The 72,089-nt window shown below is 46.7% G+C and overlaps 2 protein-coding genes across 2 annotated transcripts; one reads left to right on the top strand and one right to left on the bottom strand.

The window, feature by feature from the left end:
* The first annotated feature begins 24,274 nt into the window (after nt 1-24,274).
* Nucleotides 24,275-27,051, top strand: LOC142722916 (protein kinase C-like 1). Its single transcript, XM_075848906.1, has 3 exons — nt 24,275-24,764; nt 25,929-26,458; nt 26,626-27,051. The coding sequence occupies exons 1-2, from the start codon at nt 24,516-24,518 to the stop codon at nt 26,226-26,228; spliced, it is 549 nt and encodes a 182-aa protein (XP_075705021.1). The 5' UTR covers nt 24,275-24,515; the 3' UTR covers nt 26,229-26,458; nt 26,626-27,051.
* Nucleotides 27,052-44,001: 16,950 nt separating this feature from the next.
* Nucleotides 44,002-49,465, bottom strand: LOC142722920 (protein kinase C delta type-like). Its single transcript, XM_075848909.1, has 3 exons — nt 48,726-49,465; nt 48,073-48,558; nt 44,002-44,008 (listed from the first exon to the last, which is right to left on the bottom strand). The coding sequence occupies exons 1-3, from the start codon at nt 48,821-48,823 to the stop codon at nt 44,002-44,004; spliced, it is 591 nt and encodes a 196-aa protein (XP_075705024.1). The 5' UTR covers nt 48,824-49,465.
* Nucleotides 49,466-72,089: the final 22,624 nt, after the last annotated feature.

The following is a 72,089-nucleotide window of genomic DNA, read 5'->3' as shown; positions in this document are numbered from 1 at the left end:
GACAATTCCCAGATTAATGATTTTACCCTATGGAATGCCCACAAAGCCTTTATTAGAGGCACTCTCATTCGCTTGGGACATATAGTTAAAAAACAGAAAATGGCCTTAATCTCTTCCCTTACAGCAGAAATTCACCACATGGAAACCCAAAATAAAATTAGGCAGACGCCACAACACGCTGAAAAGCTTTTCACTCTCCGACAACGCCTTAGATGCAGTTTACTCTCAGATTACGAGAAGAACCTCAAAAAAACCAAAGCGAGGTATTACTCACAGAACAATAAGGCCGGCAAGCTGCTGGCAGCTAGACTGAAGGCGCAATACCAAAAAGCCAAGATCCCATATCTGACAGATCCCCTCACCCAAATGAAAATAACACACCCCACAGACATTGCTAATCAATTTCGAGCTTTCTATGCTTCTTTATATAATTTGGAAAAAGACCCTTTCTCCCCACATCCGTCGGAAGTAGACATCCAAGCCTTCTTGCAAAAAATAAATCTACCTCATCTTTCTGAGACCCAATTGGCTAGTTTAAATGCACCGTTCTTAGAAAAGGAAATTTCTGATGTTCTTAAACTAATGCCCAACGGCAAATCCCCTGGCCCAGATGGACTTACCAATATGTACTATAAATCACTACAGGAAACATTATTGCCGTATATGTGTAGATTCTTTCAGAAAGCAATGGACTCTGGATCTTTGCCAGCCGAAAACCAAGCTGCCTTAATCGTCACCATTCCGAAACCAGGGAAAACTATAGATGCCCCTCAAAACTTTCGTCCTATCTCACTATTGAATGTAGACGTTAAAATATACGCAAAAATACTAGCTACGAGATTGGCCCCCCTACTACCCACACTGATCAAGGAAGATCAAGCAGGATTCATAAAGGGTAGACAGGCCTCAGACAATACTCGTAGAGTGCTAGGGATCCTACACATTATAGAACAATCAGAGATACCTTCGGTAATGCTAGCCCTAGACGCTGAAAAAGCGTTTGATCGTATCCATTGGGGGTATGCCTTTTCCACGTTGGGAAAGATGGGGTTCAAAGGCTGTATAATTGATGCGATCAAAGCTCTATATTCGTGCCCGTCAGCCCAAGTATATACTAACGGAGTGCTGTCTGATACTTTCCAAATTACAAACGGTACTAGACAAGGTTGCCCTCTATCCCCCCTGGTGTTTATACTATCTATGGAACCCCTAGCCCACATTCTACGAACACACACAAATATTCATGGTATATGTATTGATAACCAAATTCATACAATCTCCTTATATGCAGATGACATTATACTTTCCTTAGCCTCCCCAGAGGATTCCTTAGAAGCCACCTTAGATTGCATTCAGAAATTTGGACAAGTCTCACTATACAAATTAAATACCCAGAAGTCTCAAATATTACCACTAAACATTTCTCCCTCTGTACTCCATTTCCTTAAGTATAGATATCCATTTGACTGGAGAGATAAAGGCATCACATACCTGGGTATAACTCTAACAAAATCCCACAAGTCGTTATACAGATCTAACTATGAGCCCCTTTTACAAACAATCCAGGTTGAAATGGCTAGATTGCATAAATTTGAAGTGTCTTGGATAGGCAGGATTGCAGCCTTTAAAATGTTATTATTGCCTAAACTGTTATACCTGTTTAGAACGGTCCCAATAGCCGTTCCAAAATCCTTCTTTAAATGTATCCAACAAGCTATCATGAAATTTATTTGGTCTTTTCGCAAGCCACGTGTTGCAACACATATTTTGACCAGGGATAGAAGATCAGGGGGATTGGGTATACCAGATATTTATGCCTATTATGCTTCCACTTTGGTGGCACTTTTCAGTCCGGGTTGGGCGGCTGATCGCTCAGTGCCTTGGGTTCAAATAGAAACATCATATGTATATCCTTCTAGCTTGAAAGCCCTCATGTTTCTCGAGTTTTGGAACATAGCCACGCCTTCACAAGTATCCCCATTCACTAAAGCAGCCTTAGGATGTTGGTCCTATATACAACAACACTCCACTAATCGTACGCCTCTTACCAACTCACAAATTCCTTTAGAAGTATTGGAATTGGCCATTCCTCATTTAAATTTAAACAAATGGAAGTTGGGGGGAATCACCCAAATATCGCAGTTGTACTGTAATGATGTATTGAGCTCCTTTGAATATTTAAAGCTCTCATACTCCCTTCCAAGAAGCGATTTTTATAAATATCTACAGGTCAGACACTTTATATCAACCTTAAAAAATTTACATCCTATCTGTAATGTAAAACTTTTTAGCTTGCTGGCCAAACATACTAAGATACTTAAAGGGGTTTATGATACACTGTCAGGGCACACTGACTTTCGTAAAACTCACAATGTTTTATTATGGGAGCGGATGTTGGGTAAAACTTTTGGAGAGGAAGAATGGAGGAAAGCATATAACCAAATCCACAGGTCGTTGCAATGCAGCTCCCAGGTAGAAGCAGCTTTGAAAACCCATCTACAATGGTACTACACCCCGGATAAATTACATATCATGTTCCCAGATGTTTCAGAAACATGTTGGAGGAGTTGTGGCAATAGAGGCACGCTATTACATGTATTATGGGAATGTCCAGTAATACTAAGCTATTGGAAAGAGGTATTTGCTTTACTAGAGTCCTTGTTTGGAACACGGATTCCTGTATCCCCTCAATTAGCCCTACTGTTCTTAAATATGGAAGACATCCCTCCGAAAGATAGAATACTGTCATGTAAAATATTGGCTATGGCGAAGCTAGTTGTATCTAGGCATTGGAAGAGTGCTGATACACCCACTCAGGCGGAATTGTTGTTACTAATCAATTCTTCTTATGCTTATGAGAGAATAATTGCATATGGCAATCTTAGTTTTCCTAAATTTTCCAACGTCTGGAATTGCTGGATAACCAGCCCTCTATGCCACCAAATATAGCTCTTACACAAGCAACTAATACCATATTATTATTATCATTCTTCTTCATAAGAGACCTTTTGAAGATATACAAGCTGCTAGCGATGTTGTTGTTTTGTTATATTGTTGTACTGTTATACTATCTTACCGACACAAAGCTGTCACGATGAATAAGATGCTGTAATTTTGCTATATATATTTAACATGCTGCGACATGTAAATGATGCATCTACTCTTTCTGAAAAAATTAATAAAAATGATTGAACAGAAAAATATTATACAAATCGGCAGCCACTTGTCTCTATCAATCACTGATAGAGAAAAGAGGCTGCTGATTAAAAATAAAATAAAAAGCATTTCATACGTACCTGGTCGTTGTCTTGGTGACGAGTCCCTCTTCTTCCTCCAGTCCGACCTTCTTTTCTGACGCGGCAGCCTGTGATTGGCTGCAGAGGCCTCTGTAGCCTGTGATTGGCTGCAGAGGCCTCTGCAGCCCGTGATTGGCTGCAGCGCTCACATGGGCTGCATCATCATCAAGGAATGTCGGGCCGGATGTCGAGAGGGACGCGTCACCAAGGCAACGGCCAGGAGACCGGACTGGAGGAAGCAGGGAGTTCCCGGTAAGTATGAACAGGTACTGTGATCGGTAGTCACTGTCCAGGGTGCTGAAACAGTTACTGCCGATCAGTTAACTCTATCAGCACCCTGGAGAGTGACTATTTACTGACGTCGCCTAGCAACGCTGCCGTAATGACGGGTGCACACATGTAGCCACCCGTCATTACAGGGCCTCATGCACACGACCGTAAAAACACCCGTTATTACGGGTCGTAATTACGACCCGAAATAGCGGGCCCATAGACTTCTGTTAGCCACGGGTACCTCCCCGTTTTCTCACGGGAAGATGCCCGTGCCGTTAAAAAGATAGAACATGTTCTATTTTTTTATTTTACGGGCCGTGCTCGTAATTACGACTCGTAATTACGAGCACGGCCGGCCACGGGCAGCCGGCCGCTTTTGTGAGCCGTGCTGTCATTATAAGGGTATGTTCACACGACAGCGTCCGTTACGGCTGAAATTACGGGGATGTTTCCGCCTGAAAACATCCCCATAATTTCAGCCGTAACGGCATGTGCAGGCGCTTGAACGCAGCGTCCATTACGGACGTAATTGGCGCTATTTTTCATTGGAGTCAATGAATAACGGATCCAATTACGGCCAAAGAAGTTACAGGTCACTTCTTTGACAGCGGCGCGTAAATTACGCCTCGTGTGAACAGACAAATGTCTGCCCATTGATCACAGCAGCACAGAATCTGCACGCTCCTCTAATGAAATACTCTGTGCTGCTGTGAACTCTGCTCTTACCATTACGTAGCTCAGTCTGTTACCTCTCCTCCATCCTCAATAACACCTTCACATGATTTGCAAGTCACCACCCCGCACAAGATCCGCACGCTCATCTCCTGAAATACTCTGTGCTGCTGTGAACTCTGCTCTTACCATTACGTGGTGACTTGCCAATCATGTGAAGGTGTTCTTGAGGACAGGAGTGGAGGAGAGGTAACAGACTGAGAGCTACGTAATGGTAAGAGCAGAGTTCACAGCAGCACAGAATATTTCAGGAGAGGAGCGTGCAGATTCTGTGCTGTTGTGAACTCTGCTCTTACCATTACGTAGCTCAGTCTGTTACCTCTCCTCCACTCCTGTCCTCAATAACACCTTCACATGATTGGCAAGTCACCACCCCGCACAAGATCCGCACGCTCATCTCCTGAAATACTCTGTGCTGCTGTGAACTCTGCTCTGACCATTACGTGGTGACTTGCCAATCATGTGAAGGTGTTCTTGAGGACAGGAGTGGAGGAGAGGTAACAGACTGAGCTACGTAATGGTAAGAGCAGAGTTCATAGCAGCACTGAATCTGCACGCTCATCTCCTGAAATACTCTGTGCTGCCTTAAACTCTATGGACAGGACAGGATCCTGTTTCTTTTAAATGCTGCACTATAGCGCAGCCTTATATAGTGGATCGAGCGGGTTCCACAGCAGCATTTAAAAGAAACAGTGTGTGTGTTTGTGTATGTGTGTGTTTGTGTATATATGTGTGTTTGGGTAAGTGTCTTTGTCTGTTTTTGTTTTTATATGTGTGTTTGTGTATATATGGGTGTGTTTGTGTATATGTGTTTGTGTATATGTTTGTGTATATGTGTGTGTGTGTGTGTATATATGGGTGTATTTGTGTATATGTTTGTGTGTAGATGTTTGTGTGTGTTTGTATATGTGTGTGTGTTTATGTGTGTGTGTTTGTGTATATATGGGTGTGTTTGTGTATATGTGTTTGTGTATATGTGTGTGTTTGGGTATGTGTGTTTTTGTTTGTATATGTGTGAGTTCGTGTATATGTGTGTGTGTGTGTTTGTCTGTTTATGTGTGTGTGTGTGTGTTTGTGTATGTGTTTGTGTATGGTTGTGTGTGTGTGTGTGTTTGTCTGTTTATGTGTGTGTGTGTGTGTGTGTGTGTGTGTGTGTGTGTGTGTGTATATCTTGTTGTGTTTGTGTATATATGTGAGTGTTTGTGTATGGTTGTTTGTGTGTGTGTGTGTGCGTGTATATATGTGTGTAGGTGAGTAGAAGTATTGGTATTGTTCACATTGATAACTGTTTTTTTATGTTGTTGCAGATTTTGATGTACCGATTGGACTACGTCTTCGATTCGTTGGACTACTGCGTAGATCTACGTTTTTTCAAATTTTAATAAAATGGTTAACGAGGGTTTTGTTGGGGATTTCTTATTTCAATAAAAAAGAATTGTCTTTGTGTTTTTTTTTAAACTTTATTAGTGCCTAGATAATGGCAGTTGGCTGATTGACAGCGTCCATTATTAAGGCGGGGCTTTGTGTTAGCCGGTGCAGAGGCTAGCACTAACCACCCATTATTACCCCGGTACCCACCACCACCAGGGGTGCCGGGAAGAGCCAGGTACGATCCAGTACCCGACCATCTGTTGTGATGGTCGGGTACTGGGGCGGCCGTAGGCTGGTATTATGAGGCTGGGAAGGGCCAAAAACAGTGGACCTTCCCACCCTTGTAATGCTAGGCTGCTGCTGCTGTGTTGTATCGGGCTGGTTATAAAAATGGGGGGGACCCCCACGTCGTTTTTTGTTTTTTTCAATTTAACAATAGACGGGTCCCCCACATTTTTAATAACCAGCCATATACAAGGCCGCAGCAGTCTGGCATTACATGGGTGGGAAGTGCCACTGGTTTTGTCCATTCCCAGGCTAATAACACTGTTGTATGTGGCTGGTTATGATAAATTGGGTGGAACCCCATGTCTTTTTAAAAAAAATATTAAAATAAATCAATAATTAAAAAAAATGACGTGGGGTCCCCCCCACTTTTATAACCATCCAGATACAACACAGCAGCAGCAGCCTAGCATTACAAGGGTGGGAAGGTCCACTGTTTTTGGCCCTTCCCAGCCTCATAATACCAGCCTGTGGCCGCCACAGAGCCCGGCCATCACAACAGATGGTCGGGTACTGGATCGTAACTGGCTCTTCCCGGCACCCCTGGTGGTGGTGGGTACCGGGGTAATAATGGTGGTTAGTGTTAGCCTCTGCACCGGCTAACACTAAGCCTCCCCTTAGTAATGGATGTTGTCACTCAGACAGCGGCCATTACTAAAGTGGTAGTAATAAAATTTGAAAAGAAAAAGACAAAGATATAGATAAAATATTTTATTGAAATAAAGCACCCCCAACACAACCCTCATTAACCATTTTATTGTAGGAAAAAAAAAGTCCTCTAAGTAGTCCTCGAAACCGACGTAGTCCAAACACCAAAACTGTAAAAAAAATTAAAAAAAAATTAAATAAAACATGTCGTAGGCTTAGATTTAGTTTCATGTGTGATACTGACTGTTATACCATGTATAGAAGCCTGCCGCGAAGTTGACTTAGATACAGGGCTCCAGCAGACAGTATCATACATGGCCATACAGACATATATACAAACAAACATACATGCAAACATACATACATACATATATACAAACATGCAAATATATACATGCAAATATACATACACACATGCACATATATACATACATGCCAACATAAATGCACATATATACATACATACATGACAACATACATACATACATACAAACAAACTCTTTGCTAAAACCGAAAAATGGGTGTTTGGGGTGCAGGAGATACCATTTTTGGGTCAAATCCTCACGCCTTCCATCCTGAAACTAATGGCCAAACTGAGAGGACTAATCAGTCTGTGAAACTATACTTAAGGTGTTTTATCTCAGACTGTCAAGATGATTGGGTCTCCTTCATTCCCCTCGCCAAATTTTCCCTTAAAAACCGGGTCAGTAGCTCGTCGGGGGTTTCCCCCTTCTTCTGTAATTTTGGGTTTAATCCACGGTTCTCCTCCGTTTCACCTGGTGGTTCCAACAATACCGAGGTAGATGTCGTTCATCGGGAACTGTGCACAGTCTGGGCCCAGGTTCAGAAGAACCTTGAGGCGTCCCAGAGCATCAAAAAGACTCAGGCAGATAAAAGACGTTCAACTAACCCTCTGTTTGTGGTCGGGGATCTGGTGTGGCTCTCTTCTAAAAATTTGCGCCTTAAAGTTCCGTCCAAGAAGTTTGCTCCCCGGTATATAGGGCCGCACAAAATTATTGAGGTCCTCAACCCTGTCTCCTTCCGGCTGGAGCTACCCCCGTCTTTTCAGATACACAACGTGTTCCATGCCTCCCTCTTGAAAAGCTGCTCCCCGTCCTTGGCTACATCGAGGAAACCTCCGGTCCCTGTTTTCACTCCGGATGGGGTAGAATTCGAGGTAGCCAAGATTGTGGACAGCAGGATTGTCCAAGGCTCCCTCCAGTACCTGGTCCATTGGAGAGGATACGGGCCTGAGGAGAGGACTTGGGTACCCGCCCAGGATGTTCACGCCGGTATATTGCTCAGCAAGTTCCATCTTCGGTTCCCCAACAAGCCAGGCCCACCTAGGAAGGGTCCAGTGGCCCCTCATAAAAAGGGGGGTACTGTAAAGGGTTTGCCAGACACAGGTTCTGTGTCGATGCCGGGGGTTAATCAGCCTTCATCAGCTCCAAGGTCTGCTCGAGTGATGCGATCTCTTACTACTCAGGCTGGCAGGCTGAGGAGAGGGAGAACCTATCACAGCCTGGCCTGACGGTTGTAGCTCCCTCCCTTGGTCTATTTTTACCCTCACTTGCAGCATGTTCCTTGCCTGTGATATTCTGGTTTCCTGGCTCTGCGATTCTTGCTATTTACCTTAGTGACCGCTGTTACTTATTGACCCTGGCTTGACTGACTATTCTCCTGCTCTGATTTGCTACTTCGTACTCTCCTGGTTTGTCTCGGCTCGTTCACCACTGCCTGTTGCGCACGGTGTTTCCGTGGGCAACTGCCCCTACCTCCCCCTTTATCTTCTGTGTGCCCTTGTCTTGTGTTGTCTGTCTTGCACTTATTGAGCATAGGGACCGTCGCCCAATTGTATGCCAACTCTTAGGACGGGCCGTGCAAGTAGGCAGGGACTGAGTTTCGGGTAGATTAGGGCTCACCTGTCTGTCTCCCTACCCCGTTTCATTACACTATGGCACCTGATAGCTCTGCTACTTGATAGGAGACAGCGGCTCAGCAGACAGTATCACATATAATATGCTTAGATACAACGGCTTAGCAGACAGTACCACACATGCTAGGCCCAATTAGAAGGTTAATTGTGAAAAAATTTCTTATGGTGTTTTTCGATAAAGGTCACTTGAACTGGTATCATTTAAACAGTTAACCGATGAATGGCGCTGTTTATGTGTAATTTACCCTGCGGACTAATGTACCATATAATGTATTACATTTTTATTTTTTTTTAAAAACCTACATTTTGTGGGGTGAATTGAAAAAAACCCTGTAATTCTGTCATTTCTGTTTTGATTTTACAGTGTTCATCGGGCGGCATGAATTGCATGATAACTTGATTCTGCGGGTCGTTCCGATTATGGCGATACCAAATTTATATAGTTTTATTTTTTACAAAATAATTTGTTTTTGTGACGCTGCATTCGAAGATGAACTGCATAGTTTTTCAATGCAACAGCACTTCATAGGGTGGGAAGGGGTTAAAACCCACTCTCTGAAGCCCCCCTTCAAGATACATTTCAACTAATCTGGTCCCCATGGCAGAAATCTGTCTTTCCATCTGGCACCTCCAGCAGACTCCTTTCAGTCTAGTTTGATTTCTTTTACCTCAGAGTTCCTCTTTTTCCCTTTTTTTAATTTCTTCTTTCCCTCTCCCCTTCTTCTCCTTCTCCCCCCACTTTTTTAGAACTATTTCTAACAGGAGCTGTGCAGGTTTAGAAAAATATGTCTGCTTTCTTCCAAAAACAGCACCACACCTATCCACAGGTTGTATCTGGTATTGCAGGTTTGCTCCATTGAAGTGCATGGTAACGAGCTGTAATACCACACACAACCTATGGACAGGTGTGGTGCTGGTTTTTGGAGAAAGCAGACAAGTTATCTCATCCTGGACAACCCTTTGTCATGGATAGTTCTTGTGCGGAGATGCTCCCTGCATTATCCCTTTTCCTTTATGGCCTCTGATATGTTCTATTCAGCTTTATGGCCTCTGTGTTAAGTACACTGCCAGACATTAAAGGGTTAACACTTCAGACCACTGTGGGTGACGTCACAATGTATGAGTTGTGCAGTGGTAATAAACTCCTGTAGTAATGATGATGAAGGTGCTGATGTCATAAATACAAATGTTTATGACATAAAGAAGATTCCATATTAGAAGGTTTTACTGCCACATTCAGCGCCATATTGGATGGGACTGAGGACCTTGAGCTTGACTTCCCCACCAATACCGACCTGATGTAATTTGGAGGTTCTAGCAGGGAAACCCTTCACCCCAGACCACTTCTTCATCACAGTGATGCCATCCTCTTCATACGGGTTGTCTGTAATAGAGGGGGCTTTCCAGCAGGAGATCCCCCTCTATTAGCCGGAGCGGAGACAGGTGCTACAAGGAGGCATCTGGAGGACCCGCCTCATCCGTGGATCGCCCATTCATTTTAATGGGTGCCCAGGAAGAGAGACATCCGCCTAGCCAACCAGATCAGCCGATTTATGTGTTTTATGTCGTTCGTTCATTGTAATGTCTTTCCTTGAAAATCTGAGAAAACGTACAAATTCTGTTACAAATGATATTTTGGCACCTTCTAAGCCCAGAGGAAGGGCAATCCTCCAGCCATGGTTTCCCTAGAGGTTTCCCCCACAGGGGGTTTTTCCTTTCCTGCGTGCTGGAGGGTGACTCTTCGTGAGTCCGAGGTTTGCCATTTTGGGTTTGGTCATATAATATAATAAAAGTTTTGACCATTTAACACCCAATTATAATGTTTTGTGTCTTTATTTTGCATTCTTTGGTTTGGTGATTGGGATTCTGGGTCTATCACATATCACAAAATCATAAGGCCGGACATCTACTTCCCACACTGACATAGAATGGAGACAACAAGCGTTGCTGCACAATTAAGTGTACACATCCTTACATTAAGATATTGTATTACGGTCTGTAGCCTTTGGGGGAATATATTAACCTTTCTACAACAGTTTACTAGCGTAGAAAATTCACAAAATGCGCAAATGTCGCCATTTTTGGGGGCAAAAAATGGGCGGGGCTTAGCAGAAATGGCCAACAATTTTACTATAATTTACGCCAGTAACTGATGTCAATTATAGCAGAAATCTATATGTATAATGCGGCCCAGATTTATCTCTGGGGGGCGTAACAAGGCAAATGTACAGCAGGCCGCAGCACGTAGAAAGTACTGATGACAGGCCGCGTTGCAACTAAAAGATGCGACACATTTATTAAGAGTCATTCGCCTTCGCCTGTTAATAAATGTGTTGCATCTTACTCCAGCAAACTGTTTAATAGGACTGGTGTATGAAACACCAGTATTAAAGGGAATGCGTTGCTAGAAATTATGACAAATAGCTGCCCCCATACAGTTTAATGCCCCCTTAGCTACCTCTAGTACCAGTGCACACATATAAAGCGCCAGTGCCCATATAGATAGTGTCACACACAGTGCCCATGTAGATGGTGCCACCCCCCTCACCCAGGGATTCCACTCCAGGAGGAGCCCCTGCCATCACTGTCCATATATGGACAGTGACGTAAGGCATTCCCTTATAGGAGCAGAATCCCTGTCCAGAGCGTCGGCCACGCTGTGGCCAGGGATTGCACTCCAGGAGGAGCCCTTGATGTTACTGTACATATATGGACAGTGACATCAGGGGTTCCGCCTAGGAGCGGAATCCCCGGCCAGACCATCAGCAATGCAAAGGCAGTGGATTCCGCTCCAGGAGTAGTCCCCGACGTCAATGTACATATATGAATAGTGAGATAAGGGGCTCCGCACTTAAAGTAGCGCTGTGCCCGGGAATTCCTCGGTGAGTGGTACTAATACAGAAGCAGGGAGCTGACGATCCCTTACATTAGCATCGGATTCAACTGGATCTGCATCCTGAGGACGCAGATACAGTTGACACCAAGACATACCACCGGCCGCTTGGGACAGCGTAACACCGCCCGGAATCCTGGACTGTCCCGCTGTATCCGGGACGGTCAGGAGGTATGCAGTAATTAGGACCATGCACATGCGCAGATTCCACAGTAAATGCTTGTTCATGAGCCTGCAAAAGAGGAGCTGCTCAGTTTGCCATTAGGGTGATGACTGACGGATAAGGCCTCGTTCACATCTGCAGTATTGTCTCTGGTAAAATCACGGCCCCCCTCCTGACGGAAAGCCAATGGAATCCACTAAAGTCAATGGGTTCTGTCAGCAGGTGGCGGTGTCCGTTGTGCGACTGAACCGTTGCTTCCATTATTCCTTTGTTCTGCACCACTGACGGAGCAGAACAACGAAATACACCAATGCAGGTGTGAACAGGGCCTTAGAGAGATAACTGAATACAGCAGCTGGCCATAAACTGAAATACTCTGCAGGTACAGAAGACAAATGGTAGACCAATTAGAAATGTGATTTATATTGTACAATACATACAAGGCAATTTAAAAAAAAAAACAGTGCAAAGGTGTACATAGCCTTTAAGCAATCAGGAGGCATATTTTCAGGTTCTGCTGGACTTCTCCCATATACCGGCGTTTCAGGCATCCTATTGGTCCACGGTGTCCTCAATGCCCACCCCATTTAGTTCTTGTTTAGCCACAATGCCCGCACGCCACAGCAAGCTGACAGTGCCCGCCCTAATGGTATATACAGGGGTGATGGAGATTTTATACCGAGATAATGGTGGGCTGCTACATACACGGATAATGGTGGTTATATATGGGGATGATGGCTGGTATATACAGGGATGATGAGAGTCCCTTATATAACCCCCATATTCCCTGTATATTACCCCCAAAAGGAGAGATCAGCAGCACATCGCAGTCCAAAACTCATGGAAAACTATTTTATGTTTCACCCATCCCACCCATCGCTGGATGTGGGTATACTAGGACACATGACTAATATGATAATATTTTAATTAAGAATTGTACATCCTAGTACAATAGCTAAAGAAAATTAACTTATGAGGTTTAGAGTTAGTTATATGTCAAAATTTTGATCTAAGGTATGCGCACCGTGACGGGCAGTAGTCATGTAGACTGAACGCTTCCATGATTTGAATACGCTGTGACGTGGCACATTGGGTCACGTGAACGTGGTATACAGGTTACATCAACACTTTCATGACGTATCTTGTGGTTCGCGCTTGGGCATTAGAGATGAAAAAGACTGGAAGTCAACATGGCGTTCTGGGCCGGATGAAGAAGAAAAGAGAACATGAATGACTCCAATCTGAGAAGATGTCCCCTGTGAGTCACTGAATTTCACTGCACTGTATTCACTTACACTACCGTTCAAAAGTTTAGGGTCACCCAGACAATTTTGTGTTTTCCATGAAAACTCACACTTATATTTATCAAATGAGTTGCAAAATGACTAGAAAATTTAGTCAAGACATTGACAAGGTTAGAAATAATGATTTTTATTTGAAATAATAATTTTCTCCTTCAAACTTTGCTTTAGTCAAAGAATGCTCCATTTGCAGCAATTACAGCATTGCAGACCTTTGGCATTCTAGCTGTTAATTTGCTGAGGTAATCGGGAGAAATTTCACCCCATGCTTCCAGAAGCCCCTCCCACAAGTTGGATTGGCTTGATGGGCACTTCTTGCGTACCATACGGTCAAGCTGCTCCCACAACAGCTCTATGGGGTTGAGATCTGGTGACTGCGCTGGCCACTCCATTACAGATAGAATACCAGCTACCGGCTTCTTCCCTAAATAGTTCTTGCATAATTTGGAGGTGTGCTTTGTGTCATTGTCCTGTTGTAGTATGAAATTGGCTCCAATCAAGTGCTGTCCACATGGTATGGAATGGTGTTGCAAAATGGAGTGATAGCCTTCCTTATTCAAAGTCCCTTTTACCTTGTACAAATCTCCCACTTTACCAGCACCAAAGCAACCCCAGACCATCACATTACCTCCACCATGCTTGACAGATGACGTCAGGCACTCTTCCAGCATCTTTTCAGTTGTTCATAAGAGGCTGGACGCAGCACGAAGGGCTTCAGAGGGAAACCTCCATGACAAGACATAGTAGGGAAAGGGTTAATTTAGTGTGAGAAGGAGGGAGTAGTAGGGGGAGGTAGAAGAGGGGTAGGGAGGAGTCAGGGGACGTTACCAGTCTTCCCGCTGTTTTCGGCATTGAGCCGGAAGCAGCGGGAGGAAGAACAAGCAAAAGTGACAAGCTCCCTCTGCTACCGCGCTTACTTCTTACCTGGCCATGTCGGAGGTCGGCATGTTAGAGCAGCTGCGTGCGGCAGCTGCATTCCACGGTCCCGGGTGGTTGGAGGACACCGTGGCTGCACTGTCCAGGATCCCGGAGGCTAACTCGCCTCCACGCCAGGTCCGGCGCTCAGGGTCAGTAGCTCTGAGGGACAGGCTCCCCTCCCCCGGCCCCCTCCCTAGTGCTAGTACTGTGGCGGCGGGGGGGGGGGAGTTGGCAACCCGTGATCCTGCTCGTATGAAGCAGAGAGCGTCGTCGGGGGCGGCGGTGGCTCAGGCCGGTTCTCCCCGTCGCTCCCGGCGGTCCCGCCCACCAGAACGCCTCAGCCCAGAGGTAGTCCCGCGGACACGGCGTCGCAGGGGGAGCCCTTCAAAGGACGCTGCAGGCCAGGCAGCTGGGAGGGCCGCCTCTTCCCAGGCCCTGCGTCCTGGCAGGAATCCCCAGCCGCGACGAGGTCCGGCGGTACACAGGGGGTCGCAGGCCGGGCTCCCTGTCACCCCTCCTCCATCGGACGTAATATCCAGAGAGCAGCCCACGGCCGCCCCGCATGGTGATGTTCCGGCCAGGGGGCAGGCTTCCTTGAGACCTTCAGGGAGGACGCCTAGATCATCAGCGGAGACGAGGCAACAGGTCCGGTCGGAAGTCTGGGTCCCTGCGGTCGGGCGGCAGGTGGCCGGCCCATCTGTCAGCATGTTGTTGTCCCCGTGTAGGAGATGTCGGTGGGATGGCCAGTCGTCGGCGAGAGAGGATCTGGAGGATGGCGAATTGGACGATTTTCGGCGAGGTCAGGATTTTCCGGCTGACGGGAACACAGCGCCTGGGCAGCCCGGTGAGTACGTAACTCCTTCTTTGCCGTATCCAGCGATTTTTATGTCGGGTGTTGGGGGGGGCAGCAAGCACGGCATCGGCTGCCGGTAGCGGCGCGGTCGGGCGTGACGGCGCTGGCTTAGCGGATTTAGTGTGTTGCTTGCGGGAGTTGGTCGGGTGCTTAGAGAGGGCTGCGGCGCCTGTAGCTACGGCGGGGTCCCCGGCGGTAGTTTGGGAAGGTCCTCGTGAGGTTGGAGTGTTACAGTCGCGTCCCGGGGTTGTGGAAGGGTTGGCGGCGTCTAAGGAAGCGGTCGCGGTGTCCGTTCAGACTGAGGCGCAAAAAGATGGTGATCGGGTGCGGCTTGACGATCGTGCTCGTGGCGAGGTGTATGTATGCTTCGAGGGTCCGTTAGGGGCACACCTAAAACAGGAGGTCCGCGAGCTGATCTGGAAGGATGAGTACGTGGAGATTTTTTCTCTTCTGCCGCTTGCAAAATTCAATTTGGATAAAGGCAAGCGGGACGAGAGTAAGAAGGAGGAAGAGGAACGTAGGCGGTATAGGCTTATCCCGCAGACGTTCGTCAATTGGTCGCAAGCGTTTGCCATTTTAGCCAGCGTGATCGGAGAGAAGGTGCCTGAAGATTGCTCGGCGTTATTTTGCTATTTTGATGCCATTGGGGAGGCTCATAGGGCATACGGGGGTCAGGCGTGGTTGCGGTACGATGAGCAATTTCGCCAGCGAAAGGCGGTTCGGCCGGCGATTCGGTAGGACCAGAAGGATGTTGCGCTTTGGTTGAGGGTGACGGCTCCGGTGAAGCAGTCCTTTCCCGGGAGCATTGGCCAAGGAGGTCAGTCTAGCCAGGCCGGGCAAGGTTCAGGGGCAAAACTGGGATTCTGCTGTCAATTTAATGATGACCAGTGTAAGTTCGGGGCCACATGTAAGTTCAAGCACGTGTGTTCAGAATGTAATGGTTCATCCCACGGGGCTGCCAAGTGTATGTGGAAGAAGCGGTCAGGGAACCAGTCCTCCTCGGCTGGTCAAGGGGTTGTCGCCGGTGAGGGTGGAAAGGATGGTCCCGTATCTAAATGAGTATCCAGATAGGGTTGCGGCCAAGTTAATTTATGAAGGGTTTCGTGTTGGTTTCGTTATACCTCCGCCTCCTTATGAGGTTCTGGTGACGCGGCGCAATCTTAAGTCGGCTTACTTGCATGCCGAGATCGTGTCGGAAAAACTGTTAAAAGAAGTTTCGTTGGGGCGCATGGCGGGGCCGTTTGTTGATCCGCCAATAAATGATTTAGTGGTGTCCCCATTGGGTATTGTGCCAAAGCGGGAGCCCCAAAAATTTCGTTTAATTCAGCATTTATCCTTTCCCAAGGGTTCGTCGGTGAATGATGGGATTGATCATGAGTTGTTCTCTGTAGTGTACACATCATTTGACAAGGCGGTGGGGCTAGTTCGCGCAGCGGGGCCCGGCGCGTTGTTAGCAAAAACCGACATTGAGGCGGCTTTCCGGTTGTTGCCGGTTCATCCAGAGAGCCAACGGCTGTTGGGTTGTTTTTGGAATGGGGCTTTTTATGTGGATAGGTATCTTCCTATGGGGTGTTCCCTTTCTTGCGCATATTTCGAGGCATTTAGTAGCTTCGTGGAATGGGTGACGAAGGGCGTAGCCGGGGTTGACTCTTTGATACATTACCTGGATGATTTTTTGTGCGTCGGCCCGGGGGGTTCGCCTATTTGCGGTAATTTGCTGCATTCATTGCAGAAGGTTGCGAAGGATTTTGGGATTCCCTTGGCGCCGGAAAAGACTGAGGGCCCGGTCTCTACCATTTGTTTTTTGGGAATTGAAATTGATTCGGTGGCAATGGAGTGTCGACTTCCTGTGGATAAATTAAGGTCATTGAGTCAGGAGGTACGGCGGGCTTGTAGGTTGAAGAAGATGACGTTGCGCGATCTCCAGTCTCTGCTGGGGAAGTTGAATTTCGCTTGCCGGATTATGCCGATGGGGAGAGTTTTTAGTAGACGTTTGGCGGCAGCAACGGCGGGGGTTCGGGCGCCACATCATTTTGTGCGGCTCAGGGAGGAGCATCGGGCTGATCTTCAGGTTTGGGATGATTTTCTTGGTCAGTATAATGGTTGCTCTCTATGGATGGCTCCAGCGCAGGATACGAGTGATTTCAATTTTTTTACGGATGCGGCTGGGGCAGGTGGTTTTGGTGCGTACGGGGGTGGTCCTTGGTGTGCAGGTAACTGGCCGGCTAGCTGGGTGTCCAGCGGACACACGCGGAATCTGGCCCTGCTCGAGCTGTTCCCTATCGTGGTTGCGGCAACCATTTGGGGGGACAAAGGCTCAGGGACAAGAAGGTCAGTTTTTACTGCGACAACATGGAGGTGGTGCTGGCCATTAATAACATCACCGCATCCTCTCCTTCAGTAGTTCAATTGTTGCGACATTTAGTTTTGGTGTGCTTGTCGTTGAACGCGTGGGTGGTCGCGGTGCATGTGCCGGGGGTACGGAATTGTATCGCTGATGCTCTTTCTCGCTCGCAGTGGGATCGATTTCGTCAATTGGCACCGGGAGCGGAGCACCTCGGTTTGGCTTGTCCGGAACATCTCTGGGATCTGGTTTCGGTCCCGTAGAACGATTGGTTGAAAGGTCATTGGCACGTACGACATGGAGTGCTTATTCTGCTTGTTGGAAGCAGTGGGAGGAGTGGGTAAGAGAGTTGGGTAACGTCAGCCCGGATCAAGACAGGTTGGTGGCACTTTTGTATTGGTTGGGGGACGCTTGGGAGGCGGGGTTTTCCCTGGCTAAGGTCAATCGTTTCGTTTCTGCACTGGCTTTTGGTTTTAAGTTGCAGGGTTTTCGGGATGTGTCTAAGGAATTTTTAGTAGGACAAGCTTTAAAGGGTCTGCGTCGAGGTAGGGTCGAAGCAGATCGTAGACAGCCCGTGTCTTTTGCTCTCCTCGGTTCTTTGGGCATATCGCTAGTGTCTGTCTGTCGTTCTTCGTCCGAGGTTGAGTTATTTCAGTTAGCATTTTCCTTAGCGTTTTTTGGCGCACTTCGAATTGGCAAGCTGGTTTCACCTAGTACCAAGCGGGCAGGGGGGTTGAGACTGGAGGAGGTGGGTCTATATGGGGATAGACTCGAGTTGTGGTTGCGGCGGTCAAAAACTGATCAAACGGGCAGAGGAAAGCGCATAGCTTTGTTTGCCCTCCCGGGATCGGCGATGTGTCCGGTCGCCTGTATGCATGCTTTTAAACCACAGGTGGGGTCGCCCGAGTTGCCGTTGCTACGTCACGAGAATGGGTCATTTTTGTCCAGATATCAATTTGGCGCAGTATTTAAGAAATGCTTGGTGGCGGTCGGAGTCGCTGCAGGCCCTTACTGATCTCACTCCTTTAGGATTGGCGCAGCAACCGAAGCGGGGCGCTGGGGGTTGGACGACGAGGGGGTGCGGCACATTGGCCGTTGGGAGTCCAACAGGTTTAGGTCCTACGTGCGCCCTCATTTGTTATGAGTCATGTTGTTATTTGTTGTTAAAAGTGTGTGTGCTGTATTTTTTCGTTTCAGATCAGCTCCCGTGCCTTGTGTGGTTGTTAGGACACTTTTACATGCATTGAGGGGCCTTGAGGGCGGACGTCCGCCCTGACGGCCGTCAGCTGCGCATTCCGCAGCAGGACGCGGTTTTGCATTGGCTGGGATTTAGAGGTATGTTGTGGAGACGGGTTTTAGCAGAGTTTCAGACATACTCTCGGCTGGATAAGGTTCCGGAAGTCCTGGTATTGCACGTGGGGGGAAATGATTTGGGGGTTCGCCCTTTTCGGGAGTTGGTGTGGGATATCAAACATGATATGTTGTGTTTGTGGGCATCTTATCCCGGCCTAGTGATAGTTTGGTCGGACATAGTTCCAAGGAAGCATTGGCGGCTGGCTAGGTCGGTGGATTAATAAGGCTCGCATAAAAGTGAATCGGGCAGTGTCCCGTTTTGTGGCCAAGAATGGGGGCATTTGTGTGCGGCACAGGGATTTGGAGTCAGGAGTAGGTAATTACTGGAGGAGTGATGGGGTGCATCTGACCAAGGTTGGGATTGATTTGTGGAGCCTGGCACTAGCAGAAGGAATTGAAAGGGCGTTGGTGGTGTGGCGGAACTCACAGGCTTAAGGTGGTCAAGGCCTGTTTCGCTGTGGCGGGGGGAGTCCTTGAGGTTGATCAGTACGAAATGGTGGGGGGGTCGCATTGGGGGTATGCGTCCCCCAAAAAAGGTACATGGTTTGAAGACTTCATAGGGTATTATCCCTTTCAAGTGGTCTTCTGGTGGTTGGAGCCATCTGCAGAGGTGAGCGGTGCCTCCGAGCTGGTTTACGGCTGGAGGTAAATTGTTGGTGGTGGTTGCAGATGGCTAACTCGAGGTAAAACATATCTAAAAATGGCTTCAAGGACTTCCCCTGCTCGGATTAATGTTAATGTTAATTGTTATTTATGATACTGACCCATGTTGGGTCATGTGAATTATAGGAGGAATTCTCTGGTTGGATTCCTAATTAGTTATCCGAATTCTGTGGCCATTTCACATTCAACCTCGGTTGTCACGTGTCTTTTCTTAGAGGTAGGGGTGATAAAAGAAAGGATAAGTAGAAGGTTCAATAACACACGACTCTACTTAGGCAAGTCATGCGTCTCACAAATGTTCTTCTGTGTGATCCAAACACCTCAAACTTCGATTCGTCTGTCCATAACACTTTTTTCCAATCTTCCTCTGTCCAATGTCTGTGTGCTTTTGCCCATATTAATCTTTTCCTTTTATTAGCCAGTCTCAGATAAGGCTTTTTCTTTGCCACTCTGCCCTGAAGGCCAGCATCCCGGAGTCACCTCTTCACTGTAGACGTTGACACTGGCGTTTTGCGGGTACTATTTAATGAAGCTGCCAGTTGAGGGCCCGTGAGGCGTCTATTTCTCAAACTAGAGACTCTAATGTACTTGTCTTGTTGCTCAGTTGTGCAGCGGGGCCTCCCACTTCTCTTTCTACTCTGGTTAGAGCCTGTTTGTGCTGTCCTCTGAAGGGAGTAGTACACACCGTTGTAGGAAATCTGCAGTTTCTTGGCAATTTCTCGCATGGAATAGCCTTCATTTCTAAGAACAAGAATAGACTGTCGAGTTTCACATGAAAGCTCTATTTTTCTAGCCATTTTGAGAGTTTAATCGAACCCACAAATGTGATGCTCCAGATTCTCAACTAGCTCAAAGGAAGGTCAGTTTTATGGCTCCTCTAAACAGCAAAACTGTTTACAGCGGTGCTAACATAATTGCACAAGGGTTTTCAAGTGTTTTCTAATCATCCATTAGCCTTCTAACACAGTTAGCAAACACAATGCACCATTAGAACACTGGAGTGATGGTTGCTGGAAATGGGCCTCTATACACCTATGTAGATATTGCATTAAAAACCAGATGTTTGCAGCTAGAATAGTCATTTACCACATTAACAATGTATAGAGTGTATTTCTGATTAATTTAATGTTATCTTCATTGAAAAAAACTGTGCTTTTCTTTCAAAAATAAGGAAATTTCTAAGTGACCCTAAACTTTTGAACGGTAGTGTATATGGTCTGCAGAATGCCTGTGTAGGACTGATATCTGTCACTATATGGTGGGAATATTGGTCTTTGTTTTACTACACACGTTTTTAGTACACAATTAAGAGTGTTCACATTATTTCTATATAGTGGAAGTGTAGACCCCCAAGAATTATTTCCTTTGGTAGGTCCAAGGTACCTCAGTCAGACACTGAGTGTACACATCCTTGCATTAAAATATTGTATTACTGTCTGTAGCCTTAGAGGAGAATTTATTAACCTTGCTAAGCCGCTTATCTGGGATAGAAAAGTCCCAAAAGTCGCAATTTGCGGGAACGTTTTTGGTCAGTTTACGCTGCCTTTGGCACTTTTTTGAAAAGTGTGTGGTGCTTTGCTTTTGTATGCTCTGGGACGCCTCTAGTTTCTTCTGAACCTGGGCCCAGACTGTGGACAGTTCCCGATGAACGAGATCTACCTCGGGATTGTTGGAACCACCAGGTGAAACAGAGGAGAACCGTGGATTAAACCCAAAATTACAGAAAAATGGGGAGACCCCTGATGAGTGACTGACCCGGTTATTAAGGGAAAATTTGGCGAGGGAAATGAAGGAGACCCAATCATATTGACAGTCAGAGATAAAACACCTTAAATATTGTTCTAGAGACTGATTAGTCCTCCAGAACGGACCCCTAAATAAATATAGACCCAAGACTAGACCCCTAAATAAATACAGACCCCAGACCAGTTCCCTAAATAAATACAGACCACAGACCAGACCCCTAAATAAATACAGATCCAAGACTAGACCCCTAAATAAATACAGACCCAAGACTAGACCCCTAAATAAATACAGACCCAGACCAGACCCCTAAATAAATGCAGACCCCAGACCAGACCCCTAAATAAATACAGACCCCAGACCAGACCCCTAAATAATTACAGACCCCAGACCAGACCCCTAAATAAATACAGACCCCAGACCAGACTCCTAAATAAATACAGACGCTAGACCGGACCCCTAAATAAATACAGACCCCAGACCAGACCTCTAAATAAATACAGACCCCAGACCAGACCCCTAAATAAATACAGACCCCAGACCAGACCACTAAATAAATGCAGACCCCAGACCAGACCCCTAAATAAATACAGACCCCAGACCAGACTCCTAAATAAATACAGATGCTAGACCGGACCCCTAAATAAATACAGACCCCAGACCAGACCTCTAAATAAATACAGACCCCAGACCAGACCCCTAAATAAATACAGACCCCAGACCAGACCCCTAAATACATACAGACCCCAGACCAGACCACTAAATAAATACAGGCCCCAGACCGGACCCCTAAATAATTACAGACCCCTAAAACAATCCGATAGAATACCAACAGACAGAATTCAATAAAAAATAGTGCTCAAAGAGGTAATAGGTAATAAACTGTAATGCATCGTTGCTGACTATATTACATGCACTATATTGAATCCTGAGTGAAAACCAAGATATACTTGGTGCATCGATCAACAATTTACATGAGATTAAACCAAGAAAATATGATCGACTTCAGCACACGATATTTGAAAAAATATACAAATTTTTATTAAATTACATACATGAGACAATTAAAAAGTAGAACAGGGGATGAGTCACACAACAAAAGACGTCAAAATCAGTGAAAAACCGGGTAAGAGTATAATGTCACTGTGTACATGTTACGTTATAACAGCAGAAGTGAAACATGCATATGATAAGATCGAGAAGTGATATTCAATTGAAATCAGGGCTGATTAGGGCCAAGTATGTCCAAAGATGACAAAAATATAGTCGTAATAAAATATAGTACTGGTAATGGAAGCGATATCTATGTAAGAGCAAAAAGTAAGTACGAATCGCAGATGTACAGCAGTACCATATCTCAGATAGATTGAAGTCAGTGGATGATCAAGAATAATAAGCAATCAGGGCCGATTGGGGCCAAGTATGTCCAAAGACGACAAGAAATATAGTCGTAAGAAAATATAGTACTGGTAACCCTAAAACAATGCAGACCACAGACCAGACCACTAAATAATTACAGACCCCAGACCAGACCCCTAAATGAATTCAGACTACAGACCGGACCCCTAATAAAATACAGACCCCAGAGTGGACCCCTAAATAAATACAGACCCCGAGCTAGACCCCTAAATAAATGCAGACCCCAGACTGGACCCCTAAATAAATACAGACCCCAGACCAGACCCCTAAATGAATTCAGACTACAGACCAGACCACTAAATAATTACAGACCCCAGACCAGACCCCTAAATGAATTCAGACTACAGACCGGACCCCTAATAAAATACAGACCCCAGAGTGGACCCCTAAATAAATACAGACCCCGAGCTAGACCCCTAAATAAATGCAGACCCCAGACGACCCCTAAATAAATACAGACCCCAGACCAGACCCCTAAATGAATTCAGACTACAGACCGGACCCCTAATAAAATACAGACCCCAGAGTGGACCCCTAAATAAATACAGACCCCGAGCTAGACCCCTAAATAAATGCAGACCCCAGACTGGACCCCTAAATAAATACAGACCCCAGACCAGACCCTTAAATCAATGCAGACCACAGACCAGACCCCTAAATAATTACAGACCCCTAAAACAATGCAGACCCCAGACCGGACCGCTAAATAAATACAAACCCCAGACTAGACCCCTAAATGAATACAGACTCCAAACCAGACCCCTAAATAAATAGACCCCAGAGCAGAGCACTAAATCAATGGAGACCACAGACCAGACCCCTAAATAATTACAGACCCCAGACCCGACCCCTAAATATTTACAAACCCCAGACCAGACACCTAAATAAATTCAGACCCCAGACCGGACCCCTAAATAAATACACACCCCAGACTGGACCCCTAAATAAATACAGACCCCAGACTAGACCCCTAAATGAATACAGACTCCAAACCAGACCCCTAAATAAATAGACCCCAGAGCAGAGCACTAAATCAATGGAGACCACAGACCAGACCCCTAAATAATTACAGACCCCAGACCCGACCCCTAAATATTTACAAACCCCAGACCAGACACCTAAATAAATACAGACCCCAGACCGGACCCCTAAATAAATACACACCCCAGACTGGACCCCTAAATAAATACAGACCCCAGACTAGACCCCTAAATGAATACAGACTCCAAACCAGACCCCTAAATAAATAGACCCCAGAGCAGAGCACTAAATCAATGGAGACCACAGACCAGACCCCTAAATAATTACAGACCCCAGACCCGACCCCTAAATATTTACAAACCCCAGACCAGACACCTAAATAAATTCAGACCCCAGACCGGACCCCTAAATAAATACACACCCCAGACTGGACCCCTAAATAAATACAGACCCAGACTAGACCCCTAAATGAATACAGACTCCAAACCAGACCCCTAAATAAATAGACCCCAGAGCAGAGCACTAAATCAATGGAGACCACAGACCAGACCCCTAAATAATTACAGACCCCAGACCCGACCCCTAAATATTTACAAACCCCAGACCAGACACCTAAATAAATTCAGACCCCAGACCGGACCCCTAAATAAATACACACCCCAGACTAGACCCCTAAATGAATACAGACTCCAAACCAGACCCCTAAATAAATACAGACCCCAGACCAGACCCCTAAATAAATACAGACCCCAGACTAGACCCCTAAATAAATGCAGACCCCAGAGCAGACCCCTAAATAAATACAGACCCCAGACCAGACCCCTAAATCAATGAAGACCACAGACCAGTCCCCTAAATAAATACAGACCCCAGACTAGACCCCTAAATAAATACAGACCCCATACGGAACCCCTAAATAAATACAGACTACAGACTAGACCCCTAAATAAATACAGACCTCAGACCAGACCCCTAAATAAATACAGACCCCTAAATATAAACCCAGATTCTGTATTGTGGATGAAAAGGGTTTTGCCAATAACCTGAGCAAATAACCGTTGTTTATCTCTACTGTAGGAGTGGCATGTATTGCTACTGTGTTCTGCAGACCCCTGACCAGGCCATAAGAAACCCTGGTTGGGAAACACAGCTCTGGACACTAGACTGGCACTCATGATGCCCACATCAGACATGGCAGAGCAGGTTACTGCCAGGCAGGTGCCACCTGAGGATTCCATGACCTCTGACATCACGTGACCTGCACACGACCAACTGCCGTTTACTTTCAACTGTCGACGGCAGCGATCGGACTGAAGTCTACAGGTAGGACGATATTGGTGAAAATGGCGTCCAATGGACATGGAGAAGACGAAGAGAAGCGAGAAGAGGAGAAGAGGAAGAGGGAGGAGGACAGCGTCACCGGATTCAAGAAGATGACGAAGAAGAGGAGAGGAGCCAAGGACAGAGGATTGGAGGATGAGGAGCCAAGACCTGGGAGCAGCCAAGACCCTGGAACATCCAGCCCCTATGCCAGGCTTACCATCAGCCGCTTCACCATCCACCAGGTCCTGGGTAGGGGCAGCTTTGGCAAAGTGAGTATAATATCGAAATATTTCATTTTATAGGGTGGTAAACCTAAAGTTGACCTTTTATCTCCATCAATTGTTCTCTGTTGTCACCATGTTATGCTGGATGGATGATGGGTGTAGTGTTCTCCTATGGGATGCCTAATAGGACATCCAGAAGTATTCCTGCCCCCATAACCACTACTTTAGTTTTTCATTTTAGTATTTTTCTGTCGACATATGAGAGATTTTGATTTTTGGGGGCACGAGTTGTCGTTTTTAATGGCTCCATTCAATGTACCATATCATTTACTGGGAACATTGTAAAAGGCTGTTTTTTTTTAGGTGAAATAGCAAAAAAAAAAAAAACAGCAATTCCTCCATTGGTTTAATAATTTGGCTTTTATGGTGTTAACTAAGTGGTAAAAATGACACGTTACCTTTATTCTGCGGGTCAGCACAATAACGGGATACCAAAATTATATTGGTTTATTTTTTATACTTTTTATCCAATAAAAACAATTTGTAAAAACATTAATTTGTTGTGTCTCCATATTCTGAAACCCAGAATTGTTTTTATTTTTCTGTTGATGGGGCGGTGTGAGGACTTGTTTTTTGTGGGGCGAGCTGTACTGTTTATTGGTGCTATTTCGGGTTACATAAAACTTTTACTCACTTTTTAACTTTTTATTCCATTTTTCGAGGAGCTAAACAAAACGAAATAGAAAAAAGTTTATTTATTTATTTTGACTGCAATATTTATGTATCGCTTGAATTGTTCTTTTAGCCTCCTCCTATTAAGCTTAGTAGGAGGACCAAGTTAGCAGACCTTGGGGTCTTCATTAGGCCCCCTGGCTGCCATGACAACTATCTACACACTGTGATAGCGTTGCGGGTAGGGGTGATGGGGTGACAGCGGGAGCTTACCTCTATTTAACTGTTTAGATGCCACGGTCTCTATTATAGCGTATGATCCTGCTCCATACTACCCCCACCAACTAAGATAATTATGTCAAATGTGGGTAAGGCGTGAAGACCTCTCCATACAGGGCCCAACAGCAGACACTGCATTATGCTGGGAGCTCAGCTTTGTTCTGCTGTAGAGTCCTGGGCACTACCCGACTGACCCACCTCTCTGTCCACCTCTGTTCCTTCTTCTTCTCATGAGGAATCTCCATTTGTTTTCCTCAGGTGGTCCTGGCATCAGTCCCCGGCCGAAACACCTACATGGCCGTAAAAATGATCACCAAACGGGACAATACGGACGAAATTATGAGAGAGCGGCGGATACTCCTAGCGGCCAGACACTGCCCGTTCCTATGCCACCTCTATGCCGCACATCAATCTGAGGAGCGGGCATTTTTTATCACGGAGTATCTGTCCGGTGGCAGCCTGGAGGCTTTGATCAGGATGTGCGGCTGCTTGAACATCGGCAACGTAAGGCGAGTAAATAATCAGGAGACTGAGGGGGGTGGAAAGAAGAAAAGGTGAGGGGGGAGGTCAGATGAAGGATAATACAGAGAATGCAGAATACAGGCTGCCATAATCAGCGCCTCCTCTCTGCTAGAGACCGCACACACTCCATCATAACATGATATTAGGGAATTGATAGAGGAAGATTTCATGACATTGAGACTCCGCTCTGTTCTCCCCATCAGATTCTACACAGCAGAGATGATATGTGGCCTCCAGTTCCTCCATGGACACAACATCGTCCACCGGTAAGCAGAACTTCCCCCTTCTTTCATTCTCCTTTACATGCTGGAAACAGTGCACCCAGCTTTCCTACACTCCTGAATGGCTATTCTGCTTGGTGGTGCAATGACCCATCCCCCGTCTCCTGGATCACTGGGCGGATTTGTCATTCTCTCGTCTTATTTCTTTGCAGAGATCTAAAGCCGGAGAATATAATGTTGGATGCAGATGGCCACGTCCGTATCATCGACCTGGGATTGGCCCAAGATGGCGTCACCGCCTCCAATAAGATCCGTGGAGTGTCGGGAACGTTGCATTACATGGCCCCCGAGGTGCTTCTTAGAAAAAAATACGGCTCCGCAGTTGACTGGTGGAGCCTGGGGATTGTGGTGTCCAGGATGGCAGCAGGACGCTCCCCATTTTACAACGGCCCCGTCAGGCAAATGGCTATCAAAGCCATCACCACCGCGAAGCCTAAATTTCCAACTTGGCTTAATCCTGACGTGAAACATCTGACCAAGAGACTGGTCCGTAAAAATTCTAAGAGGCGCCTCGGTGTGTGCGGGAACATCAGAGAGCATCCATTCTTCTCCACCATCGGCTGGGAGGAACTGCAGGAGAGGAGGGCACAGCCACCATTTACACCATTTGTGCCCGTTTTGGAGAACCAACATCTGAAGTGGCCAGAGAATAACAAAGCCCTTCACCCCTTGGCCGGGTTCAGCTTCATGTCACCAAGCTGGACCCGATAAGATCTCAGGACAAGGGCCCAGAACTTCATGCCTCCTGACCCGCGCCTCAAGTCTCTGCTGCTGTATGTCACCTCGGCTGCCCAGACCATCATCTCTCTCCTTACCATCTTCATGCCACACCTCTGCCATCTTGCTGCTGCACCAGAGCCTTGACTTGCCATCCTCCAATCCCGGGCAGGCATCTGACATCACTCCAGCCTGAAGATCCTCTACACCCCCCAGGAGCGGCCTGTGCTTAGTTTCCATCTGGGGAGATCAGGAATAATAGCCGCATGTTGTAGTCCTGGGGCCGGAGCGGCCATTATACCTGATCTCACCTCAGCACAGGCCAGGTAAGTAATGCACCCACATCACCCACATCACTCACATCACCCACATCACCCCACTATATAATAAGTATAGACACCACACTACATGATAAGTATAGCCACCCGCATATAGACGCATAGTACATTTAGATTAGACTTTAGCCTTTGATCCTGGGATTATTCTGATCGCCATATTTGGGGTCAGGAAGGAATTTTCCCCCCTTAATATGAGGACAATTGGCTCATTCCTCAAAGGGGGTTTTCGCCTTCCTCTGGATCAACACGGCCTTAAATAGGTTTAGGATGATAGAGTAATAAGTAGTAACACACATAAGTAACATAATATAAATATAGAAAATAATTAAAAATAAATCTTAATTTAATACAATTTATAGTTTACACATAAATAAATACAGCAGTTCATTAAAAATAATAATAAATAAATGAGTAATTTTCCCCTAGTCTTTCCCCATATTACACATGTTACACTTCAGCCTCTGATCCTGGGATTTATGCCGATCGCCATATTTGGGGTCAGGAAGGAATTTTCCCCCCTAATATGAGGACAATTGGCTCATTCCTCACAGGGGGTTTTCGCCTTCCTCTGGATCAACACGGCCTTTAGATAGGTTTAGTATAATAGATAAATAGATGACACATACATATACACAGTATATAATAATAGTAGTCTTAATACTTCTAGAATAATCTCCTAATAATAAAATATAACCTTCCCTTATCTGTAAATAAAACTTTCCTTTTACCCCCTACATCTTTGTGCTTGTTTTTATTCCCATTGGACTTCTGTGTAGTAAATGTTGTGCGAGCTCTGAGACCCCCACCAATCACTAGAACGAAGCAGCTGAAGGTCTCGTGTGAGCGCTCAGCCGCTTCCTGTCTGTTCGGCTTTTTCCGGAAAAATGTATCGGCTCATAGACTTTCTATTGAGTCCGTTCACCGATACATTTATTTCTGGAAAAAGCCGAACAAACACGAAGCGGCTGAGCGCTCACACAGGGGCTTCAGCTGCTTCGTTCTAGTGATTGGTGGGGGTCTCAGTGCTCGGACCCCCACCAATCCAATCTTCTGACGTGTCACTATGTCACTATGACATGTCAGAAGTTTGTCAAACGTTTAGCTACACTTTAAAGGTATATGTCAGATTTAAAGCCCAAATGTGGTGTGAACAGAGCCTTACAGGGGTTGTCAGGTTTTTACAATACCGTTTTGCTAGAGGGGTCCAGTAATCTGTGGGGGAACTTGCTGCAAGAGTTTAATTTCCCTACAGCATCTCTAAAGGGGAAGTAAAGTATTACACAGTTCTATAATCACCGGGCTGGGCATGTAATACATGGATGTGATGGTCCTCCTGAGCAGGAGATGATGTTTGTTGCCCCTCTCCATTCTGGATAATTAATCAGGGTCCTGAACGGGGGAACCCACACTATTACCCCAAAATTCACTAATAGGGCATTTGAAAATGGGTTTTCCAAACCAGAAAACAGCTTTAATGGTTATATAATGATAAGTGAGAGTTTGTTACAATGTATCAGTGCAGGAGAGAGCTGAAGTACAGGCTATTTAGATTGTGGAGGATTATCTAAACGGGATACACTGAATGGGGCACAGTGTGGGATGGAGGATCGGCTACAATGCTGCCCCCTACAGTCAGGGCCCTCACCTCATGGATGCTCCTGTTACCAGATCCTTCACACCAGAGATCAACATTCATGAAGAAGAAAAATCCCCTGCAGAGACGTCCACACCGAGAGATCCAATAGGACTGGTCTATACAAGGAGTCGTCATATCCGGGGGCATATTTACAGCCATGCCCCCATATAATAAATACTTTATTCCTGTATACATGAGAAGTTCTACAACTTTATAATATCATTTATGTTTCAATTACTCACCATTTTCAAGATCTGTTTGCTGTCAGTGAATGAGGACACTCTTGCTTACATTCAGATGCAGTGAACCTGTACATCGCTAGTCCTGCTCTCAGCTAAGAAACATAAAGTAGATTAGGAAGTTGTAGAACTTTTCATTTATACAGCGATTAAGCTTTAGTTACATAAAATCGGAAAACACATAGGAAGAGGATTCATTATCGGTAGTACTACAGTGATCTGGTGCCCGCAGGTATCTAATGGTAAATACGGCCCTGGTCAGTGGCGTAACTTCCGCCGTAGCAGCAGTAGTGGCTGCTACGGGGCCCGTGGCATGAGGGGGCCCGTGTCGCCCGCCGGCACGGGCCCCCACCATGGCCGGAGGCTCCGCTAGCAGCCGCTATGGCTGCTACAGCGAGACGCCACTGAACAGTACGGCAGAGCAGGGAGGTATCTCCCCGCTCTGCCATTAAACAAAAGACATGTATCCCCTAGCCACAGGATATCCACAGGATAGGGGATACATGCGTGATCGCTGGCAGCGATAGGGATAACGGGGGACTGAAAGTCCCCTGAAGTTCTCCATCACAAACCTCGGACTTCCGGGGTCTGTGTCAGCAGTTCCGGAGAAATGAATGGAGCACCGGTCCCGCTTGTGCGCATGCGTGACAAGCGCTCCTTTAATTTTTAGTGAGCTGCGCAGACGCGGGAAGTCAGAGGTTAGTCATGGAGAACTTCAGGGGGACTTTCAGTCCCCCGTTCTCCCTATCGCTGCTGTGGATAGGGGATACATGTCTTTTATTAGGACACACTGTAGGTCGCATTTTTTTAGGAGGGGGGACGCTGTATGGCGTTCCCTACAGGGGGGAGACGCTGTATGGCGTTCCCTACAGGGGGGGGCTGTATAGCGTTCCCTACAGGGGGGGGGCTGTATGGCGTTCCCTAAGGGAGGACGCAATATGGCATTCCCTACCGGGGGGACGACGCTGTATGGCGTTCCCTACAGGGGAGACGACGCTGTAGGGCGTTCCCTACAGGGGGGGACGTTGTATGGCGTTCCCTACAGGGGGGACGCTGTATGGCGTTCCCTACAGGGGGGCTGTATGGCGTTCCCTACAGGGAAGGCTGTATGGTGTTCCCTACAGACCCCCCCCTGTAGGGAAAGCCATACAGACTCCATGTAGGTAACACCATACAGTCCCCCCTGTAGATAACGCCAGACAGCCCCCTCTGTAGGGAACGCCATACAGCCCCCCCGTAGATAATGCCATACAGTCCCCCTGTAGATAACGCCATACAGCCCCCCTATAGATAGCACCATACAGCCCCTCTGTAGATAGCGCCATACAGCCTCCCCCTGTAGATAGTGCCATACAGCCCCCCCTGTAGGGAACGCCATACAGTCCCCCCCTGTAGGGAATGCCATACAGTCCCCCCCCTGTAGGGAACGCCATACACCCCCCCTGTAGGGAACGCCATACAGTCCGCCCGTAGATAACGCCATACAGCCCCCCGTAGATAACGCCATACAGCCCCCTCTGTAGATAGCGCCATACAGCCCCCTCTGTAGATATCTACAAAGGGGGCTGTATGGCGTTATCTACAGGGGGGCTGTATGGCGTTATCAAAAGGGGGGTTTGTAAAAAAGGCACTATCTACAAGGGGGGGGGGGGGGTTGTGTGACACCCAGGGGAGGGGGGCCCCAGTCAAAAGTTTGCTATGGGGCCCAGTCTTTCCTAGTTACGCCCGTGGCCCTGTTGGTTACCTCACCTTTATGTGTCTATATGTGACAGGCCATAAAATGTCATATAGGAAAAAACGTAAGAAAGAACTTACCATACGGGGATCATATATGTTATGTCACTGGAAGAAACCTGCAGCACCAACACCAATGGAACATGAGGATGACGCCACTCAATGTGCTGTCCATCACCCCCATCGCCCCACGCGTTTCACTCCACCTGTGACTCTGCCGACTAACGTAAATACTGACTAAACACAAACTCTGACCGGCCTCATCACTAGTCTCTATTGTCATACAGCCGCCTCCGATAGAGAATTTACCCTCATCCAGTGCTGGTGAACTAACCCCAATCTACTTACATGTGGTTTCCAATAGTCAGTGGTACATATAGTATCCAAAGTCTGGTGGCCAGTGGTACATAAAGTATCCACAGTCTGGTGGTCAGAGGTACATATAATATCCAGAGTCTGGTGGTCAGTGGTATATACAGTATACAAAGTCTGGATACTATATGGACCACGAACCACAAGACTCTGTATACTGTATATATCACTGACCACAAGACTATGGATACTATATGTACCGCTGACCATCAGACTCTGGATACTATGACTCTGGATACTATATGTACCACTGACCAATAGACTCTGGATACTATGACTCTGGATACCATATGTACCACTGACCAACAGACTCTGGATACTATATATACCACTGACCACCAGACTCTGGATACTATATGGACCACGAACCACCAGACTCTGTATACTGTATATATCACGGATTACAAGACTCTGGATACTATATGTACCGTTGACCATCAGACTCTGGATACTATGACTCTGGATACTATATGTACCACTGACCAACAGACTCTGGATACTATATGGACCACGAACCACCAGAGTCTGTTGGTCAGTGGTACATATAGTATCCAGTGTCATAGTATCCAGAGTCTGATGGTCAGCGGTACATATAGTATCCAGAGTCTTGTGATCAGTGATATATACAGTATACAGAGTCTGGTGGTTCGTGGTCCATATAGTATCCAGAGTCTCGTGGTCAGTGGTACATATAGTTTCCAGAGTCTGGTGGTCAGTGGTACATATGGTATCCAGAGTCTGGTGTCAATGGTATATATATATATATATATATATATATATATATATATATATATATATATATATATATATAGTGTTCAGAGTCTTGTGGTCAGTGATACATATCACATCCAGAGTCTGGTGGTCAGTGATACATATAGCATCCAGAGTCTGGTGATCAGTTATACATATAGCATCCATAGTCTGGTGGTCAGTGATACATATAGTTTCCAGAGTCTGATGGTCAGTTGTATATATAGTGTCCAGAGTCTGGTAGTCAATGGTACACATAGTATCAAGAGTCTTGTTGTAAAGGATCTGCCAGACACAGCTTGTGTCGACGCCCGTGGTTAATCAGTCTGCATCTGTTCCTAGGTCTGATAGAGTGACTTGATCTGCTACCACTCAGGCTGGTAGGCTGAGGAGTGGGAGAACCTATCACAGCCTGGCCAGACGGTTCTAGCTCCCGCCCTTATTTATACCTTCATTTGCTGCTTGTCCTTTGCCTGTGATTCTCTCTTGTTTCCTGGCTCTGCTGTTCCTGCTATTACTATTGACCTCTGCTTCATATTGACCCTGGCTTTACTGACTCAGCTCCTGCTCTGTGTTTGTGTAATGACGGGGTAGGGAGACAGACAGGTGAGCCCTAATCTACCCGCCACTCAGTCCCTGCCTACTTGCAACGACCCGTCCTAGGCAACGGGGTACAACTGGGCGACAGTCCCTACGCTCAGTAAGTGCACGACAGACAAACAGACAAGGGTACACAGAAGCTAGGGAAACGGAGCAGCTGCCCACGGAGACACCGTGAGCAACGAGAGAAGTGAACGAGCCGAGTCAAAACAGGAGTGCACGAGATGCAAAACGCTGAGCAGGAGAGTGGTCAGTAAGCCAAGGTCAATAACAAGAAGAGGATCAGTAGTTCAAGCAGCAGCAGCAGAGCCAGGAAACAAGCAGAGCAGAATCACAGGCAAAGGAGGAACAGGAAAGGCAGGTATAAATAGACAGTGGGCGGGAGCTAGCTCCGTCTGGCCAGGCTGTGATAGGCTCTCCCACTCCTAAGCCTGCCATCCTGAGTGGTGGAAGATGGAGTCAGTCTCACAGACATAGGAGCAGGTGCAGACTGATTACCCACAGGCGTCGACACAGAAGTTGTGTCTGGCAGATCCTTTACAGTTTGGTACCTTGTACACTCCTGGTTTGACTCGGCTCGTTCACTACTCTTGTTGCTCACGGTGTTGCCATGGGCAACTGCCCCATTTCCCTTAGCTTCTGTGTACCCCTGGATGTTTGTCTGTCGTGCACATATTGAGCGTAGGGACCGTCGCCCAGTTGTACGCCGTCGCCTAGGACGGGCCATGCAAGTAGGCAGGGACTGAGTGGCTGGTAGATTAGGGCTCACCTGTCTGTCTCCCTTCCCCGACATTACATAATCACCGGCCCATATACCTTTTCTACCTTGGTTCCTACACAACTATGGACCCCCTTGAGACCCTGGCTCAGCAAATGCAGGGTCTCTCCCTACAGGTCCAAGACCTGGCTCAGAGGTGCAACCAGCGTGATGCTAACCAGGTAGTGCCCTCCACCTCACCTCTTGAACCCCACCTAAAGTTGTCTGACCGTTTCTCAGGGGACCGGAAGACTTTTTTTCTCCTTTCGGGAGAGTTGTAGGCTCTATTTCCGTCTAAGGCCCCACTCCTCAGGTTCTGAGAGCCAGCGAGTGGGTATAATTATATCCCGGCTCCAGGACTGCCCCGAAGAATGGGCCTTCTCCTTGGCTCCTGACGCCCCTGAACTTTCCTCTGTTGACCTTATTTTTTCTGCTCTCGGGCTCATCTATGACGAGACTGACAAGACTGCCTTTGCCGAGAGTCAGTTGGTGACCTTACGTCAGGGTAAGAGACCCGTTGAGGAGTACTGTTCTGACTTTAGGAAGTGGTGTGTAGCTTCTCGGTGGAATGACCCTACCTTGAGGTGCCAGTTTAGATTGGGTCTGTCGAACACCCTGAAAGACCTGTTAGTTAGCTATCCCTCTTCTGACTCTCTAGATCAGGTTATGGCTTTAGCGGAATGTCTTGACCGACGTCTCAGGGAACGACGACTTGAACGTTTTTGTGCCTTCCCCTCTGGCTCCCCCATGATGGCTCCCGAGGTTCCATTGCTTCGTTCTTCCACGGAAAACTCGGATGAACCAATGCAACTCGGGGCCTCCGTGTCTTCCCAACAACGTAGAGAGCTCCGCAGGAAGAATAGTCTCTGCTTCTACTGTGGGGATGATATATTTAAATAGGTATTACCCTCTTACAATTTTATATATAATATGCTAGAGTAATTCACACTAGGTGTACACCACCAATTGTCGATATATGAAAAAGGAACGGGGAGTGGGAAAAGTAGTGTGTTTTGTAATTGCAAAAAAATAAAAAATACTTTATTATTAAATTTATATTAAAACAATGTTAGATGAAAAATGATGTTGCGCCAAAGTCCCCTAAATTGGCGCACTATGACAAATTATGTCTGATTTAGATTGCTCCGGATTGTAAAGAATATATATGTGTCTAACCTCCCCCTTATTTAGTAATAGAGAGGAAACTATAATAGTCCCTAAACCAGAAATTGGGTTGTTAAATAATTGCAAATAACTGTCCCCCTCAGTGTCAATGATGAGACAGTCTGATTGCACATGAACCCAGAGGTTCCTTCAACGGGCTGATAGTGAAGCCCAGCGGTGGAGAAACCCCTGTATTAATGTGACTGTAATGGGTTACATGTACATGTGTCTTATATGAATAGACACAGCACAGCAGAGTTGCAACTGCTGCATACTAGGAACTGAACAGGAGGAGGGAATAGACTGGGCCACAGTCTGTACCGGGCGGCTGGTCCGCTGAATTGCCTTGGTAGTGATCTAAAGTATCTGTAAAATTCCTATCAGGCAGTATAATCACTTCCCCCCAGCTGATGTATACTAACAACCTAGCTGTCAGGGTTTACAACAATTTATGTGGGCTAGCAAATAGGCTGCGGTCAGCTGAGTATTTATGACTGCACACAGCAGCAAAGAAGCCCCCGTCAAAGACAAACACTGTGTGTGTGTTGTCTTATTTGTCAAAGCTCGATGTAGCAGAGCCGTTACTGCTACATTCAGGTCTCCAGCCCTGCAAGGAGACCTGACAGGCCAGCCACGCTCCCGGGCAAACGATCACACAGGCAGCGCGCCTGGACTGCGTTCTCCAGCTCCACACAACAGTGAGTACTCTGCCTAACAGGCAGTAAGGATATTGTACCACTGTTTGTTTGTCTGTGCAAGATAAGGCTGCCTGGTGAGTCGCGTATATGTGGGGAGGGCTGCAGGGAGCCGAGCTGCTGTCAGCTGTTTGAGTACGATCCTGTCTCAAACTTAGCTCAGCTCCGTGCACTCATGCACAAAGAGCTGCTCAGGCAGCCCGGCGTGCAGTATTGCCGTGCTTGTTCCCTAACTGTAGCAGATATTCTGCTGATTTGAACATTAAACTGCTATTAGCAGTACGGAGCAAAGTGTTTGGCATCTAACATTGGTGATATTTAAAAGACACCCGACGCGCGTTTCGCCGGTACTTCCGGCTTCTTCCAGGGGTGGCAGCCGCCGGAATCAAAGGCCAGATATGCTAAGAGTTCCTGATTGACAGGAATAGTAACCAATCAAAACAATTTGAGAATGGAAACAAAGTAATGGTGCAACGTGATACCTCTGGTTAGTTCCAGCAATGTATCCATGTTAAAATAAGGTGCATTCACAAGCTAAAATCAAGAGAACACACGATTTCTCAGATACTGACACTGACCTAACTGAGGCCTCTGGGTCCGATACAGAGACCAGAAATTATGATCAGGACAAGGGTCAGGCCAACTCCCCGAGGAGACACCCAGCTTTAGGGAGTGATCACAATACCGTCCCGGAAGTCCCTTTTTTATGGGACAGAGGGAGATGGGGCTTCAGAGGGTCCCAGAGGGGGAAGGGGAAGAGAAAAGACCAACAGAGAAGATGACCCTACAAATGACCGATTCTCTGGGAGATTCTATGAGAGTGATCAATTTATCGCAGCACTCTCTTACTGACATACAATCACAAGTCTTGCAGAGGGGCCTCAATTTTTGTCTTACGACAAGACTTAATAAATTCACAGTGATTAAAGATCTGCACCTTTTCGGTAGGAAACTGATATTTAAAAAGATTTTTTCACAAAGAGACATTCAACCCAGTAGCCCTGTAGAAGAATTGATAACACAATTTCCAGATTTGTTGGACCTTACAGGTCAGGAGGCGGCAACTCTGGGAGATCTTGAAGCACTTTTATCAGAGAATATGACCGATGGAGATACAAACACACTGGAACGCCAGAGTAGAAAACATCTTAAAGCAAAATCAACTACTATGCCTCCTCTGGACACTTTATCAACAGAAATTGTACTTGAAGCATAAGTCAAACCATCAGGTATGACATAGTATATCAGAAAACCAAAAATATACCTGATGTAACAAATAACACCACGTAGGCAAAAATAAAATATGTAATTACATATTTTATTTTTGCCTACGTGGTGTTATTTGTTACATCAGGTATATTTTTGGTCCTCTGGACACTTGCCCAGCGGTTAAAGTTTTTCTAGACTTGGTGGGTCAAGATATTGTGTCATTCCCATACCATAGGATAGAGAACAATATTACTGAAGTGGAACGTCAGGCATTACAAGAACTCCGATTGTGGCAGGACGTTGTCTTTAAACAATCGGATAAGGGGGGAAACATTGTTATCTGGCCCAAGGAACAATATATACGTGAAGCAAGGAGGCAGCTTCTTGATAAACAGTGCTATAAACCGTTATGGGGGGATCCGACAGCTCAATTCTTGAGTGAATACAATGCACTGATTTCAGAAGCTCTCTCATTGGGAGCGATCACCCCCAATGAGAAAAGTTTTTTATCTGTCAAGGGCCCCAGGGTTTCCACTTTTTATATGCTCCCAAAGGTCCACAAAAACCTTAAGAACCCCCCAGGTAGGCCTATTGTCTCTGGTGTGGGAAATCTCACGCAGAAGTGTAACAAGTGGCTCGACAATGAACTCGGTGATATTGTGTTGAACTTACCTTCCCACACCAGAGACACCATGCAAATATTGAAAGAGTTGGATGGAATCAGTCTTAACCAGGACGAAATTCTGGTAACCTGTGACGTGGAAAGTCTGTACACCAGCATTAATCACTCCAGGGGCTGTTCAGCGGTAGACTATTATCTATCTAGAGACCCGAGTCTGAACCCTGTGAGGAAGGACTTTATTCTTAAAGCACTGAGATTTATCCTTACACGAAACTATTTCATATTTGATGGGCGGTTTTACCTGCAAATCAGGGGCACGGCGATGGGAGCAGCTGTGGCCCCCACATTTGCTAACATTTATCTTGGCTGGTGGGAGGAGGTAATTGTTTTTTGTGATGAGCAAAAAATCTTGACAGATAACGTCTGTCTCTGGAGGCGTTTTATTGACGACATATTCGTCATTTGGGGGGGCTCTGTCCTTGAATTGGAGAATCTCATTGAGAAATTGAATGACAATGATTTTAATCTGAAATTGACCCTTGACTATAACCCACAGTCGATCCCATTTTTAGATGTTCTCATCTACACAGATCCAGAGAGAAATCTCCACACGGATCTTTATAGAAAGGTGACTGCCACCAACAGCTTATTAGCTGCCGAAAGTGCACACTCAAGAAACACAATTAGGGCAATACCGAAGGGGGAGTTCTTGAGATTGAGACGCAATTGCTCGACATTTGTTGATTTCAAGAAACGAGCAGTTGAATTGAGGGCTAGGCTGCAGGCGAGACACTACTCCAATCGCAATATCAAAGAGGCCTATAACATAGCACTGAGAACCAACCGTGAAGAATTGCTCATTTCTAAAAAGACACGAGCCAAGACAGCTATCAAAACCTCTGAAACCCCCATGCAGCCTAGATTCATCACTGACTATCATGCAGACTGGGATAGCATGATGCAGATTATAAACAAACACTGGCATGTACTTAAATCTGATCCTAATCTAAACACAATCTTGGGTGAGAGGGCCCTTTCAGGTTATCGCAAAGGAACCAGCATTTCGAACATTTTGGTTGCAAGTCACTTTACGCGGGGTGACGGTACTAAGAGGGCCCAGATTATGGGGTTTTTCCCTTGTAAGTTATGTAAAGCATGTAGAATCCTGACTACAACCAAGCAATTCACTGATGGATTTGGGGCGTTGTATAAGATCAAAGAACATATGAACTGTAACTCCGAAGGAGTCGTGTATTGTCTGGAGTGCCCCTGCGGTTTGAGATACGTGGGTAAAACGACCAGAGCACTCAAAATCCGTATTGGAGAACATGTCAGGTCAATTATAAACTATGACAAAGGTGAGAAGGATTGTAAACTCCAGAAGAAAATATTCACACCTACTCCAATCGCCAAACATTTTAAAGAGAGACATAATCTAGAGTGGCAGACTCTGAAAGGTTGGGGCATCTGTAAACTCAGCATGGGCATCAGAGGGGGCAACCTTGATGAGGCCCTTCTGAGGAGAGAAAGTGAGTGGATATTCCGTATGAACTCCGTTAAACCGTTCGGCATGAACGAAAGTTTCAATTTTGGTTGTTTTCTTTGAACCTGGAACTAACTAAGGTCTCACATTACCAGTTTATCGTGCCTGATATTCAAAATTTCTATCTCTGACACACTTACTGAGCAATCATTGCCAATGCAGTACTGTGTATCTACGAGGTTAACCTCTCTTGTTACATCTACATTTATATCTCTGCCTCTGCAGGACAATGCTATATGTGCATTTATTATGTAGCAGCATGTCCTGATATGACTGCAATTTAAAAAAGTTTTTTGTTATAAAGAAAGAAAGGAAAGATTTTTTTAGCTGCAATCTGATGCATCTTGAGCCTAGCCAGTGTTATTTTAACATGGATACATTGCTGGAACTAACCAGAGGTATCACGTTGCACCATTACTTTGTTTCCATTCTCAAATTGTTTTGATTGGTTACTATTCCTGTCAATCAGGAACTCTTAGCATATCTGGCCTTTGATTCCGGCGGCTGCCACCCCTGGAAGAAGCCGGAAGTACCGGCGAAACGCGCGTCGGGTGTCTTTTAAATATCACCAATGTTAGATGCCAAACACTTTGCTCCGTACTGCTAATAGCAGTTTAATGTTCAAATCAGCAGAATATCTGCTACAGTTAGGGAACAAGCACGGCAATACTGCACGCCGGGCTGCCTGAGCAGCTCTTTGTGCATGAGTGCACGGAGCTGAGCTAAGTTTGAGACAGGATCGTACTCAAACAGCTGACAGCAGCTCGGCTCCCTGCAGCCCTCCCCACATATACGCGACTCACCAGGCAGCCTTATCTTGCACAGACAAACAAACAGTGGTACAATATCCTTACTGCCTGTCAGGCAGAGTACTCACTGTTGTGTGGAGCTGGAGAACGCAGTCCAGGCGCGCTGCCTGTGTGATCGTTTGCCCGGGAGCGTGGCTGGCCTGTCAGGTCTCCTTGCAGGGCTGGAGACCTGAATGTAGCAGTAACGGCTCTGCTACATCGAGCTTTGACAAATAAGACAACACACACACAGTGTTTGTCTTTGACGGGGGCTTCTTTGCTGCTGTGTGCAGTCATAAATACTCAGCTGACCGCAGCCTATTTGCTAGCCCACATAAATTGTTGTAAACCCTGACAGCTAGGTTGTTAGTATACATCAGCTGGGGGGAAGTGATTATACTGCCTGATAGGAATTTTACAGATACTTTAGATCACTACCAAGGCAATTCAGCGGACCCGCCGCCCGTTACACACTGTGGCCCAGTCTATTCCCTTCTCCTGTTCAGTTCCTAGTATGCAGCAGTTGCAACTCTGTTGTGCTGTGTCTATTCATATAAGACACATGTACATGTAACCCATTACAGTCACATTAATACATGGGTTTCTCCACCGCTGGGCTTCACTATCAGCCCGTTGAAGGAACCTCTGGGTTCATGTGCAATCAGACTGTCTCATCATTGACACTGAGGGGGACAGTTATTTGCAATTATTTAACAACCCAATTTCTGGTTTAGGGACTATTATAGTTTCCTCTCTATTACTAAATAAGGGGGAGGTTAGACACATATATATTCTTTACAATCCGGAGCAATCTAAATCAGACATAATTTGTCATAGTGCGCCAATTTAGGGGACTTTGGCGCAACATCATTTTTCATCTAACATTGTTTTAATATAAATTTAATAATAAAGTATTTTTTATTTTTTTGCAATTACAAAACACACTACTTTTCCCACTCCCCGTTCCTTTTTCATATATCGACAATTGGTGGTGTACACCTAGTGTGAATTACTCTAGCATATTATATATAAAATTGTAAGAGGGTAATACCTATTTAAATATATCATCCCCACAGTACAAGCAGAGACTATTCTTCCTGCGGAGCTCTCTACGTTGTTGGGAAGACACGGAGGCCCCGAGTTGCATTGGTTCATCCGAGTTTTCCGTGGAAGAACGAAGCAATGGAACCTCGGGAGCCATCATGGGGGAGCCAGAGGGGAAGGCACAAAAACGTTCAAGTCGTCGTTCCCTGAGACGTCGGTCAAGACATTCCGCTAAAGCCATAACCTGATCTAGAGAGTCAGAAGAGGGATAGCTAACTAACAGGTCTTTCAGGGTGTTCGACAGACCCAATCTAAACTGGCACCTCAAGGTAGGGTCATTCCACCGAGAAGCTACACACCACTTCCTAAAGTCAGAACAGTACTCCTCAACGGGTCTCTTACCCTGACGTAAGGTCACCAACTGACTCTCGGCAAAGGCAGTCTTGTCAGTCTCGTCATAGATGAGCCCGAGAGCAGAAAAAATAAGGTCAACAGAGGAAAGTTCAGGGGCGTCAGGAGCCAAGGAGAAGGCCCATTCTTCGGGGCAGTCCTGGAGCCGGGATATAATTATACCCACTCGCTGGCTCTCAGAACCTGAGGAGTGGGGCCTTAGACGGAAATAGAGCCTACAACTCTCCCGAAAGGAGAAAAAAAGTCTTCCGGTCCCCTGAGAAACGGTCAGACAACTTTAGGTGGGGTTCAAGAGGTGAGGTGGAGGGCACTACCTGGTTAGCATCACGCTGGTTGCACCTCTGAGCCAGGTCTTGGTCCTGTAGGGAGAGACCCTGCATTTGCTGAGCCAGGGTCTCAAGGGGGTCCATAGTTGTGTAGGAACCAAGGTAGAAAAGGTATATGGGCCGGTGATTATGTAATGTCGGGGAAGGGAGACAGACAGGTGAGCCCTAATCTACCAGCCACTCAGTCCCTGCCTACTTGCATGGCCTGTCCTAGGCGACGGCGTACAACTGGGCGACGGTCCCTACGCTCAATATGTGCACGACAGACAAACATCCAGGGGTACACAGAAGCTAAGGGAAATGGGGCAGTTGCCCATGGCAACACCGTGAGCAACAAGAGTAGTGAACGAGCCGAGTCAAACCAGGAGTGTACAAGGTACCAAACTGTAAAGGATCTGCCAGACACAACTTCTGTGTCGACGCCTGTGGGTAATCAGTCTGCACCTGCTCCTATGTCTGTGAGACTGACTCCATCTTCCACCACTCAGGATGGCAGGCTTAGGAGTGGGAGAGCCTATCACAGCCTGGCCAGACGGAGCTAGCTCCCGCCCACTGTCTATTTATACCTGCCTTTCCTGTTCCTCCTTTGCCTGTGATTCTGCTCTGCTTGTTTCCTGGCTCTGCTGCTGCTGCTTGAACTACTGATCCTCTTCTTGTTATTGACCTTGGCTTACTGACCACTCTCCTGCTCAGCGTTTTGCATCTCGTGCACTCCTGCTTTGACTCGGCTCGTTCACTTCTCTCGTTGCTCACGGTGTCTCCGTGGGCAGCTGCTCCGTTTCCCTAGCTTCTGTGTACCCTTGTCTGTTTGTCTGTCGTGCACTTACTGAGCGTAGGGACTGTCGCCCAGTTGTACCCCGTTGCCTAGGACGGGTCGTTGCAAGTAGGCAGGGACTGAGTGGCGGGTAGATTAGGGCTCACCTGTCTGTCTCCCTACCCCGTCATTACACAAACACAGAGCAGGAGCTGAGTCAGTAAAGCCAGGGTCAATATGAAGCAGAGGTCAATAGTAATAGCAGGAACAGCAGAGCCAGGAAACAAGAGAGAATCACAGGCAAAGGACAAGCAGCAAATGAAGGTATAAATAAGGGCGGGAGCTAGAACCGTCTGGCCAGGCTGTGATAGGTTCTCCCACTCCTCAGCCTACCAGCCTGAGTGGTAGCAGATCAAGTCACTCTATCAGACCTAGGAACAGATGCAGACTGATTAACCACGGGCGTCGACACAAGCTGTGTCTGGCAGATCCTTTACAACAAGACTCTTGATACTATGTGTACCATTGACTACCAGACTCTGGACACTATATATACAACTGACCATCAGACTCTGGAAACTATATGTATCACTGACCACCAGACTATGGATGCTATATGTATAACTGATCACCAGACTCTGGATGCTATATGTATCACTGACCACCAGACTCTGGATGTGATATGTATCACTGACCACAAGACTCTGAACACTATATATATATATATATATATATATATATATATATATACCATTGACACCAGACTCTGGATACCATATATACCACTGACCACCAGACTCTGGAAACTATATGTACCACTGACCACGAGACTCTGGATACTATATGGACCACGAACCACCAGACTCTGTATACTGTATATATCACTGATCACAAGACTCTGGATACTATATGTACCGCTGACCATCAGACTCTGGATACTATGACGCTGGATACTATATGTACCACTGACCAACAGACTCTGGTGGTTCGTGGTCCATATAGTATCCAGAGTCTGTTGGTCAGTGGTACATATAGTATCCAGAGTCATAGTATCCAGAGTCTGATGGTCAACGGTACATATAGTATCCAGAGTCTTGTAATCCGTGATATATACAGTATACAGAGTCTGGTGGTTCGTGGTCCATATAGTATCCAGAGTCTGGTGGTCAGTGGTATATATAGTATCCAGAGTCTGTTGGTCAGTGGTACATATGGTATCCAGAGTCATAGTATCCAGAGTCTATTGGTCAGTGGTACATATAGTATCCAGAGTCATAGTATCCAGAGTCTGATGGTCAGCGGTACATATAGTATCCATAGTCTTGTGGTCAGTGATATATACAGTATACAGAGTCTTGTGGTTCGTGGTCCATATAGTATCCAGACTTTGTATACTGTATATACCACTGACCACCAGACTCTGGATATTATATGTACCTCTGACCACCAGACTGTGGATACTTTATGTACCACTGGCCACCAGACTTTGGATACTATATGTACCACTGACTATTGGAAACCACATGTAAGTAGATTGGGGTTAGTTCACCAGCACCTGGATGAGGGTAAATTCTCTATCGGAGGCGGCTGTATGACAATAGAGACTAGTGATGAGGCCGGTCAGAGTTTGTGTTTAGTCAGTATTTACGTTAGTCGGCAGAGTCACAGGTGGAGTGAAACGCGTGGGGCGATGGGGGTGATGGACAGCACATTGAGTGGCGTCATCCTCATGTTCCATTGGTGTTGGTGCTGCAGGTTTCTTCCAGTGACATAACATATATGATCCCCGTATGGTAAGTTCTTTCTTACGTTTTTTCCTATATGACATTTTATGGCCTGTCACATATAGACACATAAAGGTGAGGTAACCAACAGGGCCACGGGCGTAACTAGGAAAGACTGGGCCCCATAGCAAACTTTTGACTGGGGCCCCCCCTCCCCTGGGTGTCACACAACCCCCCCCCCCCTTGTAGATAGTGCCTTTTTTACAAACCCCTCTTTTGATAACGCCATACAGCCCCCCTGTAGATAACGCCATACAGCCCCCTTTGTAGATATCTACAGAGGGGGCTGTATGGCGCTATCTACAGAGGGGGCTGTATGGCGTTATCTACGGGGGGCTGTATGGCGTTATCTACGGGCGGACTGTATGGCGTTCCCTACAGGGGGGGGTGTATGGCGTTCCCTACAGGGGGGGGACTGTATGGCATTCCCTACAGGGGGGGACTGTATGGCGTTCCCTACAGGGGGGGCTGTATGGCACTATCTACAGGGGGAGGCTGTATGGCGCTATCTACAGAGGGGCTGTATGGTGCTATCTATAGGGGGCTGTATGGCGTTATCTACAGGGGGACTGTATGGCATTATCTACGGGGGGGCTGTATGGCGTTCCCTACAGAGGGGGCTGTCTGGCGTTATCTACAGGGGGGACTGTATGGTGTTACCTACATGGAGTCTGTATGGCTTTCCCTACAGGGGGGGGTCTGTAGGGAACACCATACAGCCTTCCCTGTAGGGAACGCCATACAGCCCCCCTGTAGGGAACGCCATACAGCGTCCCCCCTGTAGGGAACGCCATACAACGTCCCCCCCTGTAGGGAACGCCCTACAGCGTCGTCTCCCCTGTAGGGAACGCCATACAGCGTCGTCCCCCCGGTAGGGAATGCCATATTGCGTCCTCCCTTAGGGAACGCCATACAGCCCCCCCCCTGTAGGGAACGCTATACAGCCCCCCCCTGTAGGGAACGCCATACAGCGTCTCCCCCCTGTAGGGAACGCCATACAGCGTCCCCCCTCCTAAAAAAATGCGACCTACAGTGTGTCCTAATAAAAGACATGTATCCCCTATCCACAGCAGCGATAGGGAGAACGGGGGACTGAAAGTCCCCCTGAAGTTCTCCATGACTAACCTCTGACTTCCCGCGTCTGCGCAGCTCACTAAAAATTAAAGGAGCGCTTGTCACGCATGCGCACAAGCGGGACCGGTGCTCCATTCATTTCTCCGGAACTGCTGACACAGACCCCGGAAGTCCGAGGTTTGTGATGGAGAACTTCAGGGGACTTTCAGTCCCCCGTTATCCCTATCGCTGCCAGCGATCACGCATGTATCCCCTATCCTGTGGATATCCTGTGGCTAGGGGATACATGTCTTTTGTTTAATGGCAGAGCGGGGAGATACCTCCCTGCTCTGCCGTACTGTTCAGTGGCGTCTCGCTGTAGCAGCCATAGCGGCTGCTAGCGGAGCCTCCGGCCATGGTGGGGGCCCGTGCCGGCGGGCGACACGGGCCCCCTCATGCCACGGGCCCCGTAGCAGCCACTACTGCTGCTACGGCGGAAGTTACGCCACTGACCAGGGCCGTATTTACCATTAGATACCTGCGGGCACCAGATCACTGTAGTACTACCGATAATGAATCCTCTTCCTATGTGTTTTCTGATTTTATGTAACTAAAGCTTAATCGCTGTATAAATGAAAAGTTCTACAACTTCCTAATCTACTTTATGTTTCTTAGCTGAGAGCAGGACTAGCGATGTACAGGTTCACTGCATCTGAATGTAAGCAAGAGTGTCCTCATTCACTGACAGCAAACAGATCTTGAAAATGGTGAGTAATTGAAACATAAATGATATTATAAAGTTGTAGAACTTCTCATGTATACAGGAATAAAGTATTTATTATATGGGGGCATGGCTGTAAATATGCCCCCGGATATGACGACTCCTTGTATAGACCAGTCCTATTGGATCTCTCGGTGTGGACGTCTCTGCAGGGGATTTTTCTTCTTCATGAATGTTGATCTCTGGTGTGAAGGATCTGGTAACAGGAGCATCCATGAGGTGAGGGCCCTGACTGTAGGGGGCAGCATTGTAGCCGATCCTCCATCCCCCACTGTGCCCCATTCAGTGTATCCCGTTTAGATAATCCTCCACAATCTAAATAGCCTGTACTTCAGCTCTCTCCTGCACTGATACATTGTAACAAACTCTCACTTATCATTATATAACCATTAAAGCTGTTTTCTGGTTTGGAAAACCCATTTTCAAATGCCCTATTAGGGAATTTTGGGGTAATAGTGTGGGTTCCCCCGTTCAGGACCCTGATTAATTATCCAGAATGGAGAGGGGCAACAAACATCATCTCCTGCTCAGGAGGACCATCACATCCATGTATTACATGCCCAGCCCGGTGATTATAGAACTGTGTAATACTTTACTTCCCCTTTAGAGATGCTGTAGGGAAATTAAACTCTTGCAGCAAGTTCCCCCACAGATTACTGGACCCCTCTAGCAAAACGGTATTGTAAAAACCTGACAACACCTGTAAGGCTCTGTTCACACCACATTTGGGCTTTAAATCTGACATATACCTTTAAAGTGTAGCTAAACGTTTGACAAACTTCTGACATGTCATAGTGACATAGTGACACGTCAGAAGATTGGATTGGTGGGGGTCCGAGCACTGAGACCCCCACCAATCACTAGAATGAAGCAGCTGAAGCCCCCGTGTGAGCGCTCAGTCGCTTCGTGTTTGTTCGGCTTTTTCCAGAAATAAATGTATCGGTGAACGGACTCAATAGAAAGTCTATGAGCCGATACATTTTTCCGGAAAAAGCCGAACAGACAGGAAGCGGCTGAGCGCTCACACGAGACCTTCAGCTGCTTCGTTCTAGTGATTGGTGGGGGTCTCAGAGCTCGGACAACATTTACTACACAGAAGTCCAATGGGAATAAAGACAAGCACAAAGATGTAGGGGGTAAAAGGAAAGTTTTATTTACAGATAAGGGAAGGTTATATTTTATTATTAGGAGATTATTCTAGAAGTATTAAGACTACTATTATTATATACTGTGTATATGTATGTGTCATCTATTTATCTATTATACTAAACCTATCTAAAGGCCGTGTTGATCCAGAGGAAGGCGAAAACCCCCTGTGAGGAATGAGCCAATTGTCCTCATATTAGGGGGGAAAATTCCTTCCTGACCCCAAATATGGCGATCGGCATAAATCCCAGGATCAGAGGCTGAAGTGTAACATGTGTAATATGGGGAAAGACTAGGGAAAATTATTCATTTTTTTTTATTATTAGTTTTAATGAACTACTGTATTTATTTATGTGTAAACTATAAATTGTATTAAATTAAGATTTATTTTTAATTATTTTCTATATTTATATTATGTTACTTATGTGTGTTACTACTTATTACTCTATCATCCTAAACCTATTTAAGGCCGTGTTGATCCAGAGGAAGGCGAAAACCCCCTTTGAGGAATGAGCCAATTGTCCTCATATTAAGGGGGGAAAATTCCTTCCTGACCCCAAATATGGCGATCAGAATAATCCCAGGATCAAAGGCTAAAGTCTAATCTAAATGTACTATGTGTCTATATGCGGGTGGCTATACTTATCATGTAGTGTGGTGTCTATACTTATTATATAGTGGGGTGATGTGAGTGATGTGGGTGATGTGGGTGATGTGGGTGCATTACTTACCTGGCCTGTGCTGAGGTGAGATCAGGTATAATGGCCGCTCCGGCCCCAGGACTACAACATGCGGCTATTATTCCTGATCTCCCCAGATGGAAACTAAGCACAGGCCGCTCCTGGGGGGTGTAGAGGATCTTCAGGCTGGAGTGATGTCAGATGCCTGCCCGGGATTGGAGGATGGCAAGTCAAGGCTCTGGTGCAGCAGCAAGATGGCAGAGGTGTGGCATGAAGATGGTAAGGAGAGAGATGATGGTCTGGGCAGCCGAGGTGACATACAGCAGCAGAGACTTGAGGCGCGGGTCAGGAGGCATGAAGTTCTGGGCCCTTGTCCTGAGATCTTATCGGGTCCAGCTTGGTGACATGAAGCTGAACCCGGCCAAGGGGTGAAGGGCTTTGTTATTCTCTGGCCACTTCAGATGTTGGTTCTCCAGAACGGGCACAAATGGTGTAAATGGTGGCTGTGCCCTCCTCTCCTGCAGTTCCTCCCAGCCGATGGTGGAGAAGAATGGATGCTCTCTGATGTTCCCGCACACACCGAGGCGCCTCTTAGAATTTTTACGGACCAGTCTCTTGGTCAGATGTTTCACGTCAGGATTAAGCCAAGTTGGAAATTTAGGCTTCGCGGTGGTGATGGCTTTGATAGCCATTTGCCTGACGGGGCCGTTGTAAAATGGGGAGCGTCCTGCTGCCATCCTGGACACCACAATCCCCAGGCTCCACCAGTCAACTGCGGAGCCGTATTTTTTTCTAAGAAGCACCTCGGGGGCCATGTAATGCAACGTTCCCGACACTCCACGGATCTTATTGGAGGCGGTGACGCCATCTTGGGCCAATCCCAGGTCGATGATACGGACGTGGCCATCTGCATCCAACATTATATTCTCCGGCTTTAGATCTCTGCAAAGAAATAAGACGAGAGAATGACAAATCCGCCCAGTGATCCAGGAGACGGGGGATGGGTCATTGCACCACCAAGCAGAATAGCCATTCAGGAGTGTAGGAAAGCTGGGTGCACTGTTTCCAGCATGTAAAGGAGAATGAAAGAAGGGGGAAGTTCTGCTTACCGGTGGACGATGTTGTGTCCATGGAGGAACTGGAGGCCACATATCATCTCTGCTGTGTAGAATCTGATGGGGAGAACAGAGCGGAGTCTCAATGTCATGAAATCTTCCTCTATCAATTCCCTAATATCATGTTATGATGGAGTGTGTGCGGTCTCTAGCAGAGAGGAGGCGCTGATTATGGCAGCCTGTATTCTGCATTCTCTGTATTATCCTTCATCTGACCTCCCCCCTCACCTTTTCTTCTTTCCACCCCCCTCAGTCTCCTGATTATTTACTCGCCTTACGTTGCCGATGTTCAAGCAGCCGCACATCCTGATCAAAGCCTCCAGGCTGCCACCGGACAGATACTCCGTGATAAAAAATGCCCGCTCCTCAGATTGATGTGCGGCATAGAGGTGGCATAGGAACGGGCAGTGTCTGGCCGCTAGGAGTATCCGCCGCTCTCTCATAATTTCGTCCGTATTGTCCCGTTTGGTGATCATTTTTACGGCCATGTAGGTGTTTCGGCCGGGGACTGATGCCAGGACCACCTGAGGAAAACAAATGGAGATTCCTCATGAGAAGAAGAAGGAACAGAGGTGGACAGAGAGGTGGGTCAGTCGAGTAGTGCCCAGGACTCTACAGCAGAACAAAGCTGAGCTCCCAGCATAATGCAGTGTCTGCTGTTGGGTCCTGTATGGAGAGGTCTTCACGCCTTACCCACATTTGACATAATTATCTTAGTTGGTGGGGGTAGTATGGAGCAGGATCATACGCTATAATAGCGACCGTGGCATCTGAACAGTTAAATAGAGGTAAGCTCCCGCTGTCACCCCATCACCCCTACCCGCAACGCGATCACAGTGTGTAGATAGTTGTCATGGCAGCCAGGGGGCCTAATGGAGACCCCAAGGTCTGCTAACTTGGTCCTCCTACTAAGCTTAATAGGAGGAGGCTAAAAGAACAATTCAAGCGATACATAAATATTGCAGTCAAAATAAATAAATAAACTTTTTTCTATTTCGTTTTGTTTAGCTCCTCGAAAAATGGAATAAAAAGTTAAAAAGTGATTAAAAGTTTTATGTAACCCGAAATAGCACCAATAAACAGTGCAGCTCGCCCCACAAAAAACAAGTCCTCACACCGCCCCATCAACAGAAAAATAAAAAAAATTCGGGGTTTCAGAATATGGAGACACAACAAATTAATGTTTTTACAAATTGTTTTTATTGGATAAAAAGTATAAAAAATAAAACAATATAATTTTGGTATCCCCGTTATTGTGCTGACCCGCAGAATAAAGGTAACGTGTCATTTTTACCACTTAGTTAACACCATAAAAGCCAAATTATTAAACCAATGGAGGAATTGCTGTTTTTTTTTTTTTTGCTATTTCACCTAAAAAAAAACAGCCTTTTACAATGTTCCCAGTAAATGATATGGAACATTGAATGGAGCCATTAAAAACGACAACTCGTGCCCCCAAAAATCAAAATCTCTCATATGTCGACAGAAAAATACTAAAATGAAAAACTAAAGTAGTGGTTATGGGGGCAGGAATACTTCTGGATGTCCTATTAGGCATCCCATAGGAGAACACTACACCCATCATCCATCCAGCATAACATGGTGACAACAGAGAACAATTGATGGAGATAAAAGGTCAACTTTAGGTTTACCACCCTATAAAATGAAATATTTAGATATTCTACTCACTTTGCCAAAGCTGCCCCTACCCAGGACCTGGTGGATGGTGAAGCGGCTGATGGTAAGCCTGGCATAGGGGCTGGATGTTCCAGGGTCTTGGCTGCTCCCAGGCCTTGGCTCCTCATCCTCCAATCCTCTGTCCTTGGCTCCTCTCCTCTTCTTCTTGAATCCGGTGACGCTGTCCTCCTCCCTCTTCCTCTTCTCCTCTTCTCTCTTCTCGCCGTCTTCTCCATGTCCATTGGACGCCATTTTCACCAATATCTTCCTACCTGTAGACTTCAGTCCGATCGCTGCCGTCGACAGTTGAAAGTAAACGGCAGTTGGTCGTGTGCAGGTCACGTGATGTCAGAGGTCATGGAATCCTCAGGTGGCACCTGCCTGGCAGTAACCTGCTCTGCCATGTCTGATGTGGGCATCATGAGTGCCAGTCTAGTGTCCAGAGCTGTGTTTCCCAACCAGGGTTTCTTATGGCCTGGTCAGGGGCCTGCAGAACACAGTAGCAATACATGCCACTCCTACAGTAGAGATAAACAACGGTTATTTGCTCAGGTTATTGGCAAAACCCTTTTCATCCACAATATAGAATCTGGGTTTATATTTAGGGGTCTGTATTTATTTAGGGGTCTGGTCTGGGGTCTGTATTTATTTAGGGGTTCCGTATGGGGTCTGTATTTATTTAGGGGTCTAGTCTGGGGTCTGTATTTATTTAGGGGACTGGTCTGTGGTCTTCATTGATTTAGGGGTCTGGTCTGGGGTCTGTATTTATTTAGGGGTCTGCTCTGGGGTCTGCATTTATTTAGGGGTCTAGTCTGGGGTCTGTATTTATTTAGGGGTCTGGTCTGGGGTCTGTATTTATTTAGGGGTCTGGTTTGGAGTCTGTATTCATTTAGGGGTCTAGTCTGGGGTCTGTATTTATTTAGGGGTCCAGTCTGGGGTGTGTATTTATTTAGGGGTCCGGTCTGGGGTCTGAATTTATTTAGGTGTCTGGTCTGGGGTTTGTAAATATTTAGGGGTCGGGTCTGGGGTCTGTAATTATTTAGGGGTCTGGTCTGTGGTCTCCATTGATTTAGTGCTCTGCTCTGGGGTCTATTTATTTAGGGGTCTGGTTTGGAGTCTGTATTCATTTAGGGGTCTAGTCTGGGGTCTGTATTCATTTAGGGGTCTAGTCTGGGGTCTGTATTTATTTAGGGGTCCAGTCTGGGGTGTGTATTTATTTAGGGGTCCGGTCTGGGGTCTGAATTTATTTAGGTGTCTGGTCTGGGGTTTGTAAATATTTAGGGGTCGGGTCTGGGGTCTGTAATTATTTAGGGGTCTGGTCTGTGGTCTCCATTGATTTAGTGCTCTGCTCTGGGGTCTATTTATTTAGGGGTCTGGTTTGGAGTCTGTATTCATTTAGGGGTCTAGTCTGGGGTTTGTATTTATTTAGCGGTCCGGTCTGGGGTCTGAATCTATTTAGGTGTCTGGTCTGGGGTCTGTATTTATTTAGGGGTCTGGTCTGGGGTCTGTATTCTTTTAGGGGTCTAGTCTGGGGTCTGTATTCTTTTAGGGGTCTAGTCTGGGGTCTGTATTCTTTTAGGGGTCTAGTCTGGGGTCTGTATTTATTTAGGGGTCCAGTCTGTGGTCTGTATTTTTTTAGGGGTCCAGTCTGAGGTCTGTGTGATTTAAGGGTCCGGTCTGTAGTCTGAATTCATTTAGGGGTCTCTTCTGGGGTCTGTAATTATTTAGTGGTCTGGTCTGTGGTCTGCATTGTTTTAGGGGTCTGTAATTATTTAGGGGTCTGGTCTGTGGTCTGCATTGATTTAAGGGTCTGGTCTGGGGTCTGTATTTATTTAGGGGTCCAGTCTGGGGTCTGCATTTATTTAGGGGTCTAGCTCGGGGTCTGTATTTATTTAGGGGTCCACTCTGGGGTCTGTATTTTATTAGGGGTCCGGTCTGTAGTCTGAATTCATTTAGGGGTCTGGTCTGGGGTCTGTATTTATTTAGGGGTCCAGTCTGGGGTCTGCATTTATTTAGGGGTCTAGCTCGGGGTCTGTATTTATTTAGGGGTCCACTCTGGGGTCTGTATTTTATTAGGGGTCCGGTCTGTAGTCTGAATTCATTTAGGGGTCTGGTCTGGGGTCTGTAATTATTTAGTGGTCTGGTCTGTGGTCTGCATTGTTTTAGGGTTACCAGTACTATATTTTCTTACGACTATATTCCTTGTCGTCTTTGGACATACTTGGCCTCAATCGGCCCTGATTGCTTATTATTCTTGATCATCCACTGACTTCAATCTATCTGAGATATGGTACTGCTGTACATCTGCGATTCTTACTTACTTTTTGCTCTTACATAGATATCGCTTCCATTACCAGTACTATATTTTATTACGACTATATTTTTGTCATCTTTGGACATACTTGGCCCTAATCAGCCCTGATTTCAATTGAATATCACTTCTCGATCTTATCATATGCATGTTTCACTTCTGCTGTTATAACGTAACATGTACACAGTGACATTATACTCTTACCCGGTTTTTCACTGATTTTGACGTCTTTTGTTGTGTGACTCATCCCCTGTTCTACTTTTTAATTGTCTCATGTATGTAATTTAATAAAAATTTGTATATTTTTTCAAATATCGTGTGCTGAAGTCGATCATATTTTCTTGGTTTAATCTCATGTAAATTGTTGATCGATGCACCAAGTATATCTTGGTTTTCACTCAGGATTCAATATAGTGCATGTAATATAGTCAGCAACGATGCTTTACAGTTTATTACCTATTACCTCTTTGAGCACTATTTTTTATTGAATTCTGTCTGTTGGTATTCTATCGGATTGTTTTAGGGGTCTGTAATTATTTAGGGGTCCGGTCTGGGGCCTGTATTTATTTAGTGGTCTGGTCTGGGGTCTGTATGTATTTAGGGGTCTGGTCTGGGGTCTGTATTTATTTAGGGGTCTGGTCTGGGGTCTGTATTTATTTAGAGGTCTGGTCTGGGGTCTGTATTTATTTAGGGGTCCGGTCTAGCATCTGTATTTATTTAGGAGTCTGGTCTGGGGTCTGTATTTATTTAGGGGTCTGGTCTGGGGTCTGCATTTATTTAGTGGTCTGGTCTGGGGTCTGTATTTATTTAGGGGTCTGGTCTGGGGTCTGTATTTATTTAGAGGTCTGGTCTGGGGTCTGTATTTATTTAGGGGTCCGGTCTAGCGTCTGTATTTATTTAGGAGTCTGGTCTGGGGTCTGTATTTATTTAGGGGTCTGGTCTGGGGTCTGTAATTATTTAGGGGTCTGGTCTGGGGTCTGTATTTATTTAGGGGTCTGGTCTGGGGTCTGCATTTATTTAGGGGTCTGGTCTGGGTCTGTATTTATTTAGGGGTCTAGTCTTGGGTCTGTATTTATTTAGGGGTCTAGTCTTGGATCTGTATTTATTTAGGGGTCTGGTCTGTGGTCTGTATTTATTTAGGGAACTGGTCTGGGGTCTGTATTTATTTAGGGGTCTAGTCTTGGGTCTATATTTATTTAGGGGTCCGTTCTGGAGGACTAATCAGTCTCTAGAACAATATTTAAGGTGTTTTATCTCTGACTGTCAATATGATTGGGTCTCCTTCATTTCCCTCGCCAAATTTTCCCTTAATAACCGGGTCAGTCACTCATCAGGGGTCTCCCCATTTTTCTGTAATTTTGGGTTTAATCCACGGTTCTCCTCTGTTTCACCTGGTGGTTCCAACAATCCCGAGGTAGATCTCGTTCATCGGGAACTGTCCACAGTCTGGGCCCAGGTTCAGAAGAAACTAGAGGCGTCCCAGAGCATACAAAAGCAAAGCACCACACACTTTTCAAAAAAGTGCCAAAGGCAGCGTAAACTGACCAAAAACGTTCCCGCAAATTGCGACTTTTGGGACTTTTCTATGCCAGATAAGCGGCTTAGCAAGGTTAATAAATTCTCCTCTAAGGCTACAGACAGTAATACAATATTTTAATGCAAGGATGTGTACACTCAGTGTCTGACTGAGGTACCTTGGACCTACCAAAGGAAATAATTCTTGGGGGTCTACACTTCCACTATATAGAAATAATGTGAACACTCTTAATTGTGTACTAAAAACGTGTGTAGTAAAACAAAGACCAATATTCCCACCATATAGTGACAGATATCAGTCCCACACAGGCATTCTGCAGACCATATACACTACCGTTCAAAAGTTTAGGGTCACTTAGAAATTTCCTTATTTTTGAAAGAAAAGCACAGTTTTTTTCAATGAAGATAACATTAAATTAATCAGAAATACACTCTATCCATTGTTAATGTGGTAAATGACTATTCTAGCTGCAAACATCTGGTTTTTAATGCAATATCTACATAGGTGTATAGAGGCCCATTTCCAGCAACCATCACTCCAGTGTTCTAATGGTGCATTGTGTTTGCTAACTGTGTTAGAAGGCTAATGGATGATTAGAAAACACTTGAAAACCCTTGTGCAATTATGTTAGCACCGCTGTAAACAGTTTTGCTGTTTAGAGGAGCCATAAAACTGACCTTCCTTTGAGCTAGTTGAGAATCTGGAGCATCACATTTGTGGGTTCGATTAAACTCTCAAAATGGCTAGAAAAATAGAGCTTTCATGTGAAACTCGACAGTCTATTCTTGTTCTTAGAAATGAAGGCTATTCCATGCGAGAAATTGCCAAGAAACTGCAGATTTCCTACAACGGTGTGTACTACTCCCTTCAGAGGACAGCACAAACAGGCTCTAACCAGAGTAGAAAGAGAAGTGGGAGGCCCCGCTGCACAACTGAGCAACAAGACAAGTACATTAGAGTCTCTAGTTTGAGAAATAGACGCCTCACGGGCCCTCAACTGGCAGCTTCATTAAATAGTACCCGCAAAACGCCAGTGTCAACGTCTACAGTGAAGAGGTGACTCCGGGATGCTGGCCTTCAGGGCAGAGTGGCAAAGAAAAAGCCTTATCTGAGACTGGCTAATAAAAGGAAAAGATTAATATGGGCAAAAGCACACAGACATTGGACAGAGGAAGATTGGAAAAAAGTGTTATGGACAGACGAATCGAAGTTTGAGGTGTTTGGATCACACAGAAGAACATTTGTGAGACGCATGACTTGCCTAAGTAGAGTCGTGTGTTATTGAACCTTCTACTTATCCTTTCTTTTATCACCCCTACCTCTAAGAAAAGACACGTGACAACCGAGGTTGAATGTGAAATGGCCACAGAATTCGGATAACTAATTAGGAATCCAACCAGAGAATTCCTCCTATAATTCACATGACCCAACATGGGTCAGTATCATAAATAACAATTAACATTAACATTAATCCGAGCAGGGGAAGTCCTTGAAGCCATTTTTAGAAATGTTTTACCTCGAGTTAGCCATCTGCAACCACCACCAACAATTTACCTCCAGCCGTAAACCAGCTCGGAGGCACCGCTCACCTCTGCAGATGGCTCCAACCACCAGAAGACCACTTGAAAGGGATAATACCCTATGAAGTCTTCAAACCATGTACCTTTTTTGGGGGACGCATACCCCCAATGCGACCCCCCCACCATTTCGTACTGATCAACCTCAAGGACTCCCCCCGCCACAGCGAAACAGGCCTTGACCACCTTAAGCCTGTGAGTTCCGCCACACCACCAACGCCCTTTCAATTCCTTCTGCTAGTGCCAGGCTCCACAAATCAATCCCAACCTTGGTCAGATGCACCCCATCACTCCTCCAGTAATTACCTACTCCTGACTCCAAATCCCTGTGCCGCACACAAATGCCCCCATTCTTGGCCACAAAACGGGACACTGCCCGATTCACTTTTATGCGAGCCTTATTAATCCACCGACCTAGCCAGCCGCCAATGCTTCCTTGGAACTATGTCCGACCAAACTATCACTAGGCCGGGATAAGATGCCCACAAACACAACATATCATGTTTGATATCCCACACCAACTCCCGAAAAGGGCGAACCCCCAAATCATTTCCCCCCACGTGCAATACCAGGACTTCCGGAACCTTATCCAGCCGAGAGTATGTCTGAAACTCTGCTAAAACCCGTCTCCACAACATACCTCTAAATCCCAGCCAATGCAAAACCGCGTCCTGCTGCGGAATGCGCAGCTGACGGCCGTCAGGGCGGACGTCCGCCCTCAAGGTCCCTCAATGCATGTAAAAGTGTCCTAACAACCACACAAGGCACGGGAGCTGATCTGAAACGAAAAAATACAGCACACACACTTTTAACAACAAATAACAACATGACTCATAACAAATGAGGGCGCACGTAGGACCTAAACCTGTTGGACTCCCAACGGCCAATGTGCCGCACCCCCTCGTCGTCCAACCCCCAGCGCCCCGCTTCGGTTGCTGCGCCAATCCTAAAGGAGTGAGATCAGTAAGGGCCTGCAGCCACCAAGCATTTCTTAAATACTGCGCCAAATTGATATCTGGACAAAAATGACCCATTCTCGTGACGCAGCAACGGCAACTCGGGCGACCCCACCTGTGGTTTAAAAGCATGCATACAGGCGACCGGACACATCGCCGATCCCGGGAGGGCAAACAAAGCTATGCGCTTTCCTCTGCCCGTTTGATCAGTTTTTGACCGCCGCAACCACAACTCGAGTCTATCCCCATATAGACCCACCTCCTCCAGTCTCAACCCCCCTGCCCGCTTGGTACTAGGTGAAACCAGCTTGCCAATTCGAAGTGCGCCAAAAAACGCTAAGGAAAATGCTAACTGAAATAACTCAACCTCGGACGAAGAACGACAGACAGACACTAGCGATATGCCCAAAGAACCGAGGAGAGCAAAAGACACGGGCTGTCTACGATCTGCTTCGACCCTACCTCGACGCAGACCCTTTAAAGCTTGTCCTACTAAAAATTCCTTAGACACATCCCGAAAACCCTGCAACTTAAAACCAAAAGCCAGTGCAGAAACGAAACGATTGACCTTAGCCAGGGAAAACCCCGCCTCCCAAGCGTCCCCCAACCAATACAAAAGTGCCACCAACCTGTCTTGATCCGGGCTGACGTTACCCAACTCTCTTACCCACTCCTCCCACTGCTTCCAACAAGCAGAATAAGCACTCCATGTCGTACGTGCCAATGACCTTTCAACCAATCGTTCTACGGGACCGAAACCAGATCCCAGAGATGTTCCGGACAAGCCAAACCGAGGTGCTCCGCTCCCGGTGCCAATTGACAAAATCGATCCCACTGCGAGCGAGAAAGAGCATCAGCGATACAATTCCGTACCCCCGGCACATGCACCGCGACCACCCACGCGTTCAACGACAAGCACACCAAAACTAAATGTCGCAACAATTGAACTACTGAAGGAGAGGATGCGGTGATGTTATTAATGGCCAGCACCACCTCCATGTTGTCGCAGTAAAAACTGACCTTCTTGTCCCTGAGCCTTTGTCCCCCCAAATGGTTGCCGCAACCACGATAGGGAACAGCTCGAGCAGGGCCAGATTCCGCGTGTGTCCGCTGGACACCCAGCTAGCCGGCCAGTTACCTGCACACCAAGGACCACCCCCGTACGCACCAAAACCACCTGCCCCAGCCGCATCCGTAAAAAAATTGAAATCACTCGTATCCTGCGCTGGAGCCATCCATAGAGAGCAACCATTATACTGACCAAGAAAATCATCCCAAACCTGAAGATCAGCCCGATGCTCCTCCCTGAGCCGCACAAAATGATGTGGCGCCCGAACCCCCGCCGTTGCTGCTGCCAAACGTCTACTAAAAACTCTCCCCATCGGCATAATCCGGCAAGCGAAATTCAACTTCCCCAGCAGAGACTGGAGATCGCGCAACGTCATCTTCTTCAACCTACAAGCCCGCCGTACCTCCTGACTCAATGACCTTAATTTATCCACAGGAAGTCGACACTCCATTGCCACCGAATCAATTTCAATTCCCAAAAAACAAATGGTAGAGACCGGGCCCTCAGTCTTTTCCGGCGCCAAGGGAATCCCAAAATCCTTCGCAACCTTCTGCAATGAATGCAGCAAATTACCGCAAATAGGCGAACCCCCCGGGCCGACGCACAAAAAATCATCCAGGTAATGTATCAAAGAGTCAACCCCGGCTACGCCCTTCGTCACCCATTCCACGAAGCTACTAAATGCCTCGAAATATGCGCAAGAAAGGGAACACCCCATAGGAAGATACCTATCCACATAAAAAGCCCCATTCCAAAAACAACCCAACAGCCGTTGGCTCTCTGGATGAACCGGCAACAACCGGAAAGCCGCCTCAATGTCGGTTTTTGCTAACAACGCGCCGGGCCCCGCTGCGCGAACTAGCCCCACCGCCTTGTCAAATGATGTGTACACTACAGAGAACAACTCATGATCAATCCCATCATTCACCGACGAACCCTTGGGAAAGGATAAATGCTGAATTAAACGAAATTTTTGGGGCTCCCGCTTTGGCACAATACCCAATGGGGACACCACTAAATCATTTATTGGCGGATCAACAAACGGCCCCGCCATGCGCCCCAACGAAACTTCTTTTAACAGTTTTTCCGACACGATCTCGGCATGCAAGTAAGCCGACTTAAGATTGCGCCGCGTCACCAGAACCTCATAAGGAGGCGGAGGTATAACGAAACCAACACGAAACCCTTCATAAATTAACTTGGCCGCAACCCTATCTGGATACTCATTTAGATACGGGACCATCCTTTCCACCCTCACCGGCGACAACCCCTTGACCAGCCGAGGAGGACTGGTTCCCTGACCGCTTCTTCCACATACACTTGGCAGCCCCGTGGGATGAACCATTACATTCTGAACACACGTGCTTGAACTTACATGTGGCCCCGAACTTACACTGGCCATCATTAAATTGACAGCAGAATCCCAGTTTTGCCCCTGAACCTTGCCCGGCCTGGCTAGACTGACCTCCTTGGCCAATGCTCCCGGGAAAGGACTGCTTCACCGGAGCCGTCACCCTCAACCAAAGCGCAACATCCTTCTGGTCCTACCGAATCGCCGGCCGAACCGCCTTTCGCTGGCGAAATTGCTCATCGTACCGCAACCACGCCTGACCCCCGTATGCCCTATGAGCCTCCCCAATGGCATCAAAATAGCAAAATAACGCCGAGCAATCTTCAGGCACCTTCTCTCCGATCACGCTGGCTAAAATGGCAAACGCTTGCGACCAATTGACGAACGTCTGCGGGATAAGCCTATACCGCCTACGTTCCTCTTCCTCCTTCTTACTCTCGTCCCGCTTGCCTTTATCCAAATTGAATTTTGCAAGCGGCAGAAGAGAAAAAATCTCCACGTACTCGTCCTTCCAGATCAGCTCGCGGACCTCCTGTTTTAGGTGTGCCCCTAACGGACCCTCGAAGCATACATACACCTCGCCACGAGCACGATCGTCAAGCCGCACCCGATCACCATCTTTTTGCGCCTCAGTCTGAACGGACACCGCGACCGCTTCCTTAGACGCCGCCAACCCTTCCACAACCCCGGGACGCGACTGTAACACTCCAACCTCACGAGGACCTTCCCAAACTACCGCCGGGGACCCCGCCGTAGCTACAGGCGCCGCAGCCCTCTCTAAGCACCCGACCAACTCCCGCAAGCAACACACTAAATCCGCTAAGCCAGCGCCGTCACGCCCGACCGCGCCGCTACCGGCAGCCGATGCCGTGCTTGCTGCCCCCCCCAACACCCGACATAAAAATCGCTGGATACGGCAAAGAAGGAGTTACGTACTCACCGGGCTGCCCAGGCGCTGTGTTCCCGTCAGCCGGAAAATCCTGACCTCGCCGAAAATCGTCCAATTCGCCATCCTCCAGATCCTCTCTCGCCGACGACTGGCCATCCCACCGACATCTCCTACACGGGGACAACAACATGCTGACAGATGGGCCGGCCACCTGCCGCCCGACCGCAGGGACCCAGACTTCCGACCGGACCTGTTGCCTCGTCTCCGCTGATGATCTAGGCGTCCTCCCTGAAGGTCTCAAGGAAGCCTGCCCCCTGGCCGGAACATCACCATGCGGGGCGGCCGTGGGCTGCTCTCTGGATATTACGTCCGATGGAGGAGGGGTGACAGGGAGCCCGGCCTGCGACCCCCTGTGTACCGCCGGACCTCGTCGCGGCTGGGGATTCCTGCCAGGACGCAGGGCCTGGGAAGAGGCGGCCCTCCCAGCTGCCTGGCCTGCAGCGTCCTTTGAAGGGCTCCCCCTGCGACGCCGTGTCCGCGGGACTACCTCTGGGCTGAGGCGTTCTGGTGGGCGGGACCGCCGGGAGCGACGGGGAGAACCGGCCTGAGCCACCGCCGCCCCCGACGACGCTCTCTGCTTCATACGAGCAGGATCACGGGTTGCCAACTCCCCCCCCCCCCCCGCCGCCACAGTACTAGCACTAGGGAGGGGGCCGGGGGAGGGGAGCCTGTCCCTCAGAGCTACTGACCCTGAGCGCCGGACCTGGCGTGGAGGCGAGTTAGCCTCCGGGATCCTGGACAGTGCAGCCACGGTCTCCTCCAACCACCCGGGACGGTGGAATGCAGCTGCCGCACGCAGCTGCTCTAACATGCCGACCTCCGACATGGCCAGGTAAGAAGTAAGCGCGGTAGCAGAGGGAGCTTGTCACTTTTGCTTGTTCTTCCTCCCGCTGCTTCCGGCTCAATGCCGAAAACAGCGGGAAGACTGGTAACGTCCCCTGACTCCTCCCTACCCCTCTTCTACCTCCCCCTACTACTCCCTCCTTCTCACACTAAATTAACCCTTTCCCTACTATGTCTTGTCATGGAGGTTTCCCTCTGAAGCCCTTCGTGCTGCGTCCAGCCTCTTATGAACAACTGAAAAGATGCTGGAAGAGTGCCTGACGTCATCTGTCAAGCATGGTGGAGGTAATGTGATGGTCTGGGGTTGCTTTGGTGCTGGTAAAGTGGGAGATTTGTACAAGGTAAAAGGGACTTTGAATAAGGAAGGCTATCACTCCATTTTGCAACACCATTCCATACCATGTGGACAGCACTTGATTGGAGCCAATTTCATACTACAACAGGACAATGACACAAAGCACACCTCCAAATTATGCAAGAACTATTTAGGGAAGAAGCCGGTAGCTGGTATTCTATCTGTAATGGAGTGGCCAGCGCAGTCACCAGATCTCAACCCCATAGAGCTGTTGTGGGAGCAGCTTGACCGTATGGTACGCAAGAAGTGCCCATCAAGCCAATCCAACTTGTGGGAGGGGCTTCTGGAAGCATGGGGTGAAATTTCTCCCGATTACCTCAGCAAATTAACAGCTAGAATGCCAAAGGTCTGCAATGCTGTAATTGCTGCAAATGGAGCATTCTTTGACTAAAGCAAAGTTTGAAGGAGAAAATTATTATTTCAAATAAAAATCATTATTTCTAACCTTGTCAATGTCTTGACTAAATTTTCTAGTCATTTTGCAACTCATTTGATAAATATAAGTGTGAGTTTTCATGGAAAACACAAAATTGTCTGGGTGACCCTAAACTTTTGAACGGTAGTGTAAGTGAATACAGTGCAGTGAAATTCAGTGACTCACAGGGGACATCTTCTCAGATTGGAGTCATTCATGTTCTCTTTTCTTCTTCATCCGGCCCAGAACGCCATGTTGACTTCCAGTCTTTTTCATCTCTAATGCCCAAGCGCGAACCACAAGATACGTCATGAAAGTGTTGATGTAACCTGTATACCACGTTCACGTGACCCAATGTGCCACGTCACAGCGTATTCAAATCATGGAAGCGTTCAGTCTACATGACTACTGCCCGTCACGGTGCGCATACCTTAGATCAAAATTTTGACATATAACTAACTCTAAACCTCATAAGTTAATTTTCTTTAGCTATTGTACTAGGATGTACAATTCTTAATTAAAATATTATCATATTAGTCATGTGTCCTAGTATACCCACATCCAGCGATGGGTGGGATGGGTGAAACATAAAATAGTTTTCCATGAGTTTTGGACTGCGATGTGCTGCTGATCTCTCCTTTTGGGGGTAATATACAGGGAATATGGGGGTTATATAAGGGACTCTCATCATCCCTGTATATACCAGCCATCATCCCCATATATAACCACCATTATCCGTGTATGTACCAGCCCACCATTATCTCGGTATAAAATCTCCATCACCCCTGTATATACCATTAGGGCGGGCACTGTCAGCTTGCTGTGGCGTGCGGGCATTGTGGCTAAACAAGAACTAAATGGGGTGGGCATTGAGGACACCGTGGACCAATAGGATGCCTGAAACGCCGGTATATGGGAGAAGTCCAGCAGAACCTGAAAATATGCCTCCTGATTGCTTAAAGGCTATGTACACCTTTGCACTGTTTTTTTTTTTAAATTGCCTTGTATGTATTGTACAATATAAATCACATTTCTAATTGGTCTACCATTTGTCTTCTGTACCTGCAGAGTATTTCAGTTTATGGCCAGCTGCTGTATTCAGTTATCTCTCTAAGGCCCTGTTCACACCTGCGTTGGTGTATTTCGTTGTTCTGCTCCGTCAGTGGTGCAGAACAAAGGAATAATGGAAGCAACGGTTCAGTCGCACAACGGACACCGCCACCTGCTGACAGAACCCATTGACTTTAGTGGATTCCATTGGCTTTCCGTCAGGAGGGGGGCCGTGATTTTACCAGAGACAATACTGCAGATGTGAACGAGGCCTTATCCGTCAGTCATCACCCTAATGGCAAACTGAGCAGCTCCTCTTTTGCAGGCTCATGAACAAGCATTTACTGTGGAATCTGCGCATGTGCATGGTCCTAATTACTGCATACCTCCTGACCGTCCCGGATACAGCGGGACAGTCCAGGATTCCGGGCGGTGTTACGCTGTCCCAAGCGGCCGGTGGTATGTCTTGGTGTCAACTGTATCTGCGTCCTCAGGATGCAGATCCAGTTGAATCCGATGCTAATGTAAGGGATCGTCAGCTCCCTGCTTCTGTATTAGTACCACTCACCGAGGAATTCCCGGGCACAGCGCTACTTTAAGTGCGGAGCCCCTTATCTCACTATTCATATATGTACATTGACGTCAGGGACTACTCCTGGAGCGGAATCCACTGCCTTTGCATTGCTGATGGTCTGGCCGGGGATTCCGCTCCTAGGTGGAACCCCTGATGTCACTGTCCATATATGTACAGTAACATCAAGGGCTCCTCCTGGAGTGCAATCCCTGGCCACAGCGTGGCCGACGCTCTGGACAGGGATTCTGCTCCTATAGGGAATGCCTTACGTCACTGTCCATATATGGACAGTGATGGCAGGGGCTCCTCCTGGAGTGGAATCCCTGGGGGAGGGGGGTGGCACCATCTACATGGGCACTGTGTGTGACACTATCTATATGGGCACTGGCGCTTTATATGTGTGCACTGGTACTAGAGGTAGCTAAGGGGGCATTAAACTGTATGGGGGCAGCTATTTGTCATAATTTCTAGCAACGCATTCCCTTTAATACTGGTGTTTCATACACCAGTCCTATTAAACAGTTTGCTGGAGTAAGATGCAACACATTTATTAACAGGCGAAGGCGAATGACTCTTAATAAATGTGTCGCATCTTTTAGTTGCAACGCGGCCTGTCATCAGTACTTTCTACGTGCTGCGGCCTGCTGTACATTTGCCTTGTTACGCCCCCCAGAGATAAATCTGGGCCGCATTATACATATAGATTTCTGCTATAATTGACATCAGTTACTGGCGTAAATTATAGTAAAATTGTTGGCCATTTCTGCTAAGCCCCGCCCATTTTTTGCCCCCAAAAATGTCGACATTTGCGCATTTTGTGAATTTTCTACGCTAGTAAACTGTTGTAGAAAGGTTAATATATTCCCCCAAAGGCTACAGACCGTAATACAATATCTTAATGTAAGGATGTGTACACTTAATTGTGCAGCAACGCTTGTTGTCTCCATTCTATGTCAGTGTGGGAAGTAGATGTCCGGCCCTATGATTTTGTGATATGTGATAGACCCAGAATCCCAATCACCAAACCAAAGAATGCAAAATAAAGACACAAAACATTATAATTGGGTGTTAAATGGTCAAAACTTTTATTATATTATATGACCAAACCCAAAATGGCAAACCTCCGACTCACGAAGAGTCACCCTCCAGCACGCAGGAAAGGAAAAACCCCCTGTGGGGGAAACCTCTAGGGAAACCATGGCTGGAGGATTGCCCTTCCTCTGGGCTTAGAAGGTGCCAAAATATCATTTGTAACAGAATTTGTACGTTTTCTCAGATTTTCAAGGAAAGACATTACAATGAACGAACGACATAAAACACATAAATCGGCTGATCTGGTTGGCTAGGCGGATGTCTCTCTTCCTGGGCACCCATTAAAATGAATGGGCGATCCACGGATGAGGCGGGTCCTCCAGATGCCTCCTTGTAGCACCTGTCTCCGCTCCGGCTAATAGAGGGGGATCTCCTGCTGGAAAGCCCCCTCTATTACAGACAACCCGTATGAAGAGGATGGCATCACTGTGATGAAGAAGTGGTCTGGGGTGAAGGGTTTCCCTGCTAGAACCTCCAAATTACATCAGGTCGGTATTGGTGGGGAAGTCAAGCTCAAGGTCCTCAGTCCCATCCAATATGGCGCTGAATGTGGCAGTAAAACCTTCTAATATGGAATCTTCTTTATGTCATAAACATTTGTATTTATGACATCAGCACCTTCATCATCATTACTACAGGAGTTTATTACCACTGCACAACTCATACATTGTGACGTCACCCACAGTGGTCTGAAGTGTTAACCCTTTAATGTCTGGCAGTGTACGTACCACAGAGGCCATAAAGCTGAATAGAACATATCAGCGGCCATAAAGGAAAAGGGATAATGCAGGGAGCATCTCCGCACAAGAACTATCCATGACACAGGGTTGTCCAGGATGAGATAACTTGTCTGCTTTCTCCAAAAACCAGCACCACACCTGTCCATAGGTTGTGTGTGGTACTACAGCTCATTACCATTCACTTCAATGGAGCTAACCTGCAATACCAGATACAACCTGTGGATAGGTGTGGTGCTGTTTTTGGAAGAAAGCAGACATATTTTTCTAAACCTGCACAGCTCCTGTTAGAAATAGTTCTAAAAAAGTGGGGGGAGAAGGAGAAGAAGGGGAGAGGGAAAGAAGAAATTAAAAAAAGGGAAAAAGAGGAACTCTGAGGTAAAAGAAATCAAACTAGACTGAAAGGAGTCTGCTGGAGGTGCCAGATGGAAAGACAGATTTCTGCCATGGGGACCAGATTAGTTGAAATGTATCTTGAAGGGGGGCTTCAGAGAGTGGGTTTTAACCCCTTCCCACCCTATGAAGTGCTGTTGCATTGAAAAACTATGCAGTTCATCTTCGAATGCAGCGTCACAAAAACAAATTATTTTGTAAAAAATAAAACTATATAAATTTGGTATCGACATAATCGTAACGACCCGCAGAATCAAGTTATCATGCAATTCATGCCGCCCGATGAACACTGTAAAATCAAAACAGAAATGACAGAATTACAGGGTTTTTTTCAATTCACCCCACAAAATGTAGGTTTTTAAAAAAAAATAAAAATGTAATACATTATATGGTACATTAGTCCGCAGGGTAAATTACACATAAACAGCGCCATTCATCGGTTAACTGTTTAAATGATACCAGTTCAAGTGACCTTTATCGAGAAACACCATAAGAAATTTTTTCACAATTAACCTTCTAATTGGGCCTAGCATGTATGGTACTGTCTGCTAAGCCGTTGTATCTAAGCATATTATATGTGATACTGTCTGCTGAGCCGCTGTCTCCTATCAAGTAGCAGAGCTATCAGGTGCCATAGTGTAATGAAACGGGGTAGGGAGACAGACAGGTGAGCCCTAATCTACCCGAAACTCAGTCCCTGCCTACTTGCACGGCCCGTCCTAAGAGTTGGCATACAATTGGGCGACGGTCCCTATGCTCAATAAGTGCAAGACAGACAACACAAGACAAGGGCACACAGAAGATAAAGGGGGAGGTAGGGGCAGTTGCCCACGGAAACACCGTGCGCAACAGGCAGTGGTGAACGAGCCGAGACAAACCAGGAGAGTACGAAGTAGCAAATCTGAGCAGGAGAATAGTAAGTCAAGCCAGGGTTAATAAGTAACAGCGGTCACTAAGGTAAATAGCAAGAAGCGCAGAGCCAGGAAACCAGAATATCACAGGCAAGGAACATGCTGCAAGTGAGGGTAAAAATAGACCAAGGGAGGGAGCTACAACCGTCAGGCCAGGCTGTGATAGGTTCTCCCTCTCCTCAGCCTGCCAGCCTGAGTAGTAAGAGATCGCATCACTCGAGCAGACCTTGGAGCTGATGAAGGCTGATTAACCCCGGGCATCGACACAGAACCTGTGTCTGGCAAACCCTTTACAGTACCCCCCTTTTTATGAGGGGCCACTGGACCCTTCCTAGGTGGGCCTGGCTTGTTGGGGAACCGAAGATGGAACTTGCTGAGCAATATACCGGCGTGAACATCCTGGGCGGGTACCCAAGTCCTCTCCTCAGGCCCGTATCCTCTCCAATGGACCAGGTACTGGAGGGAGCCTTGGACAATCCTGCTGTCCACAATCTTGGCTACCTCGAATTCTACCCCATCCGGAGTGAAAACAGGGACCGGAGGTTTCCTCGATGTAGCCAAGGACGGGGAGCAGCTTTTCAAGAGGGAGGCATGGAACACGTTGTGTATCTGAAAAGACGGGGGTAGCTCCAGCCGGAAGGAGACAGGGTTGAGGACCTCAATAATTTTGTGCGGCCCTATATACCGGGGAGCAAACTTCTTGGACGGAACTTTAAGGCGCAAATTTTTAGAAGAGAGCCACACCAGATCCCCGACCACAAACAGAGGGTTAGTTGAACGTCTTTTATCTGCCTGAGTCTTTTTGATGCTCTGGGACGCCTCAAGGTTCTTCTGAACCTGGGCCCAGACTGTGCACAGTTCCCGATGAACGACATCTACCTCGGTATTGTTGGAACCACCAGGTGAAACGGAGGAGAACCGTGGATTAAACCCAAAATTACAGAAGAAGGGGGAAACCCCCGACGAGCTACTGACCCGGTTTTTAAGGGAAAATTTGGCGAGGGGAATGAAGGAGACCCAATCATCTTGACAGTCTGAGATAAAACACCTTAAGTATAGTTTCACAGACTGATTAGTCCTCTCAGTTTGGCCATTAGTTTCAGGATGGAAGGCGTGAGGATTTGACCCAAAAATGGTATCTCCTGCACCCCAAACACCCATTTTTCGGTTTTAGCAAAGAGTTTGTTTGTATGTATGTATGTATGTTGTCATGTATGTATGTATGTATGTATGTTTGCATGTATGTTTGTTTGTATATATGTCTGTATGGCCATGTATGATACTGTCTGCTGGAGCCCTGTATCTAAGTCAACTTCGCGGCAGGCTTCTATACATGGTATAACAGTCAGTATCACACATGAAACTAAATCTAAGCCTACGACATGTTTTATTTAATTTTTTTTTAATTTTTTTTACAGTTTTGGTGTTTGGACTATGTCGGTTTCGAGGACTACTTAGAGGACTTTTTTTTTCCTACAATAAAATGGTTAATGAGGGTTGTGTTGGGGGTGCTTTATTTCAATAAAATATTTTATCTATATCTTTGTCTTTTTCTTTTCAAATTTTATTACTACCACTTTAGTAATGGCCGCTGTCTGAGTGACAACATCCATTACTAAGGGGAGGCTTAGTGTTAGCCGGTGCAGAGGCTAACACTAACCACCATTATTACCCCGGTACCCACCACCACCAGGGGTGCCGGGAAGAGCCAGTTACGATCCAGTACCCGACCATCTGTTGTGATGGCCGGGCTCTGTGGCGGCCAGAGGCTGGTATTATGAGGCTGGGAAGGGCCAAAAACAGTGGACCTTCCCACCCTTGTAATGCTAGGCTGCTGCTGCTGTGTTGTATCTGGCTGGTTATAAAAGTGGGGGGGACCCCACGTCATTTTTTTTAATTATTGATTTATTTTAATATTTTTTTTAAAAAGACATGGGGTTCCACCCAATTTATCATAACCAGCCACATACAACAGTGTTATTAGCCTGGGAATGGACAAAACCAGTGGCACTTCCCACCCATGTAATGCCAGACTGCTGCGGCCTTGTATATGGCTGGTTATTAAAAATGTGGGGGACCCGTCTATTGTTAAATTGAAAAAAACAAAAAACGACGTGGGGGTCCCCCCCATTTTTATAACCAGCCCGATACAACACAGCAGCAGCAGCCTAGCATTACAAGGGTGGGAAGGTCCACTGTTTTTGGCCCTTCCCAGCCTCATAATACCAGCCTACGGCCGCCCCAGTACCCGACCATCACAACAGATGGTCGGGTACTGGATCGTACCTGGCTCTTCCCGGCACCCCTGGTGGTGGTGGGTACCGGGGTAATAATGGGTGGTTAGTGTTAGCCTCTGCACCGGCTAACACTAAGCCCCGCCTTAATAATGGACGCTGTCAATCAGCCAACTGCCATTATCTAGGCACTAATAAAGTTTAAAAAAAAACACAAAGACAATTCTTTTTTATTGAAATAAGAAATCCCCAACAAAACCCTCGTTAACCATTTTATTAAAATGTGAAAAAACGTAGATCTACGCAGTAGTCCAACGAATCGAAGACGTAGTCCAATCGGTACATCAAAATCTGCAACAACATAAAAAAACAGTTATCAATGTGAACAATACCAATACTTCTACTCACCTACACACATATATACACGCACACACACACACAAACAACCATACACAAACACTCACATATATACACAAACACAACAAGATATACACACACACACACACACACACACACACACATAAACAGACAAACACACACACACACACACACACACATAAACAGACAAACACACACACACACACACACACACACACACACACACACACACACACAACCATACACAAACACATACACAAACACACACACACACACACACACATAAACAGACAAACACACACACACACACACATATACACGAACTCACACATATACAAACAAAAACACACATACCCAAACACACACATATACACATATACACAAACACACCCATATATACACAAACACACACACATAAACACACACACATATACAAACACACACAAACATCTACACACAAACATATACACAAATACACCCATATATACACACACACACACACATATACACAAACACATATACACAAACACACCCATATATACACAAACACACATATAAAAACAAAAACAGACAAAGACACTTACCCAAACACACATATATACACAAACACACACATACACAAACACACACACTGTTTCTTTTAAATGCTGCTGTGGAACCCGCTCGATCCACTATATAAGGCTGCGCTATAGTGCAGCATTTAAAAGAAACAGGATCCTGTCCTGTCCATAGAGTTTAAGGCAGCACAGAGTATTTCAGGAGATGAGCGTGCAGATTCAGTGCTGCTATGAACTCTGCTCTTACCATTACGTAGCTCAGTCTGTTACCTCTCCTCCACTCCTGTCCTCAAGAACACCTTCACATGATTGGCAAGTCACCACGTAATGGTCAGAGCAGAGTTCACAGCAGCACAGAGTATTTCAGGAGATGAGCGTGCGGATCTTGTGCGGGGTGGTGACTTGCCAATCATGTGAAGGTGTTATTGAGGACAGGAGTGGAGGAGAGGTAACAGACTGAGCTACGTAATGGTAAGAGCAGAGTTCACAACAGCACAGAATCTGCACGCTCCTCTCCTGAAATATTCTGTGCTGCTGTGAACTCTGCTCTTACCATTACGTAGCTCTCAGTCTGTTACCTCTCCTCCACTCCTGTCCTCAAGAACACCTTCACATGATTGGCAAGTCACCACGTAATGGTAAGAGCAGAGTTCACAGCAGCACAGAGTATTTCAGGAGATGAGCGTGCGGATCTTGTGCGGGGTGGTGACTTGCAAATCATGTGAAGGTGTTATTGAGGATGGAGGAGAGGTAACAGACTGAGCTACGTAATGGTAAGAGAAGAGTTCACAGCAGCACAGAGTATTTCATTAGAGGAGCGTGCAGATTCTGTGCTGCTGTGATCAATGGGCAGACATTTGTCTGTTCACACGAGGCGTAATTTACGCGCCGCTGTCAAAGAAGTGACCTGTAACTTCTTTGGCCGTAATTGGATCCGTTATTCATTGACTCCAATGAAAAATAGCGCCAATTACGTCCGTAATGGACGCTGCGTTCAAGCGCCTGCACATGCCGTTACGGCTGAAATTATGGGGATGTTTTCAGGCGGAAACATCCCCGTAATTTCAGCCGTAACGGACGCTGTCGTGTGAACATACCCTTATAATGACAGCACGGCTCACAAAAGCGGCCGGCTGCCCGTGGCCGGCCGTGCTCGTAATTACGAGTCGTAATTACGAGCACGGCCCGTAAAATAAAAAAATAGAACATGTTCTATCTTTTTAACGGCACGGGCATCTTCCCGTGAGAAAACGGGGAGGTACCCGTGGCTAACAGAAGTCTATGGGCCCGCTATTTCGGGTCGTAATTACGACCCGTAATAACGGGTGTTTTTACGGTCGTGTGCATGAGGCCCTGTAATGACGGGTGGCTACATGTGTGCACCCGTCATTACGGCAGCGTTGCTAGGCGACGTCAGTAAATAGTCACTCTCCAGGGTGCTGATAGAGTTAACTGATCGGCAGTAACTGTTTCAGCACCCTGGACAGTGACTACCGATCACAGTACCTGTTCATACTTACCGGGAACTCCCTGCTTCCTCCAGTCCGGTCTCCTGGCCGTTGCCTTGGTGACGCGTCCCTCTCGACATCCGGCCCGACATTCCTTGATGATGATGCAGCCCATGTGAGCGCTGCAGCCAATCACGGGCTGCAGAGGCCTCTGCAGCCAATCACAGGCTGCAGAGGCCTCTGCAGCCAATCACAGGCTGCCGCGTCAGAAAAGAAGGTCGGACTGGAGGAAGAAGAGGGACTCGTCACCAAGACAACGACCAGGTACGTATGAAATGCTTTTTATTTTATTTTTAATCAGCAGCCTCTTTTCTCTATCAGTGATTGATAGAGACAAGTGGCTGCCGATTTGTATAATATTTTTCTGTTCAATCATTTTTATTAATTTTTTCAGAAAGAGTAGATGCATCATTTACATGTCGCAGCATGTTAAATATATATAGCAAAATTACAGCATCTTATTCATCGTGACAGCTTTGTGTCGGTAAGATAGTATAACAGTACAACAATATAACAAAACAACAACATCGCTAGCAGCTTGTATATCTTCAAAAGGTCTCTTATGAAGAAGAATGATAATAATAATATGGTATTAGTTGCTTGTGTAAGAGCTATATTTGGTGGCATAGAGGGCTGGTTATCCAGCAATTCCAGACGTTGGAAAATTTAGGAAAACTAAGATTGCCATATGCAATTATTCTCTCATAAGCATAAGAAGAATTGATTAGTAACAACAATTCCGCCTGAGTGGGTGTATCAGCACTCTTCCAATGCCTAGATACAACTAGCTTCGCCATAGCCAATATTTTACATGACAGTATTCTATCTTTCGGAGGGATGTCTTCCATATTTAAGAACAGTAGGGCTAATTGAGGGGATACAGG

Source organism: Rhinoderma darwinii, unplaced genomic scaffold, assembly GCF_050947455.1.
Source record: "Rhinoderma darwinii isolate aRhiDar2 unplaced genomic scaffold, aRhiDar2.hap1 Scaffold_54, whole genome shotgun sequence".
NCBI lineage: Eukaryota > Metazoa > Chordata > Amphibia > Anura > Rhinodermatidae > Rhinoderma > Rhinoderma darwinii.
The sequence above is the reverse complement of the archived record's forward strand: the minus strand, read 5'-3'. Positions and strand labels throughout refer to the sequence as shown.

Excerpts from the sequence above, each read along its gene's own strand:
- LOC142722916 (XM_075848906.1), top strand. The coding sequence starts at position 24,516 with ATGGCGTCCAATGGACATGGAGAAGACGAAGAGAAGCGAGAAGAGGAG. Across the intron at positions 24,765-25,928 it reads GTAGGGGCAGCTTTGGCAAA|GTGGTCCTGGCATCAGTCCC; the intron begins GTGAGTATAATA and ends TGTTTTCCTCAG.
- LOC142722920 (XM_075848909.1), bottom strand. The coding sequence starts at position 48,823 with ATGACATTGAGACTCCGCTCTGTTCTCCCCATCAGATTCTACACAGCA. Across the intron at positions 48,559-48,725 it reads GGACACAACATCGTCCACCG|AGATCTAAAGCCGGAGAATA; the intron begins GTAAGCAGAACT and ends ATTTCTTTGCAG.